The following is a 62,099-nucleotide window of genomic DNA, read 5'->3' as shown; positions in this document are numbered from 1 at the left end:
TTATACATAATAATTAGTTTCATTATGACCTTTTCATAAGACATATAGCCTATTTTGATCATACTCACCCCATTATACTCTTCTCCTCCCACTCCTGCCATTTCCATTTCTTTTCCAATAGTTACTTCTCAATCTCCTAAGGGGACATCCATGTGTCCATACACCATTTGGCTTACTTTTGTCCCCACACAGCATCTTCTCTATTATTTCAGTTCATTCTGCCATGGACAAGGGCACTGAAGGCCATCAGAGAGGAGTCACTACCTACCAACTGATGCCAACACCCATCTCAGGTGTGCTGGTCCTCAGTTCTCTCAATGCTTCCATTGTACCTGGCATGGACCCCTCTAGTCTCAGCTGCTTGGGATGCTGAAGCAGGAGGATTACTGACAAGGGGTCAGGTAGCTTTGTCAGGTAGTTTAGGGTGACTGGGCTCCAACAGTACTGGCAGGAATGTCTGCCTTTGTACTCTCCACTTTGCTAGAGATCAAAGAATGATCTGACTTCTTATCTACTGCCTAAAGGAGTTCCTTAGACCTGTGTTTTTCCATAAACAACCTGAGCCCCTCTTTTGGATGGAGTTCCTCTTTGTTAGACTTTAAATCTGATCTTGACATTGTGGTTGGTTACATCATGTATGACCTCTTCTTGAGCCAGCCCCCTAGCCCAGACTAATCAGCCCTCACTCACCTGAGCATGAAGGTGAAGACTACCTCAATAAAGTTATAAATAGACCCTTATCAGGGGCAAGGGCTTTCCTGACTTCTGAACCTCCAGGTTCTGGTGAGCCTGGTCAGCTGGGCCGAGATGAGGGGAGAATCTTCTTTACTTCTCCCTAACCCCTCCTGCACTCCACATGGCAGGAGCTCTGCATTTTCTTTTCTTTCCTCTCTAACTTTCTTTTCACTTTTCTTCCAGGGCCACCCTATGGTCTCTCAGACCCTGTCGGTATATCCATTTTCCTTCCCTTGGTTTTGTACTTCCCTAAATAAATACACTAACTTAATAATTATCCTTCTTGGTTTGGTTTTCCCAATTCTTTGGTTAGATACAAACACAAACTCATGGTTTAGGGTTTGAGGACTCTATTCCTGAATTCTTAATGCCCTGTAACATTACTTGAGCCCATGAGCCAAGACCAGTTGGAGTAGCAGAGTTGGACCCTTAGCTCTCACTGTGCTGCAGCTGGGCTATGAGCGAGAGCAGCCTCAGGACAGGCTCTCTTATGGACATCTCCTCAGCTCCTTGTCCGCTTGCCGGGCTCAGTATCTGCCTGATCAATGCCAGTTCCTTCCGCTTACTCTCTTCCCATATCTGAGTTCAAAGGAATGGCTCCCAAAGGTAGGCAGAAGTGTGCTGGGGTGAGGTTGCATGGAGGGTCTTCTCTTCCAGGACTTGCGCTCTTGGATGCAGGCCATACCTATCCCTTCCCAAATGCTTGGCTGTGCCACTAAGAATAGCAACTGTCTAATGAGCTGCTATCAGAAGCTACAGAGCAGGCACTAAGTGTCTGCATATATTAGCTCTTGCCACCCTCACAGCTACATGACTTTGCACCCAGTGCTAATGAGCAGAATGAGGCCCAGACAGTCTTTGTCTTCTGCTCCAAGTCACATGTAAGTGGCAAAACCTGAATTCACACCTGGGACTGTCAAACTGTGAATGCATTTTAATGAACTTGGCTGGAGGGAAGGAGATTTTCTGAGGATCACTTAAGTCACACATACTGATAGTCCATGGGGGCTAAGGCTCCATTCTTGGGACTCAGGGAGGAGAGGCCACGCTTAGTTGCTGCTCCTGTCCCCTAGGCCATCTGAAGCCAAACACCATGACATTTTGTAGGTCTGGACCTGTTCCAGTGTGTCAGACCAGGCAGCTTGTCAGCCTGGCCCTCTTTCATGCAGTGGAACATGGCTGGCCTCACCCCACAGGGTGTCCTCCAGTGCTAACCACATTTGCTGGTCTCTTTGACTACATCATCCTCTTTCCCAGTGTGGCTCTTGCTGGCCACTGGGACCTTTACTCTTCCATGGTCCAATTCAAGATGGACTGTACCTTGATTCAAGTTCCTGGGTGTGTCCAGAGCCTGTTCTTCTCCTAGGGCTTACCTGTTGAACTTGGCTCCTATCCTAGAAGTGTAGAGGACTATAATCCCAGAGATAAACTGTTTTTATAGCTATCATGGCTATGCCAGCACCCCCCAGCCCTCCTGTCCCTGCTGGGCTGCACTGGGAAGCCCTGGCTCCATACTTCTTCTTTAAGCAAACCTGCATGAGCTCATACTATTTGGGGGGAAAAAATCACATCCAAACACTGGATGGGCTAAGGCCAAGTAGATAATTCTTCAAATGTTCTGCAATTTAGATGTTGGCAGAAAATTCGGACAAAATCTTGCAGTCTCTCTCTGATTCAGATGTGATGAGGGTCACAAACATATCCCACTCACTAAAGGAGCCACGAGTCAGAAAGACTAGTCTCCTTAAGCCATGGAACAAAAATGTAAGCATGGAGCCAGGCGTGGTGGCACATGCCTTTAATCCCAGCACTCGGGAGGCAGAGGTAGGAGGATTGTGGCAAGTTTGAGACCACCATGAGGCTACATAGTGAATTCCAGGTCAGCCTGGACCAGAGTGAGACCCTATCTCAAAAAAACAAACCAAAAACAACAACAAAAAAAGCAAGCATGAGGCTGGAGAAATGGCTTAGCCGTTGAGGCACTTGCCTGCGAAGCTTAAGGACCCATGTTCAACTCTCTGGATCCCATGTTAGCCAGACACACAAAGGTGAGGCAAGTGCAAGGTCGCACATGCCCACTAGGTAGAGCAAGTGTCTGGAGTTCGACTACAGTGTCTGAGGTCCTGGCGTGCAAATTCTCTATCTCTGTCTCTCTCTAAAAATAAAAATTTTAAATATGTAAGCATAGGCAGGAGGTCAGCTTGCCCTTTGGTTAACAGATTTTATTTATCATTTACAAAAAGAGGTTGATTGCATGCATGTTGTAAGGATGCTGTAATCCATATGGTGGGCAAACATGGTCCAACCCAGCTCCTTCTTAAAGTAAGGGCTAGAGGGTGCCCTCTAGGCTGGGCTTCTCCTATGCTAGAACCCACTTCTCAATACTGTCTGGGTCAGGGAATGCACACCTCCACCGCCCCCCCACCCCCAGGCAAGAACTCTGTATACCGGCACATGTAGTAACACCTCAACACACAGACTCATACATGCAGAAAACTACATGTGGCATGATCTGGTCACAGCAGTGACAACCAATGAATTCCAGAGGGTTCATTAAAGAGTAGAGCAAAATGCAAAGAATGCTCATCCTTCCTCTCTGTGTACACGTCCGGATTTCCTTCAAGAAGGTTCCCTAAACCACAGCAGATCTGCCTATGAACCACGGCAGCCTTGCAGGATTTCCCTCCTCTGAGACACTGCCGCACCTTCCCAGGACAAAGGCCACGAACCAGCAGCCCTCAGACCACATTCCTGCCGCCGTCCGCTGTGTGGCATGATGCAAGTCACTCTCTGGTCGCTCATTTTCCTATCTCAGTCAGATGGAGGCTCTGCCTGTGTCTTGTTGGCCAGCTCTAGCTCCTTCTGACAGTGACATGGGGTAAATGGCGAAGAACAGGAAAACTGTGTCACAGGCAGAACTATGATCAGCCTCTGGTTGTCTAGGACGAGTGGCCATCCCCAACCTAGCACACAGCGTGTCCGGGCTGGGTGGGGGGCACTTGGCCAGGCAGCTGCAGGGTCTAATTCTTTGTGGAGGAAGTGCACCAGAGAACTGGCCTACAGAAAACGATTTTGTATTCGTGTTGCTTTATACTTCGCTAGAGCCCTCAGCACCATGGTTTCCTTTTGCCACTTCACAGATGAGGATGAGGGATTTAAACACTTGCGCCAAGCTTACACAATGTGAACAGAGCTGGGGTGGCGGGGGAGTCTCCCCGGATCTCAGGCAATTTATCCATCTATCTCTCTGCGAGGAAGACTGAAAATCATCTGCCCTCACTCTTGGCAAAGCCCACCTTGTTCCTCCTTGCCCACATTGCTCTCCTGTAGCCTGCAAAGCTCACAGACTTTCTGCCTTAGCTAGGGGCTAACCCTACATTTTACCATGGCTAGCCCTCCATTTGTTTTTTGCACCTGCTGATAGCTAACTAAGGCTTTGGGATCCACATTCTCGGTTAATATGGTCAGGGCCCCACTCCTTGACTAAGGGCAAGGAGAAAGAAGTAGGACTCCAGGACTGTGAGGATGGGGGGCTGGTGAGGAGAAAACACACAGTTGGCTCCTTGTCAGCTCCCGGCCTCTGATGAATAGAGAGAATGCTGGCCGTGTCAAGGATGGGATAATGGGGATGTATCTGCCAACTGCTTCCCATAGCTGGAGAAATCTCTTGCCTGAGGCCCTGTGCAGACTGTGCATGTGGGGGTTGTATCATTGTACAAAATAGGGGAGATGATGGTGACTGGAGGGTAGGAAGCAACAGGGTGGCCAATGGGGAGGCAAAGGGAAGAGAGGGGTCGGGGGGACACCCTATAAGTAAGCCTTGTTCTGTGAACTCTTCTTCTCAAACTTCTGCTTGAGCTCAGAGACCAGAGTGGACTGAACGGGGCTTTCCAAGGTCTTGGGTCTGGGTGATTGTTGAGGCTCCTGGGGGGTGAGGGATCCAGACACTGTCGGCACCGTCCACTGGGCCACTGTACTGGGTGCCGTTCTGGGGGGTGGTGGGAGAGCTGGAGCGCTAGGGGGCTTTGTGGCTCTTGCACTGCTGTTACTGCAGTTTCCACTGGGACAATCTTCTTTGAGAATGAACTTGGTAGCGGCCTTGGCCTTCCTGAACTTGAGCCACTCGAGGCGCACGGTGCGGGGCGTGGGGCTGGGCCGCCTCCGGAGCATGCGCCGCACAGGCAGGACCTTGTTGGACTTCTTGTTGCGCCAGAAGGTGGCCGTGGAAATGAGGACGGTTATGGCCACCACGATGGCCATGACGCCGGCCAGCACACCCACAGCCTTCATGGGGTTGTCCTTGGCCTGTATCAGGAAAGCCGCCATGGATCCTCGGGACAGTGTCTGGAAGATAGAGACACCCTCGGCATTCAGCTGTTCTCTCTGTGCCGGGAGGGCAGAGGGGCTCCCTTATGCCCACTGGCTGGCACCCCTTTGAGGATCGCAGGGAATTCAAATGAGGCCAAACACGATGATAGCCTCTTTCACATTCCAAACTCCTGTTTGGCAGGACCCTGCCTTTAAGAGGATACAATAGTCCTTGCCTTTCATTATAACCCGTGCGCCCAAACATTCTGACCAGAATCTCCTCGGCATGACTTCCTGCCAGATGTTGAGATGAGAACTACATATAAAATATTTTTTTATAAAATCATAGTGGTGAACACTGTAAATCCCCTCACTAGGGAGGCAGAGGTGGGAGGATCGCCATGAGTTCAAGGTCACTCTGAGACTACATAGTGAATTTCAGGTCTGTCCAAGCTAGAGGGTGACCCTACTTCAAAAAAAAAAAAAAAAACAAAAAAAAAAAACAACCTTCTATCTTTCAACATCTGAGTGAAGTAGGAGTCCTCTCTATTTCCACTTTACAGGGGAAAAAAAAGTGAGAGTAATTAATATATATTGAAGCTAGAATTTCTACTCATCTACAGGTTTGATTTCCATGGACAGCCCTTAATGGCACTGAGTGTCTTCTAAAGGAAGCCAAGGGGCTGGAGAGATGGCTCAGCAGTTAAGGCATTTGCCCACAAAGCCAAAGGATTCCGGTTCAATTCTCCAGGGCCCACATAAGCCAGATGCCCAAGGGGGCACATGCATCTGGAGTTCATTTTCAGTGACTGGGGGGCCCGGTGTGCCCATTCTCTCTCTCTCTTTCTTACCTCTTTCTCCCTCTCATATAAATGAACAAATAAAATATATTAACAAAAATAAAGGAAGGCATGAGATGGCCCTCCTCCCTTTGCACATAGCAGAGGGGCCAGCCTGGGGTCCCGTTTCCCTGGCCACGGTGTCGCACCCACCTCTGTGTCTGTGATGTCAATCTTCAGCAAGGCCGTGGTGCTGAAGGACGGGGATCCTCGGTCCTTGGCCTGCACCTCTAGGGACCATGTGTAGTCCCCGTTGGACGTGATGTTGTGCAGGGCATCCAGGGAGCGGATGGAGTTCTTGAGCCGGATCTCCCCTGTGTGTGCATCGATGTCAAACACGTTGGCCGGCTCCGAGTGGGTGATGGAGTAGTCCACCAGGTTGTTAGGCTCCTCAGCATCCTGGTCTGTGGCCTGTGCACGAGGGAGAACAGACAGCGCTGGGCTTGGCGGGCGGTATCCGTGCCCGATGGCAGAATCAACGAGTGATATGCAGCTTTCCGGGTTAATGGGGAAGGGGCCCAATCCTGTTTGGAAGGAATGGAGCTGGGGAAGGAGAATGTGTTTGCTATTCTGAACCACAGTGTGTCTTGGGCTCTGTAGAGTATTATTTGCTTCCATGTCCAGAATAAATTGAAGAAGAAAATTTTTTTTTTTTTTTTTTTTTTGGTTTTCTGAGGTAGGGTCTCGCTCTTGCACAGGCTGTCCTGGAATTCACTATGTAGTCTCAGGGGGGCCTCGAACTCATGGCAATTCTCCTCCCTCTGCCTCCTGAGTGCTGGGATTAAAGGCATGTGCACCACACCTGACTTGCTTTTTGTCTGTTTGTTTTGGATTTTTTATTTTTATTTTTTTATGTTTCTTTAGGCACACCGGGGTGTCTTGCCACTGCAAACAAATGCCGGATGCACACACTACTTTATTTTTGCATTGGGCTTTACATGGGTCCTAGGGCATTGAACCAGGGGCTGGTTGGCTCTACAAGCAAGTGCCACTAACCACCGAACCATCTCACCAGCCCCCAGGAGTATTGGAAAAGCCACTTTATGGACACAGAGATGAAAGCTTTGGTATTAAGAGACTTGTCTAAGGAGAGAGGTGCAAGGAGGGGAGTTGGGATTCAAAGTCAAGTCTGCTGGGTTTCAGGGGTCATGCCTTTTCCACAGGCTCTGGAAGACAGCGGGGCAGGGTGGGAAAAGCACTGCCTTGACCATAGGCAGGATAGCTCTGTGACCTCATGCCAGCCAAACCCTCAGTCCCTCTGACCCTCAGGTTTTTCATTTGCAACGTCATCAAAGGAATTTTCTGGGTGAGGTGGAGAGGAGGCTTTACAGAGTACCTCCAAGCCTATTGTTTGCTGGTGGTGGTGGTAGTCAAATACATTTTATGTTAACCTACATTCTTAGGGTCCAGACAAGGGTGCTGAGCTGCCTCTGAGGCCCACCTCAATTTTCACTGGGGTCCCCAACACCATCGTCTTCTCCTGGATGCTCTTTCCAAACCGGGGGTAGTGGTCATTGACGTCTAGCAGAGTCACAAACACCTCGGCCAGGCTGTGCCTACCCTCCACGTCCTCTGCCTTCACATAGAAGTTGTACCTGGCCGTGTCTTCGGCGTCCAGGTTGGCCCAGGGCTGGGTGTAGATAAGCCCAGTGGATGGGTTGATCAGGAACCTGTCAGGCAGTGAGAGAGCAGATGCTTGTGCACATATGTATACACACACACACACACACACACACACACGTGTGCGCACGCATGTATGCACGCACATAGATGCTTGTGGTAAGCTGCCTCCCAAAAGCCATAGCAAGGCATCATGCAGATCATAAGTCTCCTCCCCTTCAGCCAGCATCCCCTCTGCTTCTTCCCCATCCTTGCAGTCCGACTCTGGGAGGCTCATCCAGCCACTGCCCTAGCTGTGTGTACTACGAATTTTCAATGCCTGAACTGCAACCCTTCCTTCTCCCCTCTTTGGCTTGCTTCTTCCCCATCCTATCTATCCCTGCCCAGCTGGCTTCTGAGGCAATTGGCATGAGCTCCAGGCTGTGCCCATGGCATTCTCCTATCTCAGTTATCTCACTGCGAGTGTCCTCTGACCTTTGCCTATGTTCTCTATTATTTCCTTCTATTCCTTGCCCCTTCCCCACTTTGCATCCTGGGGGTGCTCAGCCCTCTAACCTAGGCTCCTATCACTCGCAAGTCCTTCCTTAAGCAGACCCTTTTTTTTTTTTTTTTTTTTGCTTTTTTGGTTTTTCAAGGTAGGGTCTTTCTCTAGCCCAGGCAGACCTGAAATTCACTATGTTGTCTCAGGGTGGCCTCGAACTCTCAGCAATCCTCCTACCTCTGCATCCCTAGTGCTGGGATTAAAGGCGTGCGCCACCACGCCCAGCGTTCAGACCCTCTTATTTAGATACTGGGGCTCCTAAGAAGGCTCGTCCTTCAGCTGAAGCCCCCCAAATTCCTTACCGAGGCTCTGTTGGGGGTTCTGGATCTACTTACTTGTCTGCCTCAGCACCATAGATGGAGTACCTAACTTTGCCCCAGGGTCCTGTGTCTGGATCCACAGCCTGAAAAAGAGAAAGCTCACGGTGCCGCCAGCACTGTCTGTGGTCAGGCACACGGTACCCCCATAGCTGAGGGCAACTTTCAACACAAAGGTAGCGGGGCCTGGGGTGGGTCCAGCTGGGGAGGACGTGAAGTGACCTGGAGGCTGCTGCGGGCTCTTGTGTTCGGCGGGGAGGCCTCAAGGGTTACAGGTCTACGTCTGATTGCAGTCACCCTTCCTTTATGAATGAACGAGGGTAAGAGCGGACAACAGGACCCGTGCTTTGGACTTACACACGCACGCATCCTCATTATCACTAGGGAGATGCCAGTGGCCTAGCAATTTGTTTATAAATGTTAACACATTAAAAAATAAAAGATGAGCTGGGAGTGGTGGCCCGCGCCTTTCATCCCAGCACTCAGGAAGCAGAGGGAAGAGGATGGCTGTCATTTCAAAGGCAGCCTGGGACTGCAGAGTGCATTCCAGATCAGACTCAGCCAGAGTGAGACCCTACCTTAAAACAAACAAACAAACAAAACGATGCATTAATCCTCTGGGAGTAGATTATGAAAGACGGTGCCTTCTTCCTTGCTACAGAACTCTCTCCCACCTGGCCCCCGCTGCGTGAGTAGTGAAGGACAACGCAGACCTCATTGTATGGCTGAAGAAACAGGCTAAGAAGTCGCAAGAAGCTTGTTCTGTGTTACAGCTAGGCTGCGGGCCTTGTGGTTTGAACTAGAACCCTGGGCCTTGGGCCAGTCCCCAACCTACTGTGACAGCCACCACGTTGGAGCCCCCTGGGGCATTCTCAGGGATCCTGGCAATGTAGTAGTGGGAAGTAAACTTGGGAACATTGTCATTGGTGTCCAAGAGCTGGATCACAATGTCTGCCGTGGAGCTGAACTTCTCGGGGGTGTTCACTTCAATGGCCAGCAGCTGGGGGAGGAAGGAAGAACAGAGTCTTGTTTGTGTGTGCAGTCACCCCACCAGAAGCTTCCACCACCTGCCTCTCCACAGCTGTTCCAGCACCCACCTGCTTATCTGTCTCCTATCTCCCAGTTCCTCCTTCTTTCCTCCCTCCCTCCCTCCCTCCCTCCCTCCCTCTCTCTGTCTCTTTTTATTTTGTTGTTCTTTTTTGAGGCAAACCCAACAGGCTGGCCTTTTTTTTTTTTTTAAAGTAAGAGAGAGAATTGGCACACCAGGGCCTCCAGCCACTGCCAATCAAACTCCAGACAGGTATACCCCCTTATGCGCATGTACGACATTGCATGCTTGTATCACTGTGGGACTTGGAGAATCAAGGACTTTGCAGTCAAGGGCCTTAACCACTAAGGCATCTCTCCAGCCCTGTTTTTCTTTTTTCTTTCTTTTTCTTTTTTGAGACAGGATCTCACTATGTAGTCCAGGTTCATATTGAATTTGTAGTCCTCCTGCCTCAGCCTCCTGAGTTCTGGGATTGCAGGTCAATGGGCCTCTTATTATTACTTTTTGCTGCTATTGGGCTTTCCCCCTTACTCTCTGTGAGGCCTCACATCATTCCTCCTTTGTGGGCGTCCAATGCTAGTATTCTTATCCCCATGAGCACCGGGGCCGCTTTCTTTTGTTCTGACGATCTGTATATCCCCTCCTAGTTCCAAGTTTTCAATTGATCTTATGAGTTGATCTCTGCCGATAAACACTCAGATAATTTGTTTTCGAGGTAGGGTCTCATTCTAGCCCAGGCTGACCTGGAATTCACTCTGCAGTCCCGGGCTGGGACTACAGGTGTGCAACACCACACCCAGCAAGACTCACGTAATTCTATCAAGGTTGCTCACTACCTCTACAAAAGGACATTCTAAGTGAGAGCTGGGGTGGCCAATGCCTAGAATCCCAGCACCGAGGAGGTAGAGGCAGGAGGATTTCCAATTCAAGGTCAGAGTCAGCTACATCGTAAACCCCAAGCCAGGCTAGGCTACGTGGTGAGATCCTGTGTCAGTAAAAATGGGGTGTGGGGCAGAGAGATGGCTCAGTCAGTCAGTAAGAGTGCCTGCTGTGCAAGCATAAGGACCTCAGTTTAATTCCCAGCACTCAAGTAAAAAAGTGGGCACTGTCATGGCACATGCCTTTAATCCCAGCACTCGGGAGGCAGAGGTAGGAGGATCCCTGTGAGTTCGAGGCCACCCTGAGACTCCATAGTGAATTCCAGGTCAGCCAGGCTACAGCAAGACCCTACCTTGGAAAAACAAACAACAAAAAAATAAAAAAAGTTAGCATGAAGGGATTTAGTGGAGGTGGGATTTGGGAGGAGGAAAAGAGAAGATGGTGAGAGGGGATTATGACCATGGTATGTGGCCTATACGTATGAAGGTTGTTAATAAAAAAGTTTTTAAAAAGTCAAGCACAGTTGCTGCCCATGCCTGTAACCCCAGCACTAGGGAGGCACAGATATGAGGATCACTGTGACTTCCTGGCCAGCCAGCCTAACTGAAAACGGTGAGCTCCAGGGTCAGTGAGAGACTACCTCAGGAAAATGGCATGGAGGAATTTTAGATGAAGACCCCTACTTCCTCCTCTGGTTTCTGCAGACATGTACATGCCTCTATATCCACCACATGAACATACACTGCACAAACTACACACACACCCCCCTCAATCACTAATAACAGTAACAAAAAAAATACATGAGTTAATTGGAGTGACATTGAAATCTTCATCAACTTAGGGAGAATTTGCGCTTTAAAAACATGCCTTGCTTTCCTTACTACCACTTTGGTGTCATTTTGCACTTTTCATCACTTAAGTGTCATATGTTTCATGTTAGGATTGTAGAGATGGCTCAGCAGATAAGGCACTTGCCCATAAAGTCTAATGACCCCAGCACACACAAAGTCAGATGCATGAGGTGGCATGTGCATTTGGAGTTTGTTTGCAGCAGCTAGAGGCCCTGGCATGCCCATTCTCATTCTTTTTTCCTCTCTCTCTGCTTGCAAATAAGTAAATAAATAAAAATGTTAAAAAAAATAAAAGACAGAGAGGGAATGGGCATGCTAGGGCCTCCAGCCACTGCCAATGAACTCCAGATACGTGTGTGCCCCTTGTGCATCTGGCTAACGTGGGTCTTGGGGAATCGAGCCTTGAACCAGGGTCCTTAGGCTTCACAGGCAAGTGCTTAGCCGCTAAGCCATCTCTCCAGCCCAAATAAATATAATTTTTTAAAGTATGTTTTATTCTATTATCCTCTCTCTCTTTGTATATATGTGTCTCCCCCATCTCTTTCCCTCCCTTTGTACGTCCTCCCATAGGACTGCTGGATTTGAGGTACTAACTTTGTGGTCAATCGTGTTAGCAATTTTGCTTTATTATAGTTTTTCAATCACTTTCTTAGGTTTTCTAAGGAAACAATCATGTCCTTACAAATCCTGCTCCTGAGCCAGGCATGGTGGTGCACGCCTTTAATCCCAGCACTTGGGAGGCAGAGGTAAGAGGATCACTGTGAGTTCGAGGCCACCCTGAGACTCCAGGTCAGCCTGAGCTAGAGTGAGACCCTACCTCAAAAAAACAAAACAAAACAAAATCCTGCTCCTTTTGGTTCTGCTTTTCTAATGTTTGTGGCTCCCATTTTCTCTCTTTACATGGAAATGATGACATTACACACACTGAGCTAAGTCATGTTGGTGACAGCAGCCACTCACAATGATTTTAGGATCTCACTTTTTCCCATGATACTGACTAAGCACATGTATGATGCAGCATTATAAATAATGATGATTTAAGTGATAACAATGAAGTGTTTTTCAACAGTATAAAACCTGCATGCTAATACAGAATAGACATTATTTATGCACATTTTATATACTTTTAAATGACATTAAGGAGGACTTTTATCATATTTTGCTAGTATGCTGTTGGAATAGATGACAGATGTCAAAGGCATATGGGAAAACATCTTTCTGATGACCACACAGTTTCTCCCTCTCCATTTATGAAAAGAAGGTACAGGGCTGGAGGGATGGCTTAGTGGTTAAGGTGCTTGCCTGCAAAGCCAAAGGACCCAGGTTCGATTCCCCAGAACTCACATAACCAGATGCACAAGGGGCGTGTGGTGGTTTGATACAGGTGTCCCCCATAAACTTAAGTGTTCTGAATGCTAGGTTCCCAGCTGATGGAGATTTGGGAATTAATGCCTCCTGGAGGGAGTGTATTGTTGGGGGCGGGCTTATGAGCTTTATAGCCAGTTTCCCCATGCCAATGTTTGGCACACCCTCCTGTTGCTGTGGTCCACCTTATGTTGGCCAGGGGGTGATGTCCACCCTCTGCTCATGCCATCGTTTTCCCCTGCCATCGTGGAGCTTCCCCTCGAGCCTTTAAGCCAAAATAAATCTCTTTTTCCCAGAAGCTGCTCTTTGTTGGGTGATTTCTACCAGCAATGCGAACCGGACTGCAACAGGGCGCATGCATCTGGAGTTTGTTTGCAGCGGCTGTAGGCCCTGGTGAACCATTCTCTCTCTTTCTCTTTCTCTCCCTCCCTCTATCAAATAAATAAAAAAAAAATAAAAATATTAAAATAAATAAAGGAAGGTACACATAGAACACTCCTACTACCCACACTGACAGGAGCAGCAGAGGGGCGGAGGGGCAAGAGTCAAACCAGCAAGGGCACAGGTGACAAGGGTCCCCACGGAAGGAATTAAGAAGTTGTCATCAGCTCTTGGGACCCTGCCCCTAACCCTATCCACCCACTTGGTACAGTACAAGCCCACCTACCTTGAAGGTTAACACTTTGGACTTTTCAAAGTCGATGGCCGCTGAGTTCTCCACGATGATGGTGACCTGGGCTTCGTTCAGGACCGTCTGTGGCACCACTCGGAAGATGCCTCCAGGTCCCACCAGCCGTAAGTTGAACTTGGCATTGGCTCCCTGAGCAACCGAGTTTTGGGGACAGAAAACAGAAGATACATGAGTGTAGAATGCAATCATAATATATTTATGCTAGGTGAGGGGACTTCACACATGTCCTTAGCCCTGAGACATGAGTAGCTTGTCTTTGTAAAAGTGACTTGATCCAGGGTCAGATTTAGTAGGGCATGAAGGCTAAGCAAGGCACCAAGCACACAGGGGCAGTCCTGAGCCGGCCAAAGGATGTGGCCAGACGCAGGTAAGATGCTTGTGTGGAGAGACAGACACAGGTGAACTGGTTTTATTTTGGTTTTTGTTTGTTTGTTTTCTTTAAATATTTATATTTATTTATTTGACAGAGAAAGAGGGAGAGAGAGAGAGAGAAAATGGGTACACCAGGGCCTCCTGCAAATGAACTCCAGACTCGAATGCTCCCTAGTGCATCTGCCTAATGTGAGTCCTGGGGAATTGACCCTGGGTCTTTTAGTTTGCAGGACAATGCCTTAAACTCTAAGCCATCTCTCCATCCCTCTTTTCTTTTCTGGACAACTCCATAGTTATAGGCAATAAATAATGATAATTCCCTTCCCCCCTCATTTTCCCCTTTGCAACTCCACTTTTCATCATATCCCCTCACCCTCTTAATTAGTCTCTCCTTTAAAATTTTATTTATTTGTAAGCAGAGAGAGATAGAGAGGAGACAGAGAGAGAGAGAATGGGCCTGCCAGGGCCTCTAACCATTGCAAATGAACTCCAGATGCATCTGCCCCTTGTGTATCTGGCATACATGGGTCCTAGGGAACTGAACCTGTGTCTTTTGGCTTCACAGGCAAATGCCTTAATCACTAAGTCATCTCTCCAGCCCCCCTCTCTTTTATTTGATGTTATCATCTTTTCTTCCTGTTATGATGGTCTTGTGTAGGTAGTGCCAGGCACTGTGAGGCCATGGATATGCAGGCCATTTTTTGTCCAGAGGAGTGCGTTGTAAGCAGTCCTACCCTTCTTTTGGCTCTTACATTCTTTCAGCTACCTCTTCTGTAATGGACCCTGAGACTTGGTTTTGTTTTCAAGGGAGGGTCTCACTCTAGCCCAGGTTGACCTGGAATCCAGCATGTGGTCTCAGGCTGACCTTGAACTCACAGTGATTCTCCTACCTCGGCCTCCCCTCCCTAGTGCTGGGATTAAAGGCATGCACCACCACACCAGGCACAGGGGAGCTTTCATTTGACTTTTCCTTTGTACTTGGCTGTGGATGTTTTTAGGCTGAGCTCACAGTCTCGGATTGCTTATGTTCCCTCCCTCCTCTCTCCCTCTCTTCCTCTTGGTTGTACCATTTTGTTTATTCATGCTATGTCTTGCTTGGCCCTCCTACCTACATACGGCGAGGGTTGCCCCAGGCCCAGTAAGTTTGGAAGGCAGAGCCGCGTGCGTACCTGGTCAGAGTCATTGACGGTGATCTTGAGGCCACGCAGGACCTCCCCCTGGGGCGGGTGCTCATACATGGACAGCTCAAACCTGTTCTGAGGCCCGTTCTCTCCGTAGAAGGTTGGCGGGTGGTTGTTGAGGTCCACGATCCTGATGGTGACCGGGACCATGGCCTGCGCAGCTGGGCTGCCAGCAGAGCTGACCTCTGTCACCTGGGGAGCAGGGGAGTAGTGAGACAGGTGGCTATGGCTATGTGGCAAGCACTCTTTTTGGCACCATTCCTTTTTTAAAACAAATATTTAATTTATTTGTGAGAGAGAGAGGGAAAGAATGGGCGTACCAGGGCATCCAGCCACTGCAAACAAATTCCAGACACATGTGCCACCTTGAGCATCTTGCTTATGTGGGTTTTGGGGAATCGAACCTGAGTCCTTTGGCTTTGCAGGCAAGCACCTTAGCTGCTAAGCCATTTCTCCAGCCCTGGCCCCATAATTCTGCCTTCTGATGTTCACGCCTGTGTTAATCCCTCTCTTTAAGTGGCCTGGCCTGGAAATTTATTTACCTGTGGCAGAGGGGATGGGCTCTCGCTGCAAGGTTAGATTACGGGAGATTATAACGTCTGTGTTGACAGCAGACTCTCCTCTGCTGGCTTGCATGAAGCATGCTGCAGAGGTCTCATGACACACTGCTAATGATGACCCAGCGCCAACAGCCATTGAGCATCTGAGTCATAGGGATAAGCAAGCGAGCCAGAAAGGGCAACTCCTCCCCAGCCAACCGTCTGGGTAAGACTCCAGGCCTGGCTGACAATCTGCCTGCAGCTGTGCAAATGACCTTGGAACTTTGGGGCCAATCAAGTTGAACCTGGACTCCCAGTTCCCACGCGCTGTGAGACGCGCCCCTGTGTTGCTTTATATCACAGAGGCTGGGGTAATTTCTCACGCAGCATGAACTAACTAGTGTAGGGTGCCAATCGGGGATGAACGGTCGTGGGGACCGCATAGAGCATGCATCAAATATGTAAGTCTATTCCAGGGTGTCCCTCTCATATAGAAGGAGGAGGATCTGGTTCTAAAAGGACGCTGGAAAATGACCTCCCCGGTCCCACTCCACATGGGGCTGTGGTCCTAACTTCGTTCTCAGAAGCCCCTGCCTGCTGTCTCCCTTCCCTGCTTTCTCCTCCCACTCAGCTCTCACGTGTCCTCTGTTTAGATCTCTCATTTCATGACGACTTCGACACCTCACCCGACCCTGCTACATATGCACCTTCGTAAGGGTCCGGTTCCCTTGGCCAAGTCCTCGGCTTTCGGCAAATTCTCTACAACTTCTCTGGTCCCCTGCTGGGTTCTGTCCCCTGCCCCTGGTCCATACATCCTCCCCACTCTCCGCGTCCGCTGTGGACTTGGGCCAGCTGCTCCTCTCTCAGCCACCACGCCATCCTCTGGGTGCTCTTACTCTTCCCACGCCTTTCGCAGTTTACATGGGCACTTTGCTCTCTGAGATCCTCACCTGCATGCCCACGTTTGGATGTTTCCGCCTGAATGTCCTCCCCCCGCCCCCCAGCACCTAGACTTTTCCTCCAGCTGAATCTTCCTCCTCTCCCGGGCTGTTGTGGCACGGTGTCACCACAGACCTCATCCGTGCATCTCAGGTCCCCCTCTGCCCCCATGGTCAACTGCCATGTTCTGGACAACCTCTTCGTTCTTTTGTAAGTTGTCTGTCACCACACCTCCCGGTACCCTCACTGGCCATCTTCCCTGGACACTTCCTAGCCACTTGCCTCCAAAACCAAGTGAAGACCAGGGTTCTTGAATGCTAGGAAGGTGACTTATTATGTGCACATAACATCCAGAGACCTGGGGCCACCTGGGCACCCTGAATTTCCCTTCCCAGGAGAATGTCCTGGAGACTACTGTTGGCTAAGCTGCCCATATTTTGGAATTCTGCTGGCCACTCAAAAGCCAGCTGAGCTTTCTAATATGTGACTCCAATTCTGCTCAAAACCTTTCTTTCAGAGGCTCCTGAGTGCTCTTAGGCAGGGCCGGTGACATAATTGGAAAGTCCAGTAAACATGAGAAATTGTTAAGAATTCCAGGCCAGCAAACAGTAGTGCATCAGGCTTAGTGTAGGACCCCTCTAACTTCGGCCTGTGTGTGAGTACACAGGTCATAAAGTCCTGCTGGGAAATACTCCTGCCTCTTAATTCAGGCTTTGCTCCTCGGGCCCCAGCGTAGGATCCATTCCTGTCTTGTACATCCATATTCCTACATGCCGTCTGTGGACCCTGCTCCAGTCTTACTTGACTCCTTCCTGACTTTCCACTACATCTTATGCAGTCTCCCCAGCCTGGATTCCCTGGACTTCCGTGGTCGGGGATGCCTTCATGACACTCCACCCTCCCAGGTTCACCTCCACCTGGACTCTACCGACAGGTTCTTCACACTGGAGGCATTTCCGCCTCAGTCCTGCATGAATTCATGGTTCCCTTCACTGGGGCATTTCAAGTAAGATATCACTCGTGCCCCACACTGAGGTTGAGCCCCAGGGATCTGGGAGGAAGGCCAATCTCTCATCGCTTTTGTAGCCGTCCCCAGCTGGAGAGTGGGCATAGCGAGGCAGACTGGAGGGGTGTTACCTGTACATGAAGCTCATACACCTCTTTCCGGAGCTGGGCAGGGTTCTGCAGGACGGAGATGGCTCCAGAAGTCTCATTAATTTCAAAGGCTCCATCACTCCCTGTCACAAAAACACGCCTTGCAGTTCAGCACAGTGCCACAGGAGAGAGCAAGGGAGTCGGCTCCGGAAGCACAGAATGCAGTAATACTGTTTTCTTGCCAAGGAGTCTCACTGGGGCCAAGATACTTGTCTAAGGTCCTACAGCAGTGAAGATCTGGGACTTGAACTCGCTCCATTTGGCCTTCAGGAGCCATCTTGTGTCTCTTCTCTGATACATAATGCCCCATGTAGGGTGTACGTGTATGGGAAAGAGGATACAGTCACTACAGAGAGAGGAAGTTGAGGAAGAGTGAGGAGAGAAAGGAATGTGGAAGAGTAGATGGATAGGAAAAAGGAGGCGTCTGGAGAAGGTGCAGAGCAGGGAGGGTGAGGAGAGGGAGAGGTGATGAGGGGCACGGGGTGGATGCCCTACAACTGAGGAAGGCTATGGTGGTGATGGGAGGCAAGGCACGGAGGGCCCATGAGCCTGTATGTGCCCGTCTACGTGTAGGCATGCTTGTTCACACAAGGGCCACTGGAGGGTGTGTCTTAGGGGCACTGTAGGGAGACAGTGGTTTCTGGAGGAGTGTGTTACAGGTGTGAACATGTCTGGGACCAGGTTCTAGGTATGCTCACCTTGTCCTCCTTTAGAGCTGCAGAGCTCACCCCAGCGATACTGCGGCCTACTCAGCCACTGTCCACTTATGAAAAACAAAACTACTCCCATAGCTAGGTGTGGTGAAGTATGTCTTTAGTCCCAGCACTCAGGAAGGGGTAGGAAGATTACTGTGAGTTTGGGGCCAGCCTGGGGCTTTAGAGTGAGGTCCAGGTCCGCCTGGGCCAGAGTGAGACCCTACCTCTCCAAAAAAAAAAAAAAAAAAAGTATATTCCAGAGTCAGCTGACTTAGGTTCAAACCAAGTGGTGGTGACTTGGGGTCCCTCTGGGCCTTGGTAGAGTTAGGACTAGGAAGATTCCATAGCATCGCATTCAATTCCTTCAATCATACACTTTAAGTTAAAAAGAAAAAGAAAAAACTTAAAAAGAATGAGGGTGGCGCATGCCTTTAATCCCAGCACTCAGAAAGCAGAGGCAGGAGGATCACTGTGAGTTCGAGGCCAGCCTGAGAGTACAGAGTAAATTTCAGGGCAGCCTAAGACATACCTCAGAAAACCAAAAAAAAAAAAAAAAAAGAGGATGGAACACAGCAATTTTGAGAACGAACCTCAGAAACGTCTCTGCTCATTGCCCTCAGCAAGCGGATGCCCAGGGTGAAGGGAACATGAATTGTTGTGGCGTGTGTGGCTCCAGGGCCCCTGCACTACTCTCTCTTGTTGGATGTGGTGACACATGAATGCAGAGCACAACTTCTGAGGACCCCCCACCCCGCCTCTCCATAGTGCCTCGGGCACCCCGCTCCTGTGGGAGAGGGAATCAATCAGGACCCAGTTCTTCACGAGCCGGAGCTGTAGCGCAAAGTCGCCCTCGCTCACCGTTCACGAGCCTGTAGAGGACGTGGTTGGGCCTGCCCCGGTCTCCGTCCATGGCGACCACCGTCAGCACCTCCGAGCCCTTGGGGAAGAGGAGCAGCTCACTGAGCTGATGGTGATGCTGGGGGAGGGGGTCCTCTCCTCTGACACCGCACCGTCATGGATGAAAGGCCTCGTCCCACCCAGGAAGAGAGTCAGGCTTGGGGTGGGCCCCAGTATGTAACCCTGCTAAGGGATCTCTGTACTACTGGCCTCCTAGGGTTTGGGGAGGGAACTCCCTGTTCCCCACAACTCCTGGCCCCTGAGGTCAAAGTGTGGGTTTCCAGACTCTCTGCCCGCTGGTCTCCTGCAGCCCTCACTCAGCTGATCTCTACCCCCTGACACCCCACAGTCTACCTTCTGCCTTCCTCTTACCCAGACGTGCACAGGGGAGAGGCAGGTGCAATGGGGCTGGGTTACACAGAGCCGTGTGTGAAGTATCAGGATTAGGATTTTATGCTGTGGGCCCTGGGGTATCATCTGAAGGGGTTAGAGTGCAATTAGAAAAGCCTAGCTGAGCTGGGCGTGGTGGTGCACACCTTTAATCCCAGCATTGGGAGGCAGAGGTAGGAGGATTGCCATGAGTTCAAGGCCACCCTGAGACTACAGAGTTAATTCCAGGTCAGCCTGGACCAGAGTGAGACCCTACCTCGAAAAACCAAAAAAAAAAAAAAAAAAAAAAAAAAAGCCTAGCTGGACCTTTGTCTGAAGCTATCCTCTAAGTCTTTCCCTCTGGCCCGTTCACGTGGGGTCACCCCGACTCAGCCCAGTGCTGTCTGTGCTTCTAGAACTGGCCCTGAGCTCTGACCCCTGACCTCCCAGCAGGAAAGTTTGAGCCTCTCTCAACCCATTCCTTCAGCCCCACTAAGGCAGTCAGTATTCTGCACACGGGCTTGTCTCTACTCCGAAGCCCTCAGCTTCTTCTTAGTTCACAAAGTCAGGAATGATCATGAAGACTGAGGAAGCAACCCAATTCCACAGGGAGCCTCAGAGGAATGGCTCAGCGAAGTCAGCTTTGGCCTCGTCTCTGTCTGCAGGGAGCTCATTGAAGGAATATAAAAACACAAGAACAGGGCTGGAGAGATTGCCTAGTGGTGAAGGCGCTTTGTCTGTGAAGCCTAAGAACTCATGTTCGAACCTCCAGGTCCCACGTAAGCCAGGCACACAGTGATGCCAGTGCGCAATGTCACACATGTGCACAAGGGGGCGCATGTGTCTGGAATTCATTCACAGTGGCTGAAAGGTCCTAGCGACCCCCCCCCCCCCGGTCCCTCTTTCTCTCAAATTAAAAAAATATATATAAGAGAATTAAAACCAGTTCCAGGAAGATGGCAACAAACACTGTGGTCGCTCAAACCTCATCCAGAGATCCAGAGGCTACAGGGAACTCAACACTAAATCAGATCTCTACATGACCATGGGAGATCCTTAGGGAACATTGCACAAGAAAGGGCAGGAAGATTGCAAGGGCCTCAGGGTGGGTGGGATTAGCTTGAGACACCCCCACCCCCCACCCACAGAGACTGACTGAGGCCATAAAGACCCCAGAATGGGCACCAATAACTCCATCGAGGAGGACCCTCAGTAGAATGGAAGCAGAGGAGAGGGGGGATACAAGAGTATAACCTTTCTATAAAAAGCAATCTGAAACAAAACAAAACACAAGGATGAAACCCCAAGAAGGGCAAAAGCTTCAGGTGGGGTGTGTGCCATGTGCTATGGGACAGAGGGTGGTTGTCCCCAGCTCAGACAGCCAGTGGCAAGGAGGGCAGTGTCTGAGCCTCACTGGGAAGGAAGGGGCCGATGAGACAGATGGGAGTGACATCTGAAGGGTGGTGAGGCTCCTGGAGTGGCAGAGGCCGAGCCTCAGAGGCCAGGCTCAAGCAGTTGGGCCGCTGGTGGTCCGGCCATGAAGTTGGAAGAAAGCGAGTCTGGCTTTCCAGTTGGTGGGATGGCTGGCAAGGGTCACGTGTTTCCAGCAGTGAATGCGGGGGTGGGGGGGTGGACTGTTGGTCCGAGTGTCCCCAGGATATAGCTTTTGAGACCAAGGGGAACCTTTTTTCTTTTTTTTTTGTAGGAGGATGCACCAACCAACCGAGCTAGTCAGCCATCTGCCATCTGTCTTCCCCTACCCTTTCCAGCGGGGACCTCTGCAGCTGGCCCCAGGCAATTCTAAATTCCCCAATGCCTGACCTACCTCAGCACCTGGACGATGTTTCACACCTGAGTGCGGGCCTCCCCCAACCCCTTTACTGAGATCTTGGGTGAGCCCAGAGCCAGCCTCTCTGCAAGCAGGGCATGTGAGAATCTGGCCATCCCCAGCAGCGAGCTCCTGGGCGACCAGGGCGGGGGAGAAAGGCACGTGGGCTAAGCGGTGCAGCCGCTCACCGGGAGAGTGTCTTCATACACGTAGCCATAGTAGGGCGTGCCCACGAAGAACGGGGCCGTGTCTTGAACGTCCTCTATGTTGACGGTGACAGTGGCAGTCGCCGAGAACACCACATCGGTCCCTCGAAGCCTGCCCCCACCGTCCTGAGGAGGAATGGGAGAGAACGGGCGCCGTTAGAATTTCCCAGCTGTGAGGCCGGCGGCCCCCTCCCTGTGCTTGCCTGCTTCTGGGTGTCTGGAGCTCATTCTCCCCTCGACAGGAGGTTGGGAACCCTAAGGAGATGACGTGTAAAGGTTTCCACTCGGGTGCCCGGAGTGCAAGCAGCTTCCTTTGGATACAGGGTTAATGAACTCTCCAGGGACACTGTGTGGGGCTAGTGGCAGAGGAGGAGGGACGAGAGACAATTTCCCACCCTCAGCCAGGAATGGGGCCATGAGCAGCTACTCAGAATCTTCCACAAGTCCAGAAGTTCAGTGGGGGCTCCCAGGGAATATGCCTTGGGCTCTCCCCTGCACAGGTATAAAGGAAGTGACCAGCCAGCCCCCAGTACAGGCTGCACGGGGTTGGCCTCTAGACCATGTGAGATCTGCAAGGAACTTCCTGACAAAGGATTTAATAGACCTAGTGGGTCTAGGCCTGCTCAGTTCCAGCTTCCGGGGGTTCACTTCAGAAAGCAACGTGAAGAAGTTCATTACTTTCCAAGGCTGAGTAAGCGAAGGAAGTGAGGCTGGGTGGGGCAGGTCAGTTACACAGCAAGGAGGACTGGGGTGAGCTAGTCTGGCTGGAGAGGTGAAGCCCTCATGGAGGACTTGAGTCTCTAGGTCAGAGCCACATGGCCCTATAAAGGGGACCTGGCTTATAAGTATGAAGGAAGTTCACCTGCTTTTCCCTAGAAGGACATGTGACCTCTCCAACCCAGGGACTGCTAGCAGCCTCCAGGGAGAGAACATGTCCAGGCTGAATATGTCCAGGCACTTGCCTCCCTGTCCCCTTTGTCTCCTGCTCTCCAAACTGTTCCCTCCTTTGTAGACCCTCACTGCGCTCCAGCCCACCAGAGTCTGAGGTCTGATTGCATGTTCCCCCTGTCTCTTAGTCTGTTACCTTGGCAACTATGGTGACAAAATGAGCCCGGGACTTCTCGTAGTCCAGTGTGGCCCCCGCCTGGAGGCGCAGCACGCCGCTGTGACGGTCCACAGTGAACTTGGTGGAGTGTAGGTTCTGCAAGAGGAGGGGAGGCTGCGCTCAGGATGGAAGCAGGCCAGGGCAGCCCCGCAGGGTTCACCCTGCTAACTGAACGCTCTTCTTCCTGGAAGCTCTGGCCTCAGGGCTTAGGTTCCGGCCTCACCCCCAAAATGAGAACATTCCCTCTTAGCGGAGCCTGCAGGCCCCAACAGGTGGGACCATCTGCTCCGAAGAGAGCTCCTGGCATGGAAGGACCGGGTGCTTGAGAGTTGTCACGAAGGGGACCTTCAAACCACACCAGCTAAGTGGCTGTGGCAGTTACAGGTGGCACCTGATAAGGAGTGACAGGAGATGGTGACCAGCCCAGAGCAAGCTGGCAGGAGCAGCTGCCTGTCAGGAGGCCTTCCAGCCTGGCGAGGTCAGAAGCAGGAACCAGGCGATGTGACTGGAGCTTTATGCACATTTAATCCTCACCATGGTCCAGGGAGTGTGTGCTTTTATCTTTTATCTTTACCATTTTACACACAAGAAGGCTGAGCTGGACAGGTTAAATAATATATTGAAGGCACACGATTGGTGTGTGTGTGTGAGTCTAAAGTATTTCTTTCTTTCTTTTTTTTTTTTTTTCGAGGTAGGGTCTCACTGTAGCTCAGGCTGACCTGGAATTCACTATGTAGTCTCAGGGTGGCCTTGAACTCAGGGCAATCCTCCTACCTGTGCCTCCCGAGTGCTGGGATTAAAGGCGTGTGCCACCACGCCGGGCATCTAGGGCATTTCTTGAGAACCTATAGTTTTAGCCATGAGGCTGCATTGCTCTGAGAGCTGGGAGGGTGCATGGAGGAGAGAGGAAGTACCATGAGGGAGGGCAGCTGAGGAGGAGAGGCACAGAAGACGGACCCCACCTTTGCCAGCACTGCACGGATGGATGAGAATGGGGGCTGGGGCATCCTGGATATGCTTATTTGGGGACTGCCCCTTTGCCCCCTTTTCCATCCCATTCCAGGCTCAGATGGGTTGCTTGCATCCTATATGGTGCAAGGTGCTAAGACCTTCTTCCAGGGAAGAGGCTGGGGGAAGGTCCTGGAACGCCAGGTGCGGGGAGGGGACAGGCCAACTCAGAGGAAGCCAGGGGGAAAGGTCTTTTGTTCCTCTCTGGCTCCCATGCCTGTGTGTTCCCTTGGGTGCCGAGGCACTGTCTGAGGGCCCTGGGGATGACAGCGGGGAACATTCAGGTGTCCTCTCCAGCACAGGTTGCGTTCTATGTGCCTTACCTGCAGGAAGTAGGTGACACTCCCTCCGGAGCCTGTGTCCTTATCCACTGCGTGGACCTTAAAGATGCTGCTCCCGGAAGGCGCATCCTGAGGGGTCACGGCCACAGAGAAGGGTCAGCAGAAGCGACAAGGTGATGGGGAGGCAGAAGCACAAGCTTTGGGCTGTAGAGCAGTAGGGTCAGGGGAGTGAGGGGCTAAAAGGGTGTGGGAAGGTGCTGATAAGAGTGTGTGAACCCCGGGCTGGAGAGATGGCTTAGCGGTTACGCGCTTGCCTGTGAAGCCTAAGGACCCCGGTTCGAGGCTCGGTTCCCCAGGTCCCACGTTAGCCAGATGCACAAGGGGGCGCACGTGTCTGGAGTTCGTTTGCAGAGGCTGGAAGCCCTGGCGCGCCCATTCTCTCTCTCTCCCTCTATCTGTCTTTCTCTCTGTGTCTGTCGCTCTCAAATAAATAAATTAAAAAAAAATTTTTTTAAAAAGAGTGTGTGAACCCCAACAGGACAGAGAGAGACAGTGACAGCGCAGACTTGTTAAATCACATGCGAGAAGAAAGAAAGAGGCATGCAAGGGGCTGTAGGGGGCGCTCAAGGGGAGGGTAAGAAGTAGACCCCTAAAACATACATGGTTTAATGAAATACTGGTTTGCACGTGACAGCATGGTGTATAAACAGATTTAGAATCACCGGAGAGTGTACACACCCACACCCACACACACACACACACACACACACGTTTGGAGCCTGGGCTAGAGTGAGACCCTACCTCAAAAAAGAAAAAAAAAAAATCTTAAAATAATGGCAATTTCTTGTGTTGGCAGGGAACTGTTGGGGATACAATTGCTCCCTAGAATCACAGGGCAGAGGGCAATCAGTAATCTTTTGAGAGGAAAAAGCACTTGGGTAATAACATAGGAATTCATGCTTTTGACTAGGAACTACAATCGTAGGTTATATCTTAAGGGAAAAAAATATGTATCTTCTTAAGGATAAAATGATGGCGGCCTCTAATGCCCCTAGGTATATGTTCCCATCAACCTCTCTCTCCTCTCCCTTCATGCTACTGTTTATTCATGCCACAAATATTCATGTGTGTGTGTGTGTGTGTGTGTGTGTGTGATGCTGGTGCTATCAATCCTAGTACCTCAAGCACGTCAGGCACGCAAGAGCTCCATCACTGTGTTTTACCCTCAGCCCCTTAGGAAAATAATCTCTCTCTCCTTTATTTTTTTTTCTCTCTCTCTCTCTCACCCAGGCTGGTCTCAAACTTATAGTCTTCCTGCGTCAGACTCCTGAGTGTCTATACTATAGGTATGTGCCCCTCACCCAGCTTAGAAATAATCTTAGAGAAAGCTTTATGCATAAAGGCTGACATTTCTTATGACACTAGAAACTTACAGGTCAAATATCCAAATATTAGAGAGCACCTGGATTCCATCAGTAAGTGATGGAATGTTCACTTGATGGAAGATAATGGGAAATGGTAATTACCTAAACTTTACAATTAATGAGAAAAATACTTATGTTATAAATGATGTGAGAAACAGGATATAGAAAGTACATGTTTGGTATGATGACTGTGTCAAACACAAGAAGAAGAAAAAACCCTATAACCACCAAATACTAAAAGGAAACATGCCAACGTTTAACAAGGTCTCAAGGTGGAGGGATTAAGGGTTGTGGAAACATATTTCAAGGGTTTGGGTAAATGACTCCTACTATGAGCACTTGTTAAGCAAGCATGAGGGCTGGGGACTAGGAAAGTTCAATTCCCCAGCACCCATGGGAGGGTGGGGAAGCTTGGCATAGCCAGGAGCACAAACCAGAGAATCTCTGAGGCTCACAAAAAAATGGCAAGCCCCAAGATCAGAGAGACTGTCTCAAGGAAACACGCAGATGCACCTATGAGTGATAGAGGGAAGGCACCCGTTGTTCTCCTCTGGCCTGCTCACGTGCGCACACGTGTGCATAACACACACACATACACAGATACAGAGCTGATGGCCCTCCAGAGGACAGTAAGCGAGAGACAGACAGGCTCTGCACTCTAGACTCTGGCCCCCTGGGCTGGCCGTGGGGCAGCCCCGCAGATAGCTACGAGCCCCGCACAGTGGGAGCCCCTACCCTGCCCAGCGGCCCCACACTCACCTCGGGAACCAGGACAACGTAAGGCTCCTGGACGAACCTGGGCGCCTCGTCGTTGGCATCGGTCACCAGTATCACGACTTTCTCTGCCACCTGGTAGGGAGCGGCAGGGTCAGGAATCGGGGCAGTGAGACCTTGGGGCACATCAAGGATGCTGATCCCTAACTCCGACCTCTCCCTCCCACCTCCTTTCACTCATTCATGCAGCAAATGTTCTTAAGTAGGTAACCACTTGTGCCAAAAACCGTTCCACCCTCAGAAGACTGCTCAATGGGACATCACCTCGCAGTGGTCATGTGTGGCTTAGATATAGGACAAAGATCAGCTGGTGGAGTCCTCACTCGGGTAACAATGGCAATATGCCAGGTCCTGAGATCAGGACCCAGAATGGAGACGCTTCAGGGCATCATGTGTACCCCGGTCCGTGCACACGGGGCTGAGTGGTGCATACAGAGGATCCACAAAGGGCCTGGCCTGTGGTGGTGGGAAGCATGCCTGTGACATGCTGGGACATGGGTGTCAGCCTGCCAGCAGATTCGCCACAGGGAAGCGGCGGGAACGGGCTAGGAAGCACCGCCAAGTGGAGTGAGGCGCACGGGGACTCGGGCAGATGCTGGCTGGTTGGTCAGCAGAATGGAGAAGAGTCGAGAGAAGCAGATGGCATCTGACAGGGAGGCCCTGAGGGTCCCCGAGCAACTTGGATTTCACCCTGAGGGAGGTAGGGGCTAGCTGTTGGAGCCGGGGAGGGAGTGGCCGCATCCGTGTTTCTCGGTGACAGCCACGACAGCGTGTTGGATGTGGACTGGGTGGTGGGGAAGTCCCCTGAGGCCTGTGGCAAGCATCCCAGACAGCTTGGTGGTGGGGGGCTGGCAGAAAATAGTGGCTGTGGGCAGGAGGTGAGGGGAGAACATTTGAGCGCCAGGTGTTTGGCACGGGACTGGGTGAGACAGGGGTTGGCAGATGGGGACCCGGGAGGCTGGTTTGAGAAGAGGAGCGGGGGGGGGAGGGGGGGGGAGACCTATGAGAAGCTCAGTGGAGAGACCCCGCCCCCACCCCACCCCCTCCCCCTCCTCTTTCTTCCTTCTCTTCAGACCTCACTGTAGCCCTCCCCTCTGAGGTGGACCAGCCTTTCTCGGGCTCCAATACTGTGTGCCAGGGGCTGGCTGGGGTGGGACTCACCAGGTTCAGGCCGTCCGAAATGCTGATGATGGCTTCGATTTCATCCTCCCTCTGGGAATCACAGAGAGTGAGTGAGTGCCTGGACTCTGACACAGTGCAACTTGGATTAGAGCCTGCTTTGGGGTTTGTATCAAAGGAGCCCAGGGGTAGGGGTGGGGTGATGGCAGTGTGCGTGTCTCTGGGAAGCTGCCTTGTGCCAGGCTTGGGACCTTTGGCAGGGTGGTGCTTTGTGCATCGAGAGTTCTCAGAGACCCAGGAGGAGCAGTGAGGCTGTTGCATTACCAGCAAAAAGATACTGTCCTGCTAGAAGAAGGGGCTGGGGCAACTCTGGTACAACTGAGAGGAGAGCTCCTTGTGTTTTCCCTCTTCCCTCTCCTGTGTCTCTCCACACCGCTCCACACCCTAGAGTCCGGCGCTGGCCCACGTCTGTGGTGTCCCAAGCGCTCCCTAGGATATGGTGAAATCTCTTTGAGGTCCCCAGACCCCTTTGCCTGCAGAGCTGTGCAGCCAGGACCCCTCCACAGCCTCTAAGAACCCCGTCCCCCTTTGGACTCTGCCAAGCAACCTCACAACAGAGGTCGGGTTGTGCATGCAGAACAGTAGCCCAGTGGGCTGTGGGACCTTGGAAGGGAAAGGAGTCAGGTGTGGCGGTACACGGCCTTTAATCCCAGCGCACTAGGAGGCTGAGGTAAGGGGATTGCTGTGAGTTTGAGGCCAGTCTGGGCTGCAGGGTGAGTTCCAGGTTGGCTTATAATGAGACCTGACCTCTATCTCATACACAAAATAAATAAATAAATAGATAAATAAATAAATAAAATGAGAGATAGAGAGAGAGAGAGAGAGAGAGAGAGGGAAAGAAAGAAAGAAAGAAAGAAAGAAAGAAAGAAAGAAAGAAAGAAAGAAAGAAAGAAAGAGATCCCATGCCCCATCTTTCACAGGTTCAGGAAGTGTCCAGAGGAGAGGAGCGTTCCCACACTCAGAAGCACTTCTCAGCACCCCCTCCCCCCCACACCCGGTCTGCTATCTACACTCCCTAAGGCTTACAGTACCCTTCCAAGGGCAGGCACGAAAAGCCACTCCCACCCCGGGGAGTTCTTTCAGAAACCTTAGAGCAGGAACAGATTTCTTTAGAGTTCAACATGCTTAAAAGATCAGCAGGCCTGGCAGGAGCCCCCGGAAGTAGCCACACTACCCACCCTGGGAGGGCAGAGCTGCTGTGTTCTCTCCTCCACCGAGAGAGCCTGGTGCAGCCACAGAAGTGTGAGAATACGCAGCCAACAGCAACCCCTCCCCCCAGCAAAGTCTTCCCCCACACTTCCCCGTACCTCTCGGTCCAGTTCCTCAACCAGAGTGATGTCTCCCAAATGGGGGTCGACAGAAAAGACGCTCCTAGTGCTGGGCTCAAAGCTGATGTGGTAGGAGATGGGGTCTCCCTCGGGGTCAGTTCCATTCAGGGTGTACACGTGAGAACCTACAGCAGGAGGAGCAGGGTGTGGGAAGGGGGTGGCGGTGAGGGACCTGGAACCCGGGACCCAACTTTTCCTAAAAGCACCCATCTGCCCAGAGCCAAGGGGTTCAACTGTTCACAGAACAACAGATCATTCAACTGGGTGCCACATGGGCCGCCCTGAGCCAGGGCTGCTGGCCGGCTTGGCCGACTTCCCACTTTATCTTTACCCTCCACCTTTATCAGGTGTCACTCTGATTATCAGCCACTCTCCAGGCTGTGATCTGTTATGCAGTCTACCTGGCGGGGTAGGGCTGCGCCCTACCATAGTTACTTTTCCTCTGCTTGGGACGCGTGTGCTCCCAAGAGTGGAAACTTGAGTCTTCCCTGGGATTGGGGCAGGGGACAAAACCCGCACTCCTTCCTATGGGGCTGGCTCTTGTGTGTGTGGTTTCTGAATGTGGGTGTGTCTTGACACCCTTCCTCCTTCCCCAGAAGCTACCCATCCCGGCAGGGTGAAGGGTGTGAAATTTTCTCCTTCCTCCTGGCCTCCCCCAGCACTCTGCCCCTATTGAATCAGCCCAGCTGGAAGTTCTTAGGTTGTTCAAAAACCTACAGACTGGAGGCTCAGGGGAGGTCAAGATATTTACGCAAGATCACACAGTCACCAAATGCTGCTGCTGAAGGACCCGGCCCACCTCATCTTTGGACGGTCACCCTCCTCTCCAGGGCTGGCTCAGCTTAGCTCACCATGGCAGCCGTGACCTCCTTTCCTGCCATTACCCATGGGGAGTTCAGTCAACAAAACAGGGCACCCTTGGGAGCAAGGCCTGGCATGAGGAGTCACGGGTTGCCCCTGAGTTCTGGAGAAAGTGAGGTGCCCTGGGGACGCCTATGGGGGCCCCAAGGCTACTTACCTACGGGAGTGTCCTCCGGGAGGCTGAACAGGGCCATGTTTCCATTGGTGCTACCCGCTCCGTTGTCGAAAAAGTGGGGTGCAAAGTTGGCCTGAGCTAAGAAGAGAAAGCGGACACCCGAAGTGAGGCTCTGCTTCCCACCAAGGGTCCTGCTCAGGGGTTTGGGGGCTGGACTGGAGCTGGTCAGGGCTACATCCCACCCCGAGGGCCCAGAAACCCAGCGCAATGCCACCCCGCCAACGTGCAAGCCTGGAAGCCTCGCTCAGAGAGGGGTCAAGTGCCTTGGCCAAGGTGACAGATCACCCTCAGGTCTCAGGGTCTCAGCCCCCCCAAATCTCAGGGGCGCCAGGGTCCCAGCTCTGAAAGAGCTCCTCCAGAAGCCTGCCACTGTCGCTAGCCCCGCGACCCGCAGCACCCCCAGGCCCCAGTCGCACTCTGCGAGTGGACCGTGCCCACTGCGTCCCCCGGTCCCCTCTGGACCCTCGACACTCACCCAGGCAGAAGTGCAGCAGCCCCAGGGCCAGGGGGACCCGCGGGCTGCGTCTCATGTCTCCGCAGGCGGGTCGGGGTCCTCGCAGGGTGGCACCGGAGCCCCGAGCATGCCCTGCGCGCGCGGTGGTGGCGGCGGAGGCGACCGTGCGCGCGGCGGCGGCGGCGGTGGCGGCGGGCGGAGGTGGCGAGGGCGGGAGCCGGGGCGCTAAGCGGATGACAGGGCGCGCATCGCACCCGCACAGCTGGAGGGCTCCGACTCCCCCCCGCCCTCCGCCAAAGGTGGCCAATTAGTGGGCACCGAGCTGAGGGACCCGGGAGCAAGAGGGCGTGAGCAGACTGCCCTCCCTCCTGCCACGCCCCCTGAGCCCCAGACTGGAGCTCTGCAACCAGGGAGCCCCGAGTCTGGGAATGGGGCATGGTGGAGGGGAGGAGTGGGTTTTTTTCTTTTCTCTTCTCTTCTCTTCTCTTCTCTTCCCTTCCCTTCCCTTCCCTTCCCTTCCCTTCCCTTCCCTTCCCTTCCCTTCCCTTCCCTTCCCTTCCCTTCCCTTCCCTTCCCTTCCCTTCCCTTCCCTTCCCTTCCCTTCCCTTCCCTTCCCTTCCCTTCCCTTCCCTTCCCTTCCCTTCCCTTCCCTTCCCTTCCCTTCCCTTCCCTTCCCTTCCCTTCCCTTCCCTTCCCTTCCCTTCCCTTCCCTTCCCTTCCCTTCCCTTCCCTTCCCTTCCCTTCCCTTCCCTTCCCTTCCCTTCCCTTCCCTTCCCTTCCCTTCCCTTCCCTTCCCTTCCCTTCCCTTCCCTTCCCTTCCCTTCCCTTCCCTTCCCTTCCCTTCCCTTCCCTTCCCTTCCCTTCCCTTCCCTTCCCTTCCCTTCCCTTCCCTTCCCTTCCCTTCCCTTCCCCTCCCTTCCCTTCCCCTCCCTTCCCTTCCCCTCCCTTCCCTTCCCCTCCCCTCCCCTCCCTTCCCTTCCCTTCCCTTCCCTTCCCCTCCCTTCCTTCCCCTCCCTTCCTTCCCCTCCCTTCCTTCCCCTCCCTTCCTTCCCCTCCCTTCCTTCCCCTCCCTTCCCCTCCCTTCCTTCCCCTCCCTTCCTTCCCCTCCCTTCCTTCCCCTCCCTTCCCCTCCCTTCCTTCCCCTCCCTTCCCCTCCCTTCCTTCCCCTCCCTTCCCCTTCCTTCCCCTCCCTTCCCCTTCCTTCCCCTCCCTTCCCCTCCCCTCCCCTCCTCTCCTCTCCTCTCCTCTTCTTCTTTTCTTCTTCCAGCTGCCCTAAACAAAAGTGTGGCTTCCTGGGACCCTCTTGAGTTCTGATGGGGCTCCTGTCACCCTGGCCCGGAGTTCCTGTTTTATTCAATTTTCTCCGTGACTTTTAGAGAGCTGGTTGACCTCTCATACAACGCTGGCAAAAAAACAAAAACACAACAAAACAGAAAACAAACCAACAAAAAAGCCTCGGTCTAAGGTCACCTGGGGGAGAAAGGAAAGGAGAAGACAAAGGGGGTGGAAATGACATTGTCTTGGCTATCCTTAGGTTTTGAGGGTTGGCTCAAAAGAAAGCGGAGGTGGAGGGGTGCTGCTGGGACAGAATGCTGCCTGGGATGGGTGCGGCAGGAGACCCGGCGGCACGCAGGTCACGGCGCAGTGTCCTGGTCGGAGCCCCACTCTGCTCTGGCACTGGAGTATGCTGGGAGATGTCGCCTGTCCCCTTCTGGCCGAGCTATTCTTTATTGAGGTGAGGTGGACGGGGCTCAGGGCAATTTCATTGAGCTGCTGACCCTCCAGGAGCCCACAGAGGGGTCTCCTGTCTGGAGACACGTGATCCCAAGGGCAGCCTGGGAAGTCACCTAGCTTGATGAAATTGCCCTTTACCCTGCTGAGATGGAAACACATCAAAGAAATTCTGCTCTACAGGAGGGCTTTTGTCCCCAGCACACCTCTGTCCCTAAGCTAACTGGCTACTACTTACAAAATGAGAGAACCCTGAAAAGTGTAGTGCCATAGTCTGTTTGCTTGGGCATCTGACCCAGAAGTTGTGAACCATTCAGGGAAGGGACTGTTTCATTCATAGTTTGCAGTGGTGTCCATGTGTTGGTCACTTTTCTGTTACTGTAACAGATCCCTGAGATAGTTGACTTATATAGAGAAGACGGGGTGCTGGGGATGGCTCAGCAGTTTAAGGCACTTGCTTGCAAAGCCTGATGCCCTGGGTTCGATTCCCCAGTATCCAAGTAAAGCCAGATGCACAAAGTAGCTCATGCATCTGGAGTTTGTTTGCAGTAGCAGGAGACCCTATCACCCATTCTCCTCTCTCTCCCTCAAATAAATAAATATCTTACAGAGAAAAGGTTCATTTTGGCTCCCAGTTTCGGAGGTCTCATTCCAATATCTGTTAGCCCCTTGCTTTGGGCCTGGGGTGGAACTCCATGGAAGAAAGCCTGATGAAGCAAAACTATTCACTTCCAGCTAAGGAGTGAAAGGGAGAGGAAGAAGGCTCCCATTGTCTCCATTGAGGGCATGCCTCACTGGCCTGAAGACTCCCACTAGACCCTATCCCTTGAATGCTACTATTTCCCAATAGCATCACACACCAGGAACGAAGTCTTCAACACTCTTAAGTGACACACATCAGACCATGGCGCTCCACAGTGAGCAGTTACTTGCTGAAAGGAATGGAGAGAAATCTAAGAATGTCAGAAGTCTTGATTCCTGGTTCCAGTTAACAGTGGACTCTCCGCGTGCCACTGAATGTCCCACATCCCTCTATAAACTGATGGTGTGGGATAGATGGGTAACATTTGCTGAGCTGGGGAGGAAACAATGTGACAGGAAATAGGGAGTGGTGGAGACTATGGTAATTCATAACTGCTCATAGCCTCAGCATATCTGAACGCTGAATGGAGCAAAGACACGTGGTTGTGTTTCAACATGGAAAGGGACTTCTGTGTGCAGACCTCTGGAATCCACCTCCTGGTTAACGCTTTGCAAGTCCTGAGGGTCAATGCAGCTCAGCTGAGCTTCAACAGTGGACGCATGCCAGGGACCTTGACCAGAGGGAACTGTTGATGGGGAAGGGACTGCTTGCCTTTTAGTGGTCTACTAGTGATCCAGGCCTAGCCATTTCTTGGGAGACCAGACTACAGCACTGACTAGACACCCATGTCTAGAAGTTTCTAAGGCAGTCAGCTGAGCAGCTGCATGAACAATAAGCCAGGGTGTGGCACCTAAAAGTTCTGGAAAATAGTTTACCCTAGCCCTTTTGCTCACAGATGAACTAGTAGATGTGACAAGTAGCCTATTTATTTTATTTATTTATTTATTTATTTATTTTTGCACAGGTGTGTGTAGGATGCATGGTATAGTACAAAGGTACTGTATGCACATATGTGGGCAGATGTATGCATTCTGTGTGCACATACGTGTCCAAAGGCCAGAGAACAATGGTGCCCATCAGCCCTCAGCTAGTTTGCTTGAGACAGAATCTCTCACTGAACCGGCAGCTGCCAATTTTGGGGTCAGACTGACTGAACAGAAAGCCCACGACTTTCCAGTTTCCCCATAGGACTGGGGTTACAGGCGGGCATAGCCATGTCCCGCTTTCAATGTGGGTGTTGGGGAATCAAACTCAGGGTTAGTCAGACCCTCTCATGCTTGCATGGCAAGCACTCTTACCAGCCTGTGGCAGATAGTCTTAACCTCATTTTATAGGTGGGAACCCGAGGCCCTCAGCAGTCACCTGATCTCCCCGAGTGGGGCGTGTGACAGAGCCACTGATCCCCAAATCTGCCTCAGGAGCAAGTGTCCCATCCCTTCAGGGACTATGGACTCCTTTAGTTGCCATGGACGCTGTGGAAGCACTTTCTCTAAGGACCTTCCTCCAACCTCTGAGCGTGTCTCACTTCTTGGAGCCAGCAAGGACAACATAAGGCCTGCGGTCTGTTGATTTGAAAGTTGCTTCCAGATGTTTCTCTCCAGCCTTGAACTGCCACGCTCACAAGACTTTCCCTGTAGGCTCAGTCTCCCCTTGACCAGCACAATTCTTCCGCCCCTGATAACATGTACTAGAATAGAATATGAAGGCCAGTGGTGCCGGAGGCAGAGGCTCGGACTTTATGGGTAGATGCCAACCGCCTTCTAGAGTGATGGGCCTTCAGCAAGGCCCAACATCCCCACTTAGAAATGGTTCTCAACACTCCTCATTCCCATCAGGGAAGGGGCAGGCGGGCCTGAAATGGGGGTAAGTGCCAGGTCCTCAGAGCCCTTTGGAGTTGTTTGTGGCGTGAGAAGCTCTGAGGGGGCTGGTGTCCCTGGAAAGGCAGCCTCCACTGTGATCTTCGGCAGCTCGTAGCTCCAAGCTGGGACACCTTCCTCCCACCACACGCCCACCAGACAGGAGTTGTACCCCTTTCCCAAGGGTCAGCTGTGGGCTCCCATTGCTCGTGTCAACTGTTCCGTCCTCTGCCTGTGTGCACCCCCCTTGCCCCAGGGATGGCAGGCAATGCCTCTACCACGTTCTTTAATTGGCTGTGCACGGGTCCAGGAGAGGCCCAGCCATTGAGCCTTTAAGTTGGCTCGCCTGATTGACTCAAGGCCACATGGGGAGTCTTATGTATGTGTGTGCTTCTATAGCTTTTGAGGAAAGGGAATGGAGAGAAGAGAAGAGAGAGGAGAAGAGATGGGACCAGGAGCTGTCAGCTCTCCTGTTGCAGGTGGCAGTGGAAGCTTCTCCCACAGGGAGCTCTTCGGGGAGGGGCAGACAGCGCTGAGCATTGGCTGTGGGCACATCTCCCATTGCCAACACAGCCCAGGAGGCCTGAGGCCACTACTGCAGTTTCACAGCCTGCGCCTCCCCTTTGTACAGGCCTCCTTCACTGCTGCTCATGCTAGCTCCTGCTGCCAGCATTCTCTCCTGCAGCCGTTCTTCCTATGCTCGTGACAAACCCAAGTTCCTGATGGCCCTCCAGATACTTCCAGCAGGCACAGGAGGAGTCCTCTGCTTTGCTGTCGCACCGAAACTCTCACCTGCTCCTGCCTCACCCCAACACGCACACAGACACTCCACAGCCACCCGCGCGCCAGAGATACGCAGCACACCCACACGCACACAACAAACATATCACACACTACCCACGTCACTCGTACACGCCACACACCTACCCAGGCATACCACACCAATACACACCACACCCAGTGAATCACACACGTCACAGCACAACACCTCAACAATCCCCCCGTGCACGCCCCTCACGCGCACACCCCTCCATGACTGGGACTTTGCTCCTCACAGCCTGAGTCCGTGTCTCCGTTTCTCATCTTTTCCCTCCCCGCCTGCACCCTGCCCCCAGTTCTTTGTCCACTTTGCTCCCAACTTTGCAGAACAAAGATGGCTTCTCAGATGCCAGCGGACCACGTCTGCAGAGCCGTGGAAGCCAGCACACGGGGTGGCCATTGCCCACCATGGAAAAGGTCTGGAGGAGTGAATGAGTGAGTGAGCAAGCCTGGGAGGGGTTGTGGAAGCTAAGTGGAAATCCGGCCTATGACACAGGCAAATGCTGGGAGGCGCCTGGGCGTGTCTGTCCCCAGACCCTGCCCCTGCAAAAGCCTCGCAGCTGGTGGGCCCAGTGTTCTCGCCCAGGCCTGTGGCTGTTTGGGAATGGGGCATCTTCTCACCTAGCCAAATCCGATTAGAGGGAGCTTTCCTGAGAGACAAGCCTCTTAGGCCCGAGCCATCTGTCCCCCTTCTGAGCCTCCGCTCCTGAGCTCTGCACTCTTCACAGATACAAATACGGGTCCCAGGGTGGGGCAGTGAACCTGGGGACTTTCTGAACCGAACCCTCTGCAGGCATTTTCCATCTGCCCACTTGCTCGTTGAGTAGGTCCTGCCTGTCACCCGTATTTTACAGAAAAGGGACTTGTCATACCCAGGTCACATAGAGACTCCTGAGTGGGTTGGACCTAAGTCCTGTGGCTGGCCATGCCTTTTCTTTTCTCTTTCTTTCTCTCTTCCTTCCTTCCTTCCTTCCTTCCTTCCTTCCTTCCTTCCTTCCTTTCTTTCTTTCTTTCTTTCTTTCTTTCTTTCTTTCTTTCTTTCTTTTTTGGCAGGGTCTCACTCTAGTCCAGGCTGACCTGGAATTTACTATGTAGTCTCAGGGTGGTCTTGAACTCATGGTGATCCTCCTACCTCTGCCTCCCGAGTGCTGGGATTAAAGACGTGCACCACCACGCCCGGCTACCATGCCTTTTCTTTACATTGTAGATCTTGTAATGATGAGAGGGTGACTGCCAGCTTTTTTGTTGCTGCTGTGTGTACAGTATGTGTGGTATATCTCGGTGCATTTGTATACGTGGTGGATGCCAGTGTGTGGGCAGAGGCAGCTGTCCCAGAGCTGGACATCCAGCGTTTTCCTCTATTGTGGTCCTGCCTGTTAGGTCAGGATGGGTTCCTCGGAACAGACACAAGGAAGTGGGTCATCCACATTCCTCAAGAAACCGCCCAGCCATTATCCTATCCCTTCCTTGCCTAACAATGCCCACCTCCACTCCAGGTTATGATTTCTGGTCCCCTTATCTTGTAAGTCACCTGGTCGCTGCTCTGGTGTCACACCCTGGCTATCTTAGATATCCCCTAAAGGAACCTTCTTTTTATTCAACTTTTCCCTTCCCCCTGCTGAAGAGCCCTATAGAGCCCACTATCTGGAATCCCAGGTTGGCTGTGCTTGGCTCCTGAGAGTCAGTCCTGGCAGCTTGTGCCCCCCCCCACCCCCCTCCCCGCCGAATAAAAGCTTTTACCTTTGCCTCAGATGGTTTGTGTGGTCTTGGTCACTCCTGAACCTTACATTGCCTTCTTTCCCGGAGACAGACTCTCTAACTGAACCTGGAGCTCATGCTGTTTTTCCGTTAGGCAGTCTTCCTGGTGAGGCCAACTGATCCTCTTGTCTCTAGACATGTGTGGCCATGCCCAGGTTTTTATTTTTATTTTTTTGTTTATTTTTATTTATATTTATTTGAGAGTGACAGAGAGAGAAAGAGGCAGAAAGAAAGAGAGAGAGAGAGGGAGGAAGGGAGAGAATGGGCACGCCAGGGCCTGCAGCCACTGCAAACGAACTCCAGATGCGTGCGCCCCCTTGTGCATCTGGCTAACGTGGGTCCTGGGGAATTGAGCCTCGAACCGGGGTCATTAGGCTTCACAGGCAAGTGCGTAACCGCTAAGCCATCTCCCCAGCCCCATGCCCAGATTTTTACATACATGCTGAAAGTTGCACTCAGGTCCTCACGCTTGGGCACCAGGTGCTGTGACCCACTGAGCCACCTCACCAGCCCCGCCCCCCATTTCTTAAAGGCCTTAGGTCCTAATCACCAACTTTCCCAAATAAAGATGCTCTGTGCAGTTTTGTGTGTGTTGCTGTATTTATTAATTGTCAGTTTGGGTGTTCTTTCCAGAGAACTCATGTTAGGAAGTTAAGAGAGGTTCCCTCGGGGGGACCACCCTGACTGGCAGTTAGATGCCAAGAGCTTGGTGGGTGTGTCTGAGAAAGCCTGAATGACACCCCCCCCCCCCCCGAGGTCTTGCTGTCCTGCACGCCAGCAGGTGCAGCAGTCACTGGATTTGTAGCTGCCGCAGGTTAGGATGGAATCCTCCGCTGTTACTGTGGACGGACCACGCGGAGACTGAAGACAGGAGGCTGAGCCTCGGTGGCAGTAATTCTGGAGCTTGGGGGCACAACTGGAACCAGCACTTGGGAGTTCCAGAATGTCCCCAGGTCCCTATTATCCAAGGTGAAACCTTTCCCCCATCACAGCACACTGCCATTGTGAACGTTGACGGGGGGCGGGGGAGGGGTAACAACTGAGGCTTCCAGTGTCCACGGAGCTGGGCATGAGGGTCTCGGCTGGGTGGAGCCAGGCTTTGAGAGCGCTACACCTGTGGGAGAGCCCCCGGAACCACCCAAAGCTTCGGAGCCGGCTTTGTCATCCTTGTGCGGTTTCCTAGGAGGAGGGATGGAAGACGGGAGCAACGGGAAGAGGTGCAGACAGAGCAGGGTAGAGAAAGAGGAAGACACAGTTAAGAGTCATTCTCAAACTTGACAATTTAAAAAAAAATAAAAGGATCATATTCTGTCCTCCTCCTTGAGGTCTAGAAGGGCCTTTCATTGTAAACAATTAAAATGATTCTAGCAGGTTGGAGGGATGGCTTAGTGGTTATGGTGTTTTCCTACAAAGCCAAAGGACCAGGTTCGATTCCCCAGAACCCACGTTAGCCAGATGCACAAGAGGGTGCATGTGTCTGGAGTTTTTTGCAGTGGCTGGAGGCCCTGACGTGCCCATTCTCTCTTTCTCTCTCCCCCATTCTCTGCCAAATAAATAAATAAATAAATAAATAAAATTTAAAAAGATAATTCTACGGTGCCAGGTGTGGTGGCACATGCCTTTAATCCCAGCACTTAAGAGGCAGAGGTAGGAGGATTGTCATGAGTTCAAGGCCACCCTGAGACTACATAGTGAATTCCAGGTCAGCCTGAGCTAGAGTGGGACCCTACCTTGAAAAACCAAAATAACAACAATGATAATAATACGACTAATTAATAATTTTAGGGAACTTTTTCAAAAAAGATTTATTTTTATTATTGACAGAGAGAGAGGGGATGGGAAGGAAAAAGAGACAGAGAGTGAGAATGGGTGCACAGGTCCTCTAGCCACTGCAAACAAATTCCAGATGCATGTGCCACCATGCGCATCTGGCTTATGTGGGACCTGGAGAATGGAACCTGGGTCCTTAGGCTTCGCAGGCAAGTGCCTTAACCGCTAAGCCATCTCTCCATTCTGGGAAAATTTTTTATGAATGAGAAGAAACAAAACAAAGAAGGCACAAATGAATGGAAAGGGTTATTAGTTGTGGTAGTAAGATTATTTTTTTCTCCCTCATTTCAAAATAACTACCATATGCATCATAGCCTAGAATTTGGAGTTAAACTATTTGGATCTGGGAGCTGGAGGGATGGCTTAGCGGTTAAGGCACTTGCCTGCAAAGCCAGGGGACCCAGGTTTGATTCCCTAGGACCCATGTAAGCCAGATGCACAAGGTGGCACATGCATCTGGAGTTTGTTTGCAGTGGCTGGCGTGCCCATTCTCTCTGTCTCTCTCTCTCTCAAATGAATAAAATAAATTTAATTAAAAAAACCTATTTGGATCCGGAGCCCAGCTGCATTAGTTACAAGCTGAGTGACCTTCAGCTGCTCAGGTTCTCTGAGGTTTGGTCCCAGATCTATAAAAGTGGCATCCAATGACAGTATCTGACTTTCAGCATTATTGCTAAATTTAAACGTGATGACAGATGCAAATATCACACCTAGTCATCTCTGTATACGCACCCGCTAGGCCACACGAAAACAAACTTAATTATCATAATCCATCCACAGCCCCATGCAACACTCAAATAAATGCTGACGCGGATGTGATTTTTCTTCCCATGCGAAGGAGCTTTTTCCTTCCCATAGTGAGGACCACAGCGTCGTTCAGTGTAACTTACTCTTTCCCACTAACACGGTGTTGCAAGAATTTTCTCCCATGCCGGGCATGGTGGAGCACGCCTTTAGTCCCAGCACTCGGGAGGCCGAGGTAGGAGGACAGTTGTGAGTTCAAGGCCAACCTGCGACTACATAGTGAATTCCTGGGCTAAGAGCAAAACCCTACCTTGAAAAAAAACAAAAAACTAAAAAGAATATTTTCCCAGTATTTCTGGCAAAGTCCCATGAGTACCCGACCACTCCCTGCTCCCCCTGTCCTCACCCCACCTTTAGACTCCCAAGGTCGTCTCTTCTAGTCTAGTTCCCACCAATAATACTGAGATTTGTTGCTTGCAAATGTGGTGGTAATTCTCCACCCTTCCATTGTGACTTGCTTGGACCCACAGAAATGAAGGTGGATCAGTTCTGAGCCTCCACCTAAAGTCAACATATGTGTTCCTAGTCACATAAGTGGATTGTTATATTCCCCGCAGGAGCACATGTGGGCATAAGGAATGAAAGGCCGTATGTAGGGATGTAGTTGTTCCAAATGAGCCCATCCTGAACTGACAGACCTCGTACCTCTAAGGCACATGGGAGGGCCCAGCCAAGGTCGGCAGAGCTGCCTCTTCAGGCCTTAGAAGAGCGAGCTGGGCATGGTGGTGCATGCCTAGCACAAGGAAGACTGAGGCAGGAGGATTGTGAGCCCAAAGCCAGCCTGGGGGACTTAGTGAGACCTTGACACAAGCAAGCAAAGAGACAAACAAACGAGGCCAGCCAAGACCAAAGACACACCTCACTAAAATGCAGACTCGTGGAAAATCATAGATATGTCTTTGGACTGGCGAAGATGGAGGTAGTTCGTAGTGCAGTAATAACGGACAAAATGACAAGCTCAGGACCGGGGGTCTGCTTTCTTTCTGTGACTGAACCTCTGGGCAAGATGAGCTTTTAGCCCCTCCGCCTGATCTTTGTATTTATTTGAGAGAGAGAGAGAAAGAGAGAGAGAGAGGGAGAGAGAAGAAGAAGGAGGAGGAGGAGGAGGAGGAGGGGAGGGAGGGAGAGAGTGGGGGAGGAAGAGCAGACAGCCAGGACCTCTTGCTACAAATAAACTCCAGACACATGGTCCACTTTTGTTCATGTGGATTTACATGTTTACTGAGAAATTGAACCCAGGCTTGAAGGCTTTGCAAGCAAGCACCTTTAACTGCTCAACCATCTCCCCAGGCCTCCCTCCTTTCTAGGGATTTTTTCCCTGATACTGCTGTTCTGAAACCTTCAAGCCACCGCTTATGTCCTCTGAGTAACCTTCGTCCCCGCAGGCTAAGCCCCTTCTTGAAGACAGACAGCTGCACGTGGGGGGGGGGGGGAGGGAAGAGCCTTGAACCTTCCACGCTGATCTGCCCCTGTGGGTTGAGTTATTTGGTTGGGCTCTGAAACAGCGAGGGCGGCATAGACTTTCAGGACCTGGGCAGTGTCTCAGTTACCAGGGGTCTTCCCACATGGCCTCCCCAGGAGTTTCCCATCTGGTGACCTCAGGTTGCCAGGAAGGAAGGTGACCTGCAAAAGGCTTCTGACTGGCAGACCTTTAAGCTGAGGAAGCCTGAACAGCTGTCAGTCAGGCTGGCTCAAGCCAGTGGCTACAGCCCTTGAAGAGCTGAAGGAGGGGCTGGAGAGATGGCTCAGTGGTTAAAGGCACTTGCTTGCAAAGTCTGACCACCTGGGTTCAATTCCCCAGTACCATGTAAAGCCAGATGCACTAAATGGCACATGCATCTGGAGTTTGTATGCAGCCTCAGGAGGCTTTGGCATGCCCATACCCATTCGCTCAATCTTTCTCTCTTTCTGATTTTCTCTCTGTCTCAAAAAAATACATAAGGGGCTGGACAGATGGCTTAGCGGTTAAGCGCTTGCCTGTGAAGCCTAAGTACCCCAGTTTGAGGCTCGGTTCCCCAGGTCCCACGTTAGCCAGATGCACAAGGGGGCGCACGCGTCTGGAGTTCGTTTGCAGAGGCTGGAAGCCCTGGCGCGCCCATTCTCTCTCTCTCTCCCTCCATCTGTCTTTCTCTCTGTGTCTGTCGCTCTCAAATAAATAAATAAATAATTTTTTTTAAAAAATACATAAAATATACTTTTTAATGTTTTAGTTTAATTAATTTATTTGATACCCCTGGGCCTTACACATCATGTCATCCTGTGGGCCCAGCACAGCTCTTGGACACAAAGTGACGCTCACGAAGAAACAGTCCAGTGGGAGCAGCGCTTGTAGTCAGAGCCTGTCCGTCCCTGTCAGTGTTCATTTCTCTACCTGGGCAAAGTGGCACAGGCACTGTCATGGAACTGGGGGTATACAGGCTAGATGCCAGGAGCCCGGCACACCCTGAAATCCTGCTGCTGTTTTCCCAATGCCCTGATTCATTCTCTCCCTCCTTCTCTCTGGATCCCAGGAGAGATCCCCAGAAATCGTGGGGAGAAGTGCCAAGCCTGAGCACGTGTGCATGGACTCGAGGGTGAGCGTTGAGTAATCAACAGCAGTGGAGAGTTGGGAGGGAAAAAAAAAAAGAGAAGATGTGGACACAAGGGGTGTACACACACATATACACACCTGCTCATGGGCACAAATACAAATGTGTATATGTGCTGTGGTGGTTTGACTGTAAATGTCTCCCATAGGCTCAGGCTTTAAATTTGAAAGATAGAGAAAAGAGAGACAGACAGAGAGAGAATGGGCAAACCAGGGCCTTCAGCCATTGCAAACGAACTCCAGATGCGTGTGCCCCTTGCACATCTGGCTTACGTGGGTCCTGGGGAATCGAACGTGGGTCCTTTGGCTTTGTAGGCAAATGCCTTAACGACTAAGCCGTCCGTCTCTCCAGCCCTAGGCTCAGGTATTTTTTTTTTTAATTTTTTATTTATTTATTTGAGAGAGACAGACACAGAGAGAAAGACAGATAGAGGGAGAGAGAGAATGGGAGTGCCAGGGCTTCCAGCCTCTGCAAACGAACTCCAGACGCGTGCGCCTGGTGCATTGGCTCAGGTATTTTTGATTAAGTTTCCTACTTAGTTTTCAGCAGGCCAAGCCCCCCCCCCCCCCCCCCCCCCGCTGGAGGTGGTGGGTGTGTCCCTGGAGGTGGATCTGGAGAACAGCCCCACTGGGTGTGTTCAGAGTCAGTTCTGTTTGTTCTCTCTGCTATGGATGTATGCTGAGGTCAGTCAGCTTCCTGCCACGATGAAGCTTTCCCTCAAAACTGTAAGCCTGAAATAAGCCCTTTCTTCCCAAAAGCTGCTTCTGGCCTGGCGTTTTGTCCTAACAACGCAAAGGTAACTGCAGCATGTCCTAACATGTACATCATGAATACACACGCAAATGTGAGCCCTGCGTTTGGTACGCCGACCCTGGAAGCCCCGCCTGCTCCATGGTGAGAGCAAGGTATGTTCACAGAGTGGCATAGGGCAAGGCTGACATGAAGGGCTCTGTGGGCATGACTCCACTGATGGTTTACCAGTGGCAAGTTCAACTGCCAGCTATACTCTTTCCCCAGGGGAGCAGACTGAGGGCACACTGGAGACCTACTCAGGACACGCAGCTAGTGCATGGTGGAGCTAAGATCCCACCCCAGGGTGCTTCCCTTCAGGAAGTCTCCTCCTCACACCCTGCAGGAAACTCCCCTCCCCAGAGGAGGCTGATTGCTGTATTGGAAAGAGGCCCATGGATCCTGATTTCTAGCTCTGCCTCAGTTTTCCAGTCTATATGATGGCAAATGACCTCCCCATGGTAGATAGGAAGATTTAAAAGAGATTGCATAGTAAGGATACAGTAAATATATAATTTCTGCCATGGAATTTAATATATACATATATACATACATATATATATATATATATATATGTATGTATATATATGTATACATATACATATATATATATATCTTTGAAAAGAAGTCCACTCTCATCATAGGCCTAGGTCATTGTCCTACAGGATTATATGGCCAACCAAAAGGCTACTGTGGTCTCCAGCACAAGACTGAGCCTGTCAGTACTTTACCATAATCCCTCAGTAGAGACAGCAGCTAACGGTTGCCGGGAGAGGGGAGTCAGATGTATCACTGGCGTTCATACTGGCAAGCTGCCCGTTCCACAGTAAATAACTGTCCACGCGTGATCATGCGCCCTAATCTCTCTCAATGGGTCAGGAAAAAAAAAAAGTAGGATGGTGACTAAGAGGTGAAGAAGAATGCAGTTAATGGGAGGAAGAGAAAAGTGGGTAATTGTGGGAAATAAGAGCGAAATACATTCTAAATTAAAAAAATTTTTTTTTAATTTTATTTATTTATTTGAGAGTGACAGACACAGAGAGAAAGACAGATAGAGGGAGAGAGAGAGAGAATGGGCGCACCAGGGCTTCCAGCCACTGCAAACGAACTCCAGACGCGTGCGCCCCCTTGTGCATCTGGCTAACGTGGGACCTGGGGAACCGAGCCTTGAACCGGGGTCCTTAGGCTTCACAGGCAAGTGCTTAACCGCTAAGCCATCTCTCCAGCCCCGAAATACATTCTATACATGGATGAAAATGTCAAAATGGGAAAAATAAATATTTGCTTCAAAAGTCTGCCCTTGAACGATGCACAAGGAACGAACCTTGGCCATATGTGCCGGGACCTGTGTGTTCTTATATGTGCGTGTGGTACATGTGTGTACCTGTGTCTCTCTGTGTGGCATGGGCATGTTGTGTTTATGGGCATAGCTGTGTGTGTCTCATGCAGGAATATGTTTGTGTGTGTGTGTGACGTGTATATCTCTGTGTGTGTAGCTCTGTGCTATATACACAGGAGTGTTTGTGCTTGTATGTATTTGCATGTGTTTGTGTATATAGGTATGTAGTGTGTGTATGTGTATTAGGTGTGTAGAGAGTGTGTGTGGGTCTGTGCTCTTGTGTGTGATATACACACATACCACATTTATGTGTGTGTGTGTTTATGTGCAGTTGCATGGTGTGTATGTGTTCGTGCATGTATATATTTGTGCCTGTGTGTATAGTGTGCCCCCCATCTTCCCTGAGCCTCTTCTTTGTTCTGCTCTGACCATCTGTGCAGGAGGGGGGGACAGCTTGCAGCAGGCCTCCCTCATCTGGCAGGTGCTATCACTGTCCCCTTGGTTTGCACCTGTTTTTTTTTCCTTTTTCACAAACGTGCTCCTCCTCCACAGGCCCGCCGGGAGCAGAGCTGCAGGCAGCCAGTGTTCGCGCTGCACCTCAGCCTGGCAGATGCCTCATGTTCAGTTGTCTCCCCACGGGGAGGAGCGTGTGAGAACTGGTTATTTTTACTTAGCCCGGGCTGGCGCGATGGCAGGAGGGGAGGCTTGTCAATCCTCTGGTGGCCTGAGCCTGCAGCAGCCTGCCTCCCTCTCTGTGCTCCTGCCCTCATTTGCCTTTGCAGGGGTGGGGGACAGAACTCTGGGTAGTTGGTCGTGGGCTCCTTGGGCCACAGCCCTAGAGAAGCAGGAGGGACTGTGGCCTTGGACTCCTAAGAGATGGCACTGGGCTACAGAGAAGGACTGACTGTAGGCTGCTGCCAGGCATGTCTGGTCCAGTGTGAGTCCCCCTGGCCTGAGGCCCTAGTGCTAGAAGTGGGGTGCCTACAGAGCTAAGCCTGAGCCTGACCCCCTTATAGTGCCCAGTATGAGTCTCCCGGGCCTGCGAAGAGGGAGTTTGGCTCTCATGGACCTCATGCTAAGCATGCAGCCCAACCTCCTGCGGGAAATGAGCCTGACTGTGCATGTCTGAGTCTGAGAAGCCGGAGCTGTGTGCACCTGCATGCCCCCCTCCACTCGTGCAGGAGACCCCCCAGGCGGGCGCTGCTCCGGGTCCTTCAGGCCGTGGCTTGTCGACTCTGTGAGTGCCATGCATCCTGCAGCAACTTTGCCTCTGGTCCCCACTTGTGCCCGCCCCAGACTGCTGCTTCCTCTTCACCCCTTTTCACCCATCTCTCCAATCCATGGAGGCTTCTGGCCTTTCCAGGTCTCATTAATGTCACCTCTTCCAACGCCTCCTACCAAGGGACAGGTCCTCCCCAACTTCCCTCCCTCTCTCCCTCCTTCCTTTTCCTCCTCCCTTTCTCCTTCCCTATCTTCCTTCCTCTTTCTTCCTCTCCCTCTTTCTTTCCCTTCCTCTCTCCCCCTCCCTCACTTCTTTCTTTCTTTCTTTCTTTCTTTCTTTCTTTCTTTCTTTCTTTCTTTCCTTCCTTCCTTCTTTCTTCTTTCCATAATGCTGTGGATAGAACCCACCATCTTGCACAAGCTTGGCAAGCACTCTCCTACATTCCCAGCCCTTGATTTTTATTTTATTTTATTTTATTGAAATTGGGTCTCTGTACCCCAGGCTGACTTTGACCTCATTGTGTAGCCCAGGTGGGTCTCAAACTCACAACCCTCCTTTGTTACCCGTCACACCTGTTCCTCACACCATATCTTAACAGCTTCCTGGTTTCCTCGACATAATGTGCTCAGCTTGAAGCTAAGGTTGAATCGCTTTGTGGTCACTGCACCTCTGAAACCTCCCTTCTCCCAGCCCAGAAGGTGGTGAATGCTTACTTTTCTGGATTATCACTCTGTGTCTAGTAACTCGGTGGCAGCCAGACCTGAGTCTGCAGGGCTTGGTAGGGTGTCTTCTCCCTGAGAAAAAAAGAAGAGGCACAGACCCTCCCTCAGTGGGCTTGGGCCTCTTGGCCCAATGTGGGCAGAGATCGCTTGAGGGAGTTTCCACCCTCAAAGATCAAGGTTCAAGAATATTCGTTCAAGCTGGGGCATGGTGGCACACGCCTTTAATCAGGATGCAGTGGTAGGAGGATGGCTGTGCATTCGAGGCCAGCCTGGGACTACAGTGTGAGTTCCAGGTAGCCTGGGCTAGAGTGAGACCTTACCTTGAGCCCCCCCCGCCCTCGCCTTCAAAAAGAAAAGAATATTTGTTCAAGGAAACCCAGGATGAGTCAGGCTAAAAGAAGGAAGAGGTGGGCTGTGTTAGAGGTCATTCTGTCCCCACAACATGCCTTATCATGTTCCTATCTGAAAATCCACAGCCCCATGGAGAAATGTCCGTGTCCCTGGAAACATTAATTCTGACCTTGGAAAGCTAGTCTAAGAAAAAGACCCTAAATCCATGAAATGCTTTATATACATATAAGCATTTTTTTTTTTTACCACATACTTAATGTAGTGTGCCTAAGCACACTGGATGGCAAAAAGTATACTTGCAAGTATTAGTTTAATAATGTCACATCCAGAATCTGCCAGAGATCCCCCCAAAGGGTCAGGGAGCTTTATGGAGCTAGATATCCACCCTCATTGATTGGCCATTAAAGTAACATTTGTGGCTGTGAACTTGTCCAAAAATACAGCTGTGAGAAATGGCATGCTGTGGGCCGGGCTTAGGAAGAGTTCTAATCGCGGCTTCTTTACCCCAGAGGTGGCACATTTTCACTACCGACACTTTAGCAAAATGTACTTCCTGCCACCCTATGACTCAGCGATGACAAGGGTACAGGAGTAGGTTCAGACATCAGTGTTTAGGTGCTCAAAATAACAATGATAAAAAATGTTTAAAAAGGTTAAAAAGTGTTAAAATATATAGAGATCTACTAATCAAAACATTTTTTAAAAACCTGCTACATGCAAAACTTAAAAGAAAAAGTAGGGGCTGGAGAGATGGCTTGGTAGTTAAAATGCTTGCCTGTGAAGCCTAAGGACCCAGATTTGATCCCCCAGGACCCACATAAAGCCAGATGCACAAGGCGGCACATGCATCTGAAGTTCATTTGCAGTGGTTAGAAGTCCTGGCGTGCCCATTCTCTCTCCTTATTGGCCTCTTTATCTTTCAAATAAACAAAATATTTAAAAAAAGAGAAAGTTGCTGGGTGTGGTGGGGCACGCCTTTAATCCCAGCACCCAGGAGGCAGAGGTAGGAGGATTGCCGTGAGTTTGAGGCCACCCTGAGACTCCATAGTGAATTCCAGGTCAGCCTGGGCTGGAGTGAGACCCTACCTCAAAAAACAAAAAGCAAACAGGGCTGGAGAGATGGCTCAGCGGTTAAGCGCTTGCCTGTGAAGCCTAAGGACCCCGGTTCGAGGCTCGGTTCCCCAGGTCCCACGTTAGCCAGATGCACAATGGGGCGCACGCGTCTGGAGTTCGTTTGCAGAGGCTGGAGGCCCTGGCGCGCCCATTCTCTCTCTCTCCCTCTATCTGTCTTTCTCTCTGTGTCTGTCGCTCTCAAATAAATAAATAAATAATTTTTAAAAAAAAAAAAGAGTTTAACAAACTGCCAGGTGTGGTGGCACACATCTTTAATCCCAGCACTTGGGAGGCAGAAGTAGGAGGATGACCGTGAGTTTGAGGCCACCCTGAGACTACATAGTGAAGTCCAGGGCAGCCTGGGCTAGAGTGAGATTCTACCTCGAGAAAAAAAAAAAAAGCAAACAAACACACACACACAAAATAAGAAAGTAAAATATTGAGCATGGCTGATCTTGAACATGAAATTATGGCTGATTTTTAAAATTCCTTTTATGTCTTTAGATACCCATGGTCCAATAGATGTTCAAATAACCATAACTATTGAGAAAAAGTACGTAGGTAAGAGAAAAAGCCCCAAATCATTCATTGGCTCTGAATCAAGAAAGGCTAAATATTCATATTAGCAGGGTCAAAAGAAAAGACCTATTCCCACGTCTAAACACACAACATATACACCATCATCCCATTTGCTCGTAGTGCTTCTGGGCATGAGGGTTTGGGATGTTCAAGTTCAGACCGTCAACTATTAATTTGCTTCTATGCTTATTGACTCCTTCCCAAGCCGGGGGGTGGTGGGCAAGTAACCATAGAATGGCTCCTGAATTTCTAGACAGGAATGATGAGGCCAGTGGCCGCGGAGTGGCTGAGCATGGGAAGCCCATTGCTTCACCTAGGCCCTCAGTGTGGGTTGGGGGAGCTGGGCTGGATAGAGGTCATAGGGTCTAAGATGCACCCCACAATACTTATTGGGGTGCTGTGGTGATTAGAGGTGCCACATTGTTCTCTCCAGTACTCAGGACTGTCTGACTGGGACTGCTTTCCACCAGTTCTTGTTTGGAACCTTCCCAGACACTGGAATCCATCGCTCAGGGACTGGAGCCCAGGGACAGCCTTACCTTCCAAGGAGAAGATGGAGCAACAGAGGAGCAGAATGCAGAGGAGGCTGGAAAGGACTAGAAGCCTCATGGTGAAGCTGCTGGAGTCTCACGACTGGGAAGAAGGCCGTGCACAGGTCTCCCTTTGGTCTCTGCAGACATTTATAGAGTGATACAGAGAGGCGTTTCCACGTGGGCAGGGCACCCCAGCCCTGGAAGATTCAAGAGGAGTCCAGCCAGCCCCTCCCATGAAGAAAATAAACCAGCTTTTCAGGAGCCAAGAGTATGGAGTGACTTGTTCCCCAGAGGGCTGGAAATGTCTGCCTCTGGGCGCTGAAGGCAAGGCAGGGCAGAGCTGAGAGAGAGGAAACTCCTGTGCAGGGAAGAGCTGCTCTCCAGGGTTGAACGTTAACTTTTAGTGTTAGTAATAACTCCGCCGAATGCAGATCTTCCTGTTCACTCCTGAAATGTGGCTGAGGAAAGGCCCATAAAGCCATTTGCAAAGCCTCAGGGCTAGCCAAACGATTTGGGTCTGAATCCTTGCTCTGAAGTTTATGGGTTGACCTTGAACTTGTCCTTGACTGCCTGAGTTGGCTGCCCATGGGTGAAATGGGCACAGGACTACCTCTCTGACAAAGGATGCATGCACAAGGGACACGTTTGAGAAGCCATCTGCACTGAGCTGGGCACACACACTGTTGTAATATTCTGTGGGGCTGCAGCTGGCCCCTGATGGTGTTTGAGGAGGTGATGGGATGAAAGAATATATGCAGGCGAGTGTTGGGAGGAGGAGAACGTCTGGCCTGGTGAAGTCGGCCACAGGGGCTGAGTCCTCAATCACTTCTTGGACATGTGGCGTGCACTGGGAAGTGACATACAACCTCAAAAACGCAGAAGACACCGTGACAGGCCCCAGAGGCTTTCTGCCCATGAAAACAGCTCCGCAGGCAGGTGACTGCCACTCTACGTGCCAAAGGCCAGTGAGGGGCACCATGCAGTCAGTGGGTGGAGGAGGGATAGGAAGTCTGACAGAGATGACCTACATTGGGTGAGATGGCACAGTGAGTTGGCACTGTTTTAGAGGAGTCACATTGGCCAGGGCATGTGAAAGGGAGACATGGGGTCTTTTGGTTGGGTAGAGACTGATGACTCATCGCTTGTGGTTCATTTCCCACCAGGCATGATTTCAGGTTTCTGAGACACAAATTCTCAGCCCAGGGTGCAAATGGAAGGCAGGAAGCCTGAGAGGCAGGGCGGGCACCGTGGGCCTTCACGACATATGACGTGCATGCCCGAGCAGGCGTGAGGCTGTAAGTCCGAGACGACCCAGGAGCTTTTGGGCCTGTGAGGGATGGGGGAGCAGCTCTCTGTTTTCTATGCCTTTGCTCAGCTCTGCTCAAGCCCCTGATTCCCAAACCAGCTCTTTCTCTTTCTAGATCCAGCTCAGGAGTCTCCTTGCACAGCCTTCCCGAGTCCCTGGTGCAGGTGGCATTGATGTGTGCTGGCTGTTAGCTCTCAGCCTACCGTTTGTTTTTAGAGCTCGAGGTCCTGGAGACATGTGGCCTGAGTCCAGAGAGTGAGCGGAGGGTACAGTCCTTGAGGGGCAGGGCAGGCATTGCGGGCCTGTGGTACCTTTATGTTCGGCGGGGCATCTCCCGCTAGCTGTGCACGATATAGACGCTGCGATGCCTTGGATGTGTGGATAGCCCATTGTGGCACCTGCCCACCTGGCCCTAGCACAACCAGTTAGCCAGAGATGGCTGGGAAGGAAATGAGGCTCAGACAGAAAGAAGCAACTCCATAGGGGCGGGGCTGGCTGTGCATACCCACCTTGGGATTTAGGCGATAAAAGACTGAGAAGCAAGTAAACTCCTGTCCAAGCTATGAGAGGAAAAGGAAACTGTGTGGGAGGTTTCCATGAAGTTGAATACAGAAGTTGACCTTGGCTGAAGAAGTATGAGGGCTGCAGAGATGACTCAGCAGCTAAAGGCACTTTTCCTGGGTTTGATTGCCCAGTGCCCACGTAAAGCCCCCCCCCCCCAACACACACACAGTGCTCCATGCATCTGGAGTTCATTTGCAGTGGTGGGAGGCCCTGGTGTACCCATTGCCATTTTTCTCCCTCCTTATTCCCTGCTTTAAAATAGCAAATAAATAAAATAGTTTTTTATTGGGGCTGGAGAGATTGCTTAGCAGTTAAGTGTTTGCTTGTGAAGCCTAAGGACCCAGGTTCGAGGCTTGATACCCCAGGACCCACGTAAGCCAGATGCACAAGGGGGTGCATGCGTCTGGAGTTCATTTGCAGTGGCTGGAGGCCCTGGCGCACCCATTGTCTCTTTCTCTCTGCCTCTTTCTCTATCGCTCCCAAATAAATAAATAAAAATAAACAAAAAAATTTAGTTATTTATTTATTTTATTTGAGAAGCAAAGAGGGAGAGAGAAAGAGAGAGAGAGAGAGAGAGAGAGAGAGAGAGAGAGAGAGAGAGAGAGAGTGAGGATGGGTATGCCAGGGCTTCCAGCAGCTGCAGATGTACTTCAGATATGTACATCACCTTGTGCATCTGGCTTACGTGAGTCCTGGGGAAAACTAACTTGGGTCCTTTGGCTTTGCAGGCAACTGCCTTAACCATTAAGCCATCTCTCCAGCCCCCAATACTCCTTTTAAAAAGAAGAAAGATGAATTTTTGGTCAATAGACTTGCCTGCAGGAGCTTCCTTCTGAAAACCAGCAAGGTCTCTGGAACCTTCCATGTTTCTTGCATGTGTGTGAACTTGATTTTGCAATTGCCCTGGTGATGAGATGACAACTGTCCTTGGCCTGAATCAGCGTGTCCTGATCAAGGAATGGATGCTGCTTCCTAGCTGAGAAGGTCCTACAGGAAGATGCCAGCAGTTTTTCACCTCTCTGGACCCCTGGCAGCTATGTCAGACATCCCTGCTGCTGGAGACAGGCCCATGGCGCACCTCATCCAGCTTCCTTGCTCACTGTAGACCGGAGATGCAGCTTAGGCCCCATGCTGGAGAATTCAGTGAGAAAAATCAGTGGCTGGAGTATGTGTGTGTGTGTGTGTGTGTGTGTGTGTATGTATATATGTATATATATATACATATATACATATACATATAATGTGTTTTGAGGTAGGATCTCACTCTAGCCCAGGCTGACCTGGAATTCACTATGCAGTCTCAGGGTGGTCTCGAACTCATGGCGATCCTCCTACCTCTGCCTCTCGAGTGCTTGAGGATATTTTGACAGCCAACCTGTTTATGTATTTATTTTGCTTGCTTGTGTGTGTGTGTGTGTGTGATGTATACATGTGTATATGCCTTGGGCCACTCCATACGCTTGCCCGCCGTGGTCAGAGTGAAATGTCTGGGTGTCCTGCTCCTTTGCTCTTCTGCCTGGTCTTGTCTTGAGACAGAATTTCTTTTCATTGATTCTAAAGCCTTTAAAGGCTCTGGAAGATTCTTGGGTCTCTGCTCCCTGTTAGTCAGGGGTTATAGGTGTGTGTGTGTGTGTGTGTGTGTGTGTGTGTGTGGCCATGCCCAGCTATTTTACTTGGGATCTGGAGCTTTGAACTCTGGCAGCCTTGGATTTCCCTCAGGCCCTCATGCTTGCACAGGAAGCCCACCTAACCACTGAGCCATCTCTCCAGCCCCCTGAATGCTTTATTATGTGTGCAAAAACACTATACAGTTAGTTCACCTTAGGCAACTGGCTGGGCTGCTGGGTTGAAGGACTACAGGTCTTGCTACACCCGTCACCTGCCCGCACCACACCTGCTGGCTGAGCTCTGATTCCTGATGGCCATGCTGAGGGGCCCTGACAGGGATTGAGTAGAACGACTCTGGGAATCTTCCAGGGACAACTCCAAAGCTGGTGCCCAGGGGAGATGTGGGTAGCATCTGCTGGAAGGAGGGCAAGGCAGATGGTGGGATGTCTCATGAGGTGGCACTTTGCTGGCCTGCATATGTTTCTTACACATACTGCATACCACAGGCAAAACCCAGCCCGGTTTCCTAAAGTGATTCCCAAGATTGGGATCACAGCCATGGTCTACGTGAAGGACTAATACCATTGTTTTTTTGTTAAGCTTGGGTCTGTGGAGTGCGCTCACTGAGCTGTCTGCGTGGCACCCTGGCCTGCCTCTCACCTGTTTCATGCTGCACTGCATACCCTTTGCTCTAGAATGGTTCCTTGTTACTTCTGGCACTCACCAGAGGGGACAAGAGCAATCTAGCTGGCAGAGGGCACAGGGAGTAGGCCAATGTAGCTCAACTCAGGTACAGAGAGCAGGGACGGACTTTTGGGCGCGTGGGGAAAGGTCTGCCTGGGTCCGCTGACTAGACCAGGCTCTCATCATGGTCCTGGGCTTCCTCAGCACTCCACGTTTGGTTCTTGGCACAGATGTCTTTCTCTGCATTGCACAGCCAACGGTGGGAAAAATCGGCTATCTTGAGGGGCCCCCCAACACACATTTACATATTCAATTCCTGTATTTGTAGCTTTCCCTGGGATTGTATGTACGTTTCAGGGTCCGGTTAGGGGAAGAACAGATTCTTTTATCAGAATTCTACCGGCTTTTGAAATATTCACACAAAACACACACACACACACACACACACACACACACAAACAACAAAAAAGCCACAATTACCAAGGTGCTCTGGGCCCATGTTAATTTAAACAGCAGCGTAACTTCCAAGCTCAACCCCATTTCCCCAGGGACACATGCTGTTCTCAGATTTGCACTTACTTTTATTTCAAAGATAGCTGTCAACTTCTGACTTTAAAAAAGGAAGAAACACCTCTGGCTTTTTCTGACTAACTATTCAAAATCTCATGTTGGGCTGGGAGAGGTGAAAATGAGGTACACCTGTTAGTTTTAAGCCTATGCCATTTTAGTATCAGAAGATACTCCAGTTTGAGGCTTTGAATGCTTGTCAAAGATAAACTGGACCACTCGGCAGCACTCCTGGGAGCTCTGGGGTCAGACTTAAGACCGCCAGGGAACTTCTAAGGAAGAAAAACACTTCAAGCCCAATTGGTCATTTCTAAGATCCGCAAGGAGTAAACTGCCTAAGGGGGCCCCGCCCTTTACAGTTAGAGCTCTTTTGGACCTGCGTCTACACCTCAGGCACCTTTTCCTCTGGCAGGACTGTTTTGCAGGTTTCTAATTGACGGGAAACGGGGTCCCTTGTTTGCTTGGCGACCTGCAGAGCAGCTCCTAATGGAGGGTAGCACCAGGTTATAGGTGTTGCTTTACAGGTCTGGACATTGAATTCTCTTTCCACTTAGCGAGGCAGAAATTTTTTTACTTATTACTTTGTAATTATTTATTTTTGGTTTTCCGAGGTAGGGTCTCACTCTAGCCCAGGCTGACCTGGAATTCACTATGTAATCTCAGGGTGGCCTCAAATTCACGGCGATCCTCCTACCTCTGGCTCCCAAGTGTTGGGATTAAAGGCGTGTGCCACCACAATTTTGAAAAATTAATTTTTCATGGGCTAGCGAGACGGCTTCGCGGTTAAGGTACTTGCCTGTGGAGCCTAAGGACCCATGTCTGACTTCCCAGATCCCACGTAAGCCATATGCACAAGGTCACACATACGCACAAAGTGGCGCACACATGTCTGGAGTTCGATTACAGTAGCTGGAGGCCCTGGCACACCAATTCTCTCTTTCTCGCATAGAAAAAGGTTGGTGTGTTGGGCTTGCCTCATGGAAAAACAAAGCAAAACAACTTTTTATTTATTTGTAAGCAGAGAGATGGGAAACAGAACAGAGGAATTGAACCCAGCCATTAGGCTTTGCAGCCAAGTGCTTTAACAACTGGGCCATCTCTCCAGCTCTAGTTTTTGTCTTCCTGCTTCTTCTGTACTATGCAGGAGCCAGAGTCACATGGTCTAGACTCTAGTAGGAGCTCTGCTGCACTTCAGACTTTGTGTCGGAGACTTTTGGTTCGTCTGGTAACCAGACTGGTTTCCAGCTTCTGCAGCTCTCACAATATGGTGATGCAGGCTTTCTTCAAGATATTCTAGTTGTATTCACAGATACCCTGTATGAGGTAGTATGGAATGACTGAATCACACTAACACGTGTAGCCTAACCACCATGTATGTCTTCATCCCCCTGAATGCCACATGCCATCATCCCCGATCCCTATTCATGCCTTTGCTTTTGAGCTCTATGGCTTAGGATTCCACGTGTGGACACGCGTCAATTTTTGTCTTCCTATACCTAGCTTATTTCATTTAACATAATACTCATAATGTCGTCTGTGGCACTTTTGCGTTTTCAGAGGTTGAGTAGTGCTCTGTGGTGCATGTATCAGATGTCCTTTACCTGCTGGTGGGCACTGAGGTTGGCTCTGCATTTTGGCCGCCGTCAATGGACACTACAGTGAACACAGGTGGGCAGGTAATTCCTTCCACATGCTAATTTCATGTTCTTTATGTGTTTAGAAATGGGATGGCTGGATATGCCTTTTCCAGTGACAATTTATCTCCCCAAAGTACCCAGCTCCCACTTGTGCTTTAGGCTGTCTGCCACTTCTCTAATGGGGCACTGTTTCTTGCTTTAATTAGGGCCAAACACACACATGCAATCTTGGGTCTCCCTAAATGGTATCAGGAGACTGGTAAGACTTCTAACATGTGATTTTGAAGAAGGTAAGTAGAAAGTGAGTTGGCAGGGGGGAGGTGTGCATAGACCAGCAGGAATGTCAAGTTGTCTACCTTGGTCAGTGTTTACAGCTGGAGAATGAGGCTCGGATGACCTCGTTGGATGTCTGTTCTCTTACAGCTTGGCAGCAGACCTCCTGGGAGAGGTGTCACCATGCTTCCCACCACCAAGAACAAGGAGTGTGGCAGGAGCTCGGCAGTCCTGGGGAGAGGAGTCAAGGTCATTGCAGACAATGTTTTTGCTGGGAGGGCTTCCGGGGCTCTGGCCCAGGGCCACAAGGTGGTGACATTCGGCTTTTATCTTGCCACTAGTTCCTGAAACCTAAGAAGCTTCCCATGAGGCGTTTCAATGACCTTCACTTTCTTTCCACTTAGAAAATAGTTCGTAGAGATGATACTAAAAGATACCCAAATTTCCATTTTCTTATTCCTTCTGGCCTTCCAAGAATGCGTGGAACTTGGTCAGGATCCTGCAGGTCCAAAGATGGCTCAGTGCTGATGGAAATGGGTCAGGCTTTCCTCTTCCCAAAGAACCCGGGCTACTGCCAACTGCTGGTGCAATTACTCTGGATAATCTTTCACTTTCTAGATAAGCTTACTTTGAATCACTCTGTGTGGCTTCTTGCCCATTTATTACCTAATAGTGTGGAATATGCAATTCCCCTAGTTTTGTGAGTCACTGCAGCATGATGCCTTCTTAAGTGACTCAATGTTACCAAGTGCCAGGGCCCTAGACTCCTCACCTTGCGCAAAGGCAAGGGTTTCTGCCTTCATCAGTGTTTCCAGGCCAGCAGCCTTGCTGGTTAGATCTCTTCTGGTTACTGCACAGTCACTGCCCACCACACCATGTTTCTGGCTGCCCACCTCCCTCTCTGGTTTGTCCTAACAATCCCATGGGCTACCAAATTCCATATTGGTGGGGTTGGGTCAGGTCACGTCCAACCGTGTCAGGCACTTTCAACTTCCACTCCCTACCACTGAGATCAGGGTGCTCGGCAAGCTCTCAGGAGCAGCTGGGTGCGGCTCACCTGCCTGTGCTTTCTTGCGAGGATCTCTGAATCATCAGTTTCTTGTCAGGGCAACTGTCTCACTAAGACCCTCACCCATGGACCCCGTGTGGCTGTCTAGGCTGGGCTATCCACTCCACAGGGTGATTTCGCTTCCACCGCTCCAGCCCCATTTCTCCATGCTAATTGCGCTGTAGGCTTCTAGGGACTCTCCTGACTAAACACTTGCTATGCCTGGCTTTTTGTGGGTCCTGTGACCTGAACTCAGGCCATCACACTTGTGCTCTTGTAGCCTCTGAGACATCGTTCTAGCCTTTCTTTTTTAAAATTTATTTATTTTTTTAAATATATTTTTAAAATTTTTTATTTATTTGAGAGCGACAGACACAGAAAGAAAGAGGGGGAGAGAGAGAATGGGCGCACCAGGGCCTCCAGCCACTGCAAACAAACTCCAGACGTGTGCGCCCCCCTTGTGCATCTGGCTAACGTGGGACCCGGGGAACTGAGCCTCGAACCGGGGTCCTTAGGCTTCACAGGCAAGCGCTTAACCGCTAAGCCATCTCTCCAGCCCAAGCCTTTCTTTTTTAATTGAAAACCATTTATCTGTTATCTTCTAACACTTCAGTTGACATATGTGGAAAGGTAAAATTGACACTTTCTTTTTTGTCTAAAGCCCATCAACTCTTGGGAGTGATGTGAGTAAAACAAAACAAAACTGACAACAAACTGTGATAACAGGAGCCAGGAAACCAGACATTTATTCTTATCATTTCAGAGCTAATCACATAGCTCACTTTTATATTTTATAGATTTTAATGTCTAGGCAAAGTCAGAAAAGTACATGCTATATACTATCATAAATTCAAAAAAGGGCTGGAGAGATGGCTTAGTGGTTAAGGTGGCTGCCTGTAAAGCCTAAGAACCCAGGTTCAATTCCCCATTACCCATTTAAGCCAGGTGCTGAAGGAGATTGTTTGCAGTGGCTAGAGGCCCTGGTGTGCCCATTCTCTATCTGCCTCTTCCTTTCCGTCTCTCAAATAAAAAAAAAAAGAGTAAATTTTTATTTTTATTTTTTGTTCGAGGTAGGGCTTCACAAGCCCAAGCTGACCTGGAATTCACTGTTATCGTCTCAGAGTTCAAACTCATGGCGATCCTCCTACCACTGCCTCCCAAGTGCTAGGACTAAAGGTGTGAGCCACCACACCAGGCCAAAAAATAAATAAATAAATTAATAAATTAAAGCTTTAAAGTTAAAAAAGAAAAGAAGGGACTGGGAAGATGGCTCAGTGGATGAAGTGCTTGCGTGCAACTGAGTACCTGCGTTCAGACCTCCAGACCCTCATGTGAAAGCTTTCTCTCACACACAGATTAATTATTAATGAAAAAAAAAAAAAGTTAGGGCTGGAGAGATGGCTTAGCAGTTAAGACACTTGCCTGTGGACCCAGGTTTGATTCCCTAGGACCCATATAAGCCAGAGGTACAAGGTGGCACATGTTCCTGAAGTTCATCTGTAGTGGCTGGAGGCCTAGGCATGCTCATTCTTTCTATATACATCTCTCTCTCAAATAAATAAGTATTTTAAAAAGGGGCAAGAGAGATGGCTCAGTAGTTAAGGCACTTACCTGCAAAGCCTAACAACCTGGGTTCAATTTCCTAGTGCCCACGTAAAGCCAGATGCATAAATCTGCATGGATCTGGATGCCTGGAGGCCTTGGTAGGCCAGTTTCTCATTCGTGTCCTCTTTATGCTTGCAAATGAATAAAATATTTTAAAAAATTAAAAAAAGAACCAGCTGGGTGAAGTGGTGGTGCGTGCCTTTAATCCTAGCACTTGGGAGGCAAAGGTAGGAGGATCACTGTAAGTTCGAGGCTACCCTGACACTAAGACTACATAGTGAATTCCTGGTCAGCCTGGGCTAGAGTGAGACTCTACCTCAAACAAACAAACAAACAAAAAAGAACCAGTGTTTTACTACGTCAACTTATACCAAAATACCAAAAACTTGGGTTGAAAGCATACTATTCTGATTCTGTGTGATAACATGTAAAACTAAACAGTAAGTGAGGGGATCTAAAATGTGACTAAAAACAATGTTCTTTAAGGTTTCATTTTAGGGACTGGGAATGGTAAAGGTGCTTGCTTGGAAAGCCTGACATTCTGGGGGTTCAATGCTCCAGTCTCCATGTGAAGCCAGATATACAAAGTGGCATGTGCGTCTGGAGCTCACTGGCAGTGGCTGGAGGCTATAGCATGTCATACTCTTTCCTTGCAAATGAATAAATATTAAATAACAAACATACACAGAAGCATGTCTACCTACATGACCCCAGGCTTATCACACTGCTGGACTACGTACTACACTGATACTATTCTACACACTGGCCAAAGCCCAAACTGCTTTCTTGTGTTAGAACGTATATATTTTTGCATCTTGGATTAAGTTAATGCTTGGATTTTCTAGCTAGCTGGGTATTCTTAGCTGTATCAATTGATTTGATGTTATATATCTTCAGGGTAGGAGCTTAAGGCGTTAGATGTGGCTCTTAAGACTCTCAGAGTATCTACAAAGGTGTTCCTAGGGGTTGAATTTCCTTGCTATGGGAGTATTCAAGTAGGCTGAGTGGAATAAAATACAGGTAGATTCTAAAATTTAACTAAACACTGTACACACTCAACCAAAAACAGCACTGAATATTTATGCAAGAATAGTTATTGTTAACAACCAGATCCTCTATCAACAAAGAGGTTAAGATTTCTGGGCTGTTGAGGGATCCAAGTCAGCTTGTGACCAAGTAAGAACCTTCCCTGGTGCAATCCATTACTTTTTTGGATGATTTTGGTCTCAGTCAAGTTGCTGGCTGGGTCGTTGGGCTGTTTTGATTTCTGGAGCTGGGCACTGGCTTTTCCTGTGGGGCAAACCGAGCCTGGCAAGTGTGGCCCTGCAGATCAGCATCCCCCGCTGCTGGAACTTCCACTGCTGCTCCTGAAGCTACCGCTGCTGGATCTGTCACCGCTGCTGCTAAAGCTTCCACTGCTGCTTTAGCTGCCACTGCTGGATCCTCCCCTGCTGCTGCTGGATCTGCAACTGCTGCCTCTGAAGCTGCTGCTGCTGCTGGTGCCGGACTCTGCTCCTGCTTGGGTCCCACTGTTCGCTCAAATTGGTGTGGCCGGGTCCTGGGACCGCTGCTCTGTTCACTGGAGCTGGGCATAGGTGGTGGGGGAGGGGAGGGAGCCGCAGCTGCTCTAGTTCTCTCACTGTTCCACGTGTTCTTCTACCTTGTGATCTGCTCCTCCGTTGTTCACTGCTGCTCTCCCTTCATGTTTCTTGAGTTGCAGAGCACTCTGGTGTGAGTGGAAGCTCCCCTCACCTGTCTTTTCCTGCAGCTGGAGCTGAGCCTGGCGGCTTTCTGGTGTGCTGCCACTGCGGTCAGCAGACCTGCCAGGGCCGCTTTTGCCGACCTGTGCAGGCTCTGGATCTCTTCTAGTTCTCCACTGCCGTTTCAATTTCCTATACACCTCACTTTTTGGTAAAAGTGTGTATTTTGTTGAGTTTTTTCAGTCTTTTTCCCCCCTAGGCTGCTTTGGTGTGATACCTAAACCGCCATCTTAACTGGAAGACCCAAACTGCTTTCTTGAACAAGCCCCTATGAAGTGAAATGATATGTTTTAGGAAGAAAAAGCACACCAATCATTCTGGCTGGAACTTTTATTTCAGAAATAAGCATTCTGTGGACTCTGAAATGGTTAAAATAGTTATTTCTGGATTACTAGCATAAATAGTTCTCAAAAACAGCAAAATTGTCATATAGGCTCCCTTCCATTTGCTGAAGACTTCCAAAAATAGCTTCTGTATCTAAACAATGTAAAAATGTCACAAAAGCAATAATGTATGGAGGGAGAGTGTTCCAAGTCAAAGTCATGAAGCAGTTCCTCATTACACGCAGACACAAGACAACTGGCTTTACTTTGCCTTTTTATGTTTGGTCTGAGAGAGAATGTGCGAAAATCATAGCTCATCAGTGTGCACCACAAACTAGCTTTTATGACAAGGCTGTTAAAGCTCAGTGCTGAGGAATCGAGGATGTGTTCAATTAGATACCCAAACATATGCAATACACTTCACCAAATGTTTACCTCTATACTTGAAAATAAGCAAACCACATGCTTTGGAGTATCTTACCTTGAAAATAAAGATATCTTGTTTATAGGAGACTTAAAAGTAAAACCCACATATACAGAATTCCTCCAGGGATTCTCAGTATGAACATTCTGAATTGTCCTGACAACGGAAAAGCACGTGGAGAGCAGAGGGGAAAATCTCCTGCATCCGTGTCTCCTGGCTCAGCATGATCAGTGCTATACCCCAAACACTCAAAACCTCTACACCCCTTACAACACTCTCCATGCCTCAAAATATACAGATATACTTAGTTGCTAATGTTAAGTTAAAAATACTTAAAATTCTTATACACAAATTTTAGCTTTCACAACCATTAAAGCTTTTTTACTCAAACACGACAGTTACAAATTTATGTGCTTACTTGGGAGAGAACTACTGAATTTATTTTCTAGAAAAAGGAAGCCTGGGGGGTGGGGTCACACTACTTGAACATATTAAACATGGAGACATGTCCTTTTCTTCTAAACCTCGACGAAAGCTGCTTACTATTTGCCTTTACTAAGCAACAGCACATTCGATGCAGCAGACGGGTGTCCACAGTTGTCCTTTCACTTCTTTCTGCTGTTCCCAGTTGCTAGCATGGTGGCGACTCGCATGAATATATTTAATGTATCCATGTAGATTCCCAACATCCTAGAAAAAGATTATGTTAGTTATGCATGATGTAATTCTGATATTGGACAGTCTATATCTTAATATAGGAAAGAGGAAAAAAAACCTTTTTTTGGCTTATATGAAATCTAAATTTATTTAAAATATGATGTTTAAATGTCAACTAAGAAAGTCATAAACGTAGGGGACTGGGAGGGTCCATGGTTAAGGGTGATTAGTTGCAAAGTCTGCTGGCTCAGGTTCAACTCTCAAGCCACATGCAAAAATTAGCACAAGCACCTGTTATTTGTTTGCAGTGGCAGTAGACCCTGGTTTGCTTGTACGCACCCTTCCCCCACAAATAAAAGGCAATTGTATAAAAACTTGTTAGACAATCTGCCATTTAAAAATACAATATACCTGCTTCATGTCCTTAAATAAAATGGCTGCAAATTTGTTAGGTTTATAGCAACATTTTGAAAGTGATTGCATTAAGTTTTTAAAACATACTTTATTTATTTGTAAGCAGAGAGAGAGATAGAGAATGAGAATTGGCATGCCAGGGTCTCCAGCCACTGGTGATCTCTGGACACATGTGCCACCTTGTGCACCTGGCTTACATGGATACTGGGTCCCTAGGCTTTACAGGCAAGTACCTTACTTGCTAAGCCATCTCACCAGCCCTACATTAAGTTTTATTTTTAAGTAAAGAAAACAATTAAAAAATGTTGTAGAGGGCTGGAGAGATGGCTTAGCGGTTAAGGCATATTATTTGTCTGCCAAGCCAAAGGACCTTGGTTCGATTCCCCAGTACCCATGTAAGCCAGATGCACAAGGTGGTGCATGCATCTGGAGTTTGTTTGCAGTGGCTGGAAGCCATGGAGCGCCCACTCTCTCTCTCATAAATAAGTAAAATATTATTTGGAAAAAAAAAAAAAAGGGGATAGAAACCTTGAAATTCTAGAAAAAAAAAACATTATCCATAGAAGGCTAAATATCAACTAAAGAAGA

General features: G+C 50.2%; 2 protein-coding genes and 1 long non-coding RNA gene across 3 annotated transcripts in view; all 3 read right to left on the bottom strand.

Annotated features, from left to right (window-relative positions):
* Positions 1–2,942: 2,942 nt before the first annotated feature.
* On the bottom strand, positions 2,943–30,116 carry Cdhr1 (cadherin related family member 1). The gene is made up of 17 exons (XM_045137548.1): positions 29,986–30,116; positions 29,493–29,588; positions 28,454–28,599; positions 27,129–27,179; positions 25,953–26,042; positions 23,812–23,898; positions 22,460–22,576; positions 21,358–21,501; positions 18,934–19,012; positions 17,363–17,463; positions 14,736–14,939; positions 13,171–13,323; positions 9,196–9,360; positions 8,379–8,446; positions 7,324–7,552; positions 6,036–6,293; positions 2,943–5,079 (listed from the first exon to the last, which is right to left on the bottom strand). The coding sequence occupies exons 1-17, from the start codon at positions 30,038–30,040 to the stop codon at positions 4,543–4,545; spliced, it is 2,580 nt and encodes an 859-aa protein (XP_044993483.1). The 5' UTR covers positions 30,041–30,116; the 3' UTR covers positions 2,943–4,542.
* A 7,251-nt stretch (positions 30,117–37,367) lies between these two features.
* On the bottom strand, positions 37,368–48,960 carry LOC123455733. The gene is made up of 3 exons (XR_006634105.1): positions 48,648–48,960; positions 46,057–46,137; positions 37,368–37,950 (listed from the first exon to the last, which is right to left on the bottom strand). It is a non-coding gene; the product is annotated as an uncharacterized LOC123455733 (long non-coding RNA).
* Positions 48,961–60,008: 11,048 nt separating this feature from the next.
* The window catches only part of Ghitm (growth hormone inducible transmembrane protein), a 17,799-nt gene continuing 15,708 nt past the window's right edge, over positions 60,009–62,099 (bottom strand). Inside the window, exon 9 of the mRNA XM_045137758.1 lies at positions 60,009–61,130. Coding sequence (XP_044993693.1) covers positions 61,046–61,130 — 85 coding nt within the window. The 3' untranslated portion in view covers positions 60,009–61,045. The remainder of the gene's footprint in view (positions 61,131–62,099) is intronic.

This window comes from Jaculus jaculus, chromosome 18 (genome assembly GCF_020740685.1).
Source record: "Jaculus jaculus isolate mJacJac1 chromosome 18, mJacJac1.mat.Y.cur, whole genome shotgun sequence".
In the NCBI taxonomy this organism is placed as follows: domain Eukaryota; kingdom Metazoa; phylum Chordata; class Mammalia; order Rodentia; family Dipodidae; genus Jaculus; species Jaculus jaculus.
The sequence above is the reverse complement of the archived record's forward strand: the minus strand, read 5'-3'. Positions and strand labels throughout refer to the sequence as shown.

Bases quoted from the DNA above. Each gene is read 5' to 3' on its own strand.
- Cdhr1 (XM_045137548.1), bottom strand. From the start codon at position 30,040: ATGAGACGCAGCCCGCGGGTCCCCCTGGCCCTGGGGCTGCTGCACTTC. The intron at 22,577-23,811 runs GTAAGGCACATA...CTCCTCTTGCAG, and splicing joins GTGTCACCTACTTCCTGCAG to AACCTACACTCCACCAAGTT. The intron at 19,013-21,357 runs GTGAGCGGCTGC...CTCTTCCCCAAG, and splicing joins TGTATGAAGACACTCTCCCG to GGCTCGGAGGTGCTGACGGT.